The following is a 72,089-nucleotide window of genomic DNA, read 5'->3' as shown; positions in this document are numbered from 1 at the left end:
TCTATAGCTACTGTCATGCTATAATAACAGAGTTGAATTGTTACAACAGAATTTATGGCACATAAAGTCCAAAATATTTACTGTCTGGTCCTTTATAGAAAAAAGTTCTATTTGGTCCTTTATAGAAAATCTCTATCTGACTATTGTTTTATAAATGGAGGCAACAGATTTCTGCATTGTTAATTTTGTGTTCTACTAATTTACTGAATTCCTTTATACGCTTGCTTACTTTTACCACTGATTCTGTATATCTACAAAGAGGCAGAGTTTTATTTTGGCTTTTCCAGCTCTTCCAATTTTATTTTTCCTGTATAATTGTGTAAGTTGCTATTTCTAGTAGAATTCTGAATAGTAGTTGATATAGCTCTTGCTTTCTTCTTCAACACTAGAGGAAATGTCTCTAGTGCTTACCCATTAAGTAAGATGCTGCCTTTTGGACAAATATTTCTTATTTGGGATTAATAATTTTTATAATTTTAAGAAAGTACAACTGGGCTAAGAAATAGACATATAAATCTATTGAGGAGAATAGAGAGTTTGAAATAAAGACCTATGTGTACATGATAAATTTACTTTCAACAAAAGTACTTGATGGGGGAACAATAGTCTTTCAACAACTGGTACTAGGAAAACTGGATATTTATGTGCAAAAACAAGAACCTTAACATTAATCTCATATCACATACAAAAATTAAATCAAAATGAATCATAATTTGTAATACTACACATACCTAAAACTATGCAACATCTACCAAAAGGAAAATAAAAAGGAGAAAGTCTTTTTATTATTGAATTATGATAGTTCTTTATGTGTTCTAAATATAGGTCCCTTATTAGATACATGATATGAAGAACTTTTCTCCGATCCTGTGGTTTGTGTTTTTATTTTCTTGTTGTCCTCTGAAGCACACAAGTTTCCAATTTTGATGATGTCCAGTTTATCAATGTTTTTTGTTGTTACTGTGCTTTCAGTGTCATCTCTAAGAAACCATCACCTATGCCAAAGTCATGATGATTTAGACTATGTCTTTTTCTATGAGCTTTATAGTTGTAACTCTTACATTTAGGTCTTTGATCCAACAAGAATTAAATTTTTGTATATGGTAAGAGGTAGAGATCCAACCACATTCTTTTGCATGTCAATAGCCAGTTGTCCCAGCACCTTTTGTTAAAAAGAGTATTCTTTCTGTCATTTAATTGTGTTAACCTTCAGTAATTTTTTTTTTTTTTTTTTGCATGGCAAGTACTAGGAATGGAACCTGGGTCTCTGGCGTGGCAGGCAAGAACTCTGACTGCTGAGCCACCATGGCCCATCCAGCCTTCAGTAACTTTTTAAGTCTACATTTGGATCTATTCTGCCTTCGAACCTAGAAATTTTAGTCTTAATTATTTTTTTCTCTTTATTCAATTTTTTCCTGAGTTTGAGTAACTCTCATTTCATTCTTTCCTGTTTCTGTACATTTCTCAGCTTCAATTTTGAATTTCCATGTGCATATTTAAAGTTATTTAATCCAGTTCTAACTGTGAAATTGCGTTTTTCTTTGCTTCACCATGTTTTGTTTTGTTTTGTTTTTTTTGAATGGGATATTCATCAGTTGAATTGTTTGGATTGTCGTCATCTGTTTTCTTAAAAAGGAGCCTATATACAGAAGATGTATATGTAAAGGGCTAGATGTTTGTTGTGACTTATTTTTAGTGTCTTTTTTTGTCGGTGTAGCAAAGTATGGATTCTTTACTTGAATGGCTTTATTTTGGAGGGACATAGTTGGAAGGGATATTTCATGTCTCAATTTGTTTTTATTTCCTTTTGTTTTGTAGGATTCTGAATTCCCTTAACTTGCCAATTTTTCTCATCACTGCATAGGGCATCCTCCTTTTCTTCTAAGCCTCTTCTTTCCCCTGTACTAACATTCCCTTTACAAAACTTCCTCCCTGCATCCTGTGCATAATTTTAATTCCCTTTCCTTTAGTTAGTGCTCTGATTTACAGTGATACTGTTTCAGAATTTGATCACTTATGGTGGACTTTCTCTGTTGGATTTGATATTATATTAATTGTAGGCCTACTAAGACTTAGCTATCCATTTTTCTCTTTCATGCAGTTTTTCCTGGACTGTTCTTCTCTATGAATGCACACCACAGAAGCATAGGACATAGGACATAGGGCACAGTTAACTGAAGTTTGTTACTACTATAGATAACTTGAAGTGTGAGTTCTCCATCTCCTCGTAGTTCAGGACATGAGGGTTTGGAGAAGTTTTATTTGTTCTTCTTATTACTTTGTATACACATATGTGCAATGTGAGAATCCAAAAAGGCATAGCCAAAATATTTCCTGGAAAGCTATGAGATCAAGATTCCAGAGGTTACACAATCCTGGAAGACAGAGGGCCTCTGCTTGCTAAAATCTCTGGGCATTTGAATGCATCCCAACCCAGTACCCCAAAATCTCATGCCCTAGGGATTTACTCTAGCCCTAGAGTAAAGGATACTTTAGACCCATGCTAGCAAATTTCAAACAACCACCTAAACAATAGAAGCAATCCATCTATAAAATAAATGATTATTCTTCTGGTTACAAAAGCCCCATTCATCCCTGCTTCAAACCTAAGAATCCAACCAGCTTGATGAAAATTCAGAGTTCCATCTGGTCCCTGAGTGAATCAAATCCTGGATTTTGGGGTGGTGTAAACTTCTAACCCTCAGGTTCAGATCTGGTGATCTATGAATTTTTTTAAAGTTATTAAGTTATCTCCACCTTACCACAAAGATTGATCCATTATGTGCTATAGCCTAACAAGGACAAAACATTTTCAGCATAAGTTACTACTAGACTAGAAAGAAACATCAATTTTTAAACAGCTGCAAATGGCTTTAATAAGCTGTTGATCAGACATCTGCTCTCTTTGTTCTCTGTCTCTCAACTCCACCTCCTGGAAGGTACATAATTGTCCACTTTCCACCTGACCATGACTGCAGTGATCATTGAGGTATAATATTTTGGGGCATCTAAAATATTGTACAAAAGTGGGGGTTTGGAGGTCATCTTGATGCTTGAATAGTTAAAGGCTTTCATTTTAGGCATGGCTTTTTTTTTGCTTTTGTTTTTCTTCAGTAAAGAAATTCTCTAAAAAGTTGAGTAGGCTTTGCTCCATTTGCTTTCAGTCATTTTCTGGTGCCAGTAGAAACAAAGAAAATAATTTTCTTATTTGAATCTCAAATCTGACTTATTCCTTTACTTCCTTGCCCCATATCTTTTTCCTCAGCTTAGTAATGGCTGCCTTGAGACCCCCACTGTTACAAATTCAGTTGCTCCACTATTAGATTGCAAACATATCACGGTCTCCATGTTTTCCTTTTTATTTCCCACTAAAAAATTAACGCTCCAAATATATATATAGAGATTTTGTGGATCATATTTCCATCATTTTCCTATTTTATTAATGATATTCTTAGAGTGTTGTCACATCATAAAAGCATTTTGCTCCCTACTGAACTACTTCAAATAGGTTCTCATCCACTTTGATCAATAACCCTATTTATCTTTTCCAAATTTACACACACTGAATTTTTTGCTATTCATTGTTAAACTTGCAAGGTTTATGCCTCCACCCCTAGAATGGGAGTAACATGAGGGAAGTGACAGAATTCTCTCTTCACATGGTATATGTTCGGTGCTATGGACAGTGTCCAGAATATAGGAGGCAATCAATACTTATGTACTGAATTAAACTGCAGATAAATTGAGTAAGTATGCGCTTGAGTTAAGACTCTTGTAGTACTATTACATTATAGAATTACAATTTTAATGCCTCTTAAGCCATTCTTTTTTTATAAAAATGCAATTTTGTTGAGATGTATTCACACACCAAATAATCCATTCAAAGTGTACAATCAATGGCTCATAGTCTCATTAATGTAGTTGTGCATTCATCACCAAAATTAATCTTAGAACATTTTCATTACTCCAAGAAAATAAAAATAAAAAAGAACACCCAAAAAATCCCGTACCCCTTATCCACCTATTATCTGTCTATTTTTTTATCTTTATTTTATTACTCATTTGCTCATACACTGGATAAAGGGAATGTCAATCACAAACTTTTCACAATTACATGGTCACAAAATAAAAGCTATTTAGTTATACAAAATCATCAAGAATATGGTCTACTGGGTTAAAGTTCAACAGTTTCAGGTATTTCCTTCTGGCTATTCTAATATACTTAGAAACTAAAAGGAATTTCTATATTTTGCATAAGGATAACCTCCAGAATGACCTCTTAACACTGTTTAAATTCTCTTAACTGCTGAAATTTTGTTTTGTTTCATTTATTTTCCCCCTTTTGGTCAAGAAGTCATTCTCAATTAAAGGTTCAACCCTGGGAATCATGTTCCATGTAAGAAGGACAGTAGTGAGTTTATTTGCAGAGTTGGCAGAGAGAGAAAGGCCACATCTAAGCACGAAAGAGATTCTCTAGGGGTGACTCTTAGGCATAATTATAAACACGCTTAGCTTCTCCTTTGCAGGAATAAGTTTCATAAGGGCAGGCCCCAAGATCAAGGACTTGACTTATTAAATTGGGAGTCACTAATACTTGCGAGAATATTAGGAATTCCCGAAGTGGGGAAGTTTAATATTTCCATATTTTCCCCAGTCCCTCAAGGGGTCTTTGTAAATACCTTTTTTATTTTCTACCCACAATACTCTGGGATGTATCTATGTATTACATTAACCTGTAAAGAATAAAGAGACCCCATTCTGTATTCTAGGTTTTCTGTAATTATGTTGTTTAAATAAACTGAACATACAGGTCAAATTAGACAGTGTGCTACAGAAATATAAATTTTGTACCAAATAAACATCTTCTGTTGGTCTCATACAGAGGTTGAAGTTTTTAACTATAGTCAATATCACCAATTAAACTGTATTCTGAATTACCTTAGTCCTAACCAAGTCCATAACGTTCATATCTCTAACTGAAGTCTGATCTCTTTTTCATTTTCTTTAACAGTTGCTGTATGAAGCAATACTGACCTTCAGAGCTGCAGAACTCTCTGTCTCAGGTTTCACACAGATACCCAAAGTTCTAAGGAACTACAGGTTATATACAAAGAGCTCAGCTTCTCAGAATTTAGAAATAACAATTAAAACCCAGGAATAGATGTGATTGCTATAAAAACTTACAATCTAGGAACCTTTAAAATAAGCCTTATTGAACATTCTATAGTCCTTAATCATCAATTGCCAAATCTCTGCCCATGTTCTATCCCCTGAAAACCTATGCTCTCAGTTTCAATTCTCAACATTTGCTCTTCAGAGTTAGTTTATACAAGTGAAACTTTACAATATTTGACCTTTTGTTTCTGGCTTATTTCACTCAACATAATGTCCTCAAGGTTCATTCACCTAGCTGCATGCCTCACAACTTCATTCCTTCTTGCAACTGCTCAATATTCCATTGTATATATATATACCAAAGTTCCCCCTTCTGTTCATCCATCTATGTACCCTCAGGCACCTCCAACCACTGCAAACTGTGATTATGCCACTATAATCGCTAGTGTGAAAATGTCTATTAGTGTCCTTGCTTTCAGTTCTTCCAAGTATATATCTAATAATGTGGCTGCAGGATCATATGGCAACTCTATACTTAGCCTCCTGTGGAGCCAACACAGTGCTCCCAGAGGGGCTTCACTGTTATACTTCCCTACCAATAGTAAATAACTATATCTCTCTTTCCACATCTTAAGCATATGTATTTTTCTGTTTATTTTTAAACAGTTTTATTCACATACCATCCAATCTATCCTAAGTGAATAGACAATGGCTTCTGGTATAATCACATATTTATGTATTGACCACCACAATCTATATGAGAACATTTACATTTCTTTCACAAAGATATAAGGTGATGAAAAAATAAAAAAATAATGAAAAAATAGTAAAGAATAAAAAACAAAAAGGAGAAACAATAGCAAGAACAAGAACCCATGATCATCCCATACATCCCCCTCTTATTGACATTTAGCTTTGGAACATGGCTTTTGTTACAATTAATGGAAGAATATTACATTCTACTGTTAACTAGGACCCTTGCCTGTATTGATTGTACTTTTTTCCATACACCATGCCATTATCAACACCTTGAAATGGTGGCATTCATTTTGTTCTCCCTCATGTAAAAACTTTCTTGTATTTGTACATTTAATCACCATCATCATCCATTCTAGGTTTCACCAAGTTGTTCAGTCAATTTTTATCCTCCATCCTTCCTTCTGGTTTCATACATGGCCCTGGCCTTCCTCCTTCAACCATATTCACACTCACTTTGTTTAGTATACTTACAATAATGTGCTACCATCAGATAATATTGTGCTATCCATTTCTGGATCTTTACAATCAATACTGTTGAACATTTTGCACTCTTTCAGCATCAAATGCCCAATCTCTGCCCCCTTTTCTATCTCCTGATAACCTATTCTTAACTTTAACTCTCAGTTTGCTCATTACAGTTAGTTCATATTAGTGAGATCAGATGTGATATCCTCAAGTTTCATAGACATTGTTACATGCATCATGACTTATTCCATTTTACAGCTCTGTGATATTCCATCACATGTATATAGCACAGTTTGTTTATTCACTTGCCCTTTGACGATATTTGGGCTATTTCCATCTCTTGGCAATCATGAATAATTCCACTGTAAGTACCAACATACAAGTACAAATATGTGTATATACCTGGTTATGAGACTGTTGGATCATAGGGCAGTTCTATATGTCTCTTCCTGAGGAACTGCCAAAGTGCCTTCCAGAGTAACTGTACCATTCTACATTTTCACCATTAGTGAAAGTGTGGCTCTTTCTCCACATCCCCTCCAGCATTTGTAGTTTTCTGTTTTTTTTTTTTATAATGGCCATTTTAGTAAGTGTGAGATGATATGTGCTTTTGATTTGCTTTTCCCTAACAGCTAGTGAAGTTGAACATCTTTTCATATGTTTTTGAGCCAGTTGTATTTCCAGTGTGTGTCCATGTCCCTTGCCCATTTTTTATTGAGTTGTTTGTCTTTTGGTTGTTGAGTTGTAGGATCTCTTAATATATGCTGGATAATAAACCCTTTTCTGATATGTGGTTTCCAAAAATTGTCTCCCATTGTATAGCCTGCCTTTTTATTTTCCTGATGAAATCCTTTGATGCACAAAAGTATTCAATTTTGAGGAGATCCCACTTATCTATTATCATTCATTGCTCATGCTTTGGGTGTAAGAGCTAAGAAACTGCCTCTTATCACAAGATCTTTAAAATATTTCATTACATTTTCTTCTGAAAGTTTTACAATCTTAGCTCTGTTGTTTAGGTCTTTGATCCATTCTGAGTTAATTTTTGTATAAGGTATAAGATAGGTGTCCTCTTTCATTTTTTTTGGATATGGATATCCAATTCTCTAACCGCCATTTTTTGAAGCAGCTGCTCAGAGTTGGATCAACTTGACTGCCCTATCAAAGATTAATTGTCTATAGACAAGAGGGTCTATTTCTGAACACTACATTAAGTTCCATTGGTCAGTATACCCATGTTTATGACAATATCAAACTGTTTTGAACAATGTAGCTTTATAATATGTTTTTAAGTCAGGTAGTCTGATACCTCCCACTTCACTTTTATTTCTCAAGATATTTTCAACTATTCAGGACAATCTGCTCTTCCAAATAAATTTTATTATTACATTTCTATTTCTACAAAGTACGTTGTTGGAACTTTAATTGGTATTGCATTGCATCTGTAAGTGAATTTGGTATAATGTACATCTTAATTATGTTCAGGCTTCCAATCCATACACATGGTGCATCCTTCCATTTATTTAGGTATTACTTGATTTCCTTTAGCAATTTTTTGTAGTTTTCTGTGCATGCCTCTTTTATATCCTTGCTTAAATTTATTCCTAAATATTTTATCCTTTTGGTTGCTATTATAAATGGAATTTGTTTCTTGATTTCCTCCTCAAATTGCTCATTGCAGTTGTATAGAGATATTACTGATTTTTGCATATTGAGTTTGTATCCTGCCAATTTGCTGTATTCATTTATTAGCTCTAGTAGCTTTGTTATAGAATTTTGGGATTTTTCTATATATAGGAACATGTCATCTTCAAACAGTGAAAGTTTTACTTCTTCCTGTCCAATTTGGATGCCTTTTATTTCTTTTTCTTGCCTAACTGTTCTAGCTAGAACTTCCAGCAAAATGCGGAATAACAATGGTTATAGTGGACATTCTTGTCTTGTTCCTGATCTTAGATGGAAAGCTTTAAGTCTTTCCCCACTGAATATGTTAGCTGTGTTTTTGTTTTCATATAGTCCCTTTATCATGTTGAATAAGTCCCCTTCTATTTTTATCCTTTGAAATGTTTTCATCAAGAAAGAATGTTGAATTTTTTCAAATGACTTTTATGCATCAATTGAGACCATGTGTTTTTTTCCCTTTGATTTATTGATGTGGTGTATTACATTAATCAATTTTCTTGTGTTGAACCAGCTTACATATCTGGAAAAAAACCACTTTTTCATGATATATAATTTCTTTAATGTGCTACTAGATTTGATTTTCAAGTATTTTTTTTAGGATTTTTGCATCTATAGTCATTAAAAAAATTAGTCTGTAATATTTTTTTCCTTGTAGTATCTTTGTCTGGCTGTGGTCTTAGGGTGATGGTGGCTTCACAGAATGAGTTAGGTAGCTTTTCCTCCTCTTTAGTTTAGTTTTTTTTTTTTTTTATATATGCTGTATGGTGGGGTCACATTTCATCATTTTTCCGTGTGAGTATCCCTTTATTGCAGCATCATTTGGTAAATTTTTTGTATTTTGTGTTTGTTTGTTTTTGCTTGTTTGTTTTTTGGGAAGTGCATGAACCCTGGAATCAAACTGGTTTCTCCTGCAAGGCAGGTGAGAATTCTACCACTGATCTACCCTTGCACACCACTCTTCAATTTTTTTAAATAGTTTAAACCAGATTGGTACTATTTCATTCTTAAATGCTTGGTAGAATTCACATGTGATGCCATCTGGTGCTGAGCTTTTCTTTGTTGGGAGGTTTTTGATGACTGAGTCAATCTCTGTACTGTGATTGGTTTGCTGAGGTCTTCTATTTCTTCCTGAGTCAGTGTTGGTTTGTTCATGCTTTTCTAGCAAGCTGTCCGTTTTGTTTAGGTTGTCTAGTTTGTTAGCATACAGTTGCTCATAGAATCCTCTCATTAACTCCTTTATTTCTGCAGGATCAGTGGTTATGCCCCCTTACCATTTCTGATTTCATTTATTTGCATCCTCTCTCTCTTTCTCTCTTTTTTTGTCCACCTAGATAAGTGTCCATTGATTTTGCTGATTTTCACAGAGCCAATGTCTGGTTTTGTTGATTTCCTCAATCTTCTATTGTTCTATTGCTCTCTCTCATGTTTCCAATTTCATTTATTTCTGCTCTAATTTTTGTTATTTCTTTCCCTCTGCTTGCTTTGGGGTTAGTTTGCTGTTTTTTGTCTAGTTTCTTTAGGTGAGGATTAAGTCCTTGATGTTTGGTTTTTCTTCTTTTTTAATACAAGTGCTTTATACTTATATTTATATATTTTTGATATAGGCAGCAAATTTCCCTCTCAGCTGCCTTTGCTGCATCCTATGTTTTGATATGTTGTGTTCTTACTTTCATTTGACTTTAGATATTTACTGATTTATCTTGTAACTTCTTCCTTGATACACTTGTTGTTTAAGAATATGTTGTTTATTCTCCATATATTTGAGAATTTTCCAGTCTTCCCCCAATTATTGATTTCTAGCTACATGTCATTATGATATGAGAATGTTTTTTGTGTAATATACATTCTTTTAAATTTATTGAGATGTTGTGACCCAACATGTGGTCTCTGCTGGAGAATGGTCCATGAACAGTTGAGAAAAACTTGCATCATGCTGTTGTGGGGTGTAATGTTCCATAAATGACTGTTAAGTCAAGTTCATTTATCATACTATTCAAAATCTGTTTTCTTATTGATGCTCTGTCTAGATATTCTATCCATTGATGAGACTGTTGAAGTCTCCAACTACTATTGTAGAGATGTCTGCTTCTCCCTTCAGTGTTGTCCGTGTTTGCTTCATGTTCTTTGGGGCATTCTGTCTTGGTACATAAATATTTATGATTGCTATGTCATCTTGATTAATTGTCCCTTTGATTAGTATATCATGTCCTTCTTTGTCTCTTTTAACTGTTTTACATTTGGTGTCCAATTTGTCTGATATTAGTATAGCTACCCCCTGCTCTCTTCTGATTGTTGTTTGCATGAAATATCTTTTTCCAATCTTTCATGTTCAAGCTATTTTTGTGATTGGCTCTAAAGGAAGTCTTTTACAGATAGAATATTGATGGGCTCTGTTTTTTAATCCATACTGTCAGTTTATGTCTTTTGATTAGAGAGTTTAATCCATTAACAGTTAATGTTATTACCATTTTGTCCATAGGATTAAATATGTCATACCTTATTTTTCTCTCTTTTTACTCTTCCTGATAATATTCACATCTACACTCTTCTTCAAAATTCTCTCTCCTGTTTTATCTGATCTGCCTTTAGCTCTCCCTTTAGAATTTCTTGTAGAGCTGGCCTCTTGTTTACAAACTTTCTCAGTGTCTGTTTCTCTGAAAATATTTTGAACTCTCCCTAATTTTTAAGAATGCTTTTGCTGGATAAAGAATTCTTGGTTGGCAGTTTTCCTCTTTCAATATTTTAAATATGTCATACAACTGTCTTCTCACTTCCATGGTTTCTGCTGAGAAATCCACACATGGTCTTATTGCACTTCTCTTGCATGTGATAGATTGCTTTTCTCTTGCTGCATTGAGAAATTCCCTCATCTTGGCATCTGGAAATCTTATTAGTAAGTGTCTTGGAGTAGGTCTCTTTGGATCTTTTCTGTTTGGGGTATGCTACACTTCTTTGATCTGTAATTTTATGTCTTTCATAAGAGCTGGGAAATTTTCAGTGATTATTTCCCACATTATTCTTTCTGTCCCTTTTCCCTTCTCTTCTCCTTCTGGGACACCTATAACACATATATTCATTCTTTTCATGTTGTCATTTAATTCCCTGAGACTCTGCTCATTTTTTTCCATTCTTTTCCCTATATGTTTTTTTGCATGTAGGATTTCAGATGTCCCATCCTCTAGTTCACTAATCTTTCCTTCTGTTTCTCTAAATCTGATGTTATAAGTCTCCATTGTGTTTTATGTCTATTCTATTGTACCTTTCGTTCCATATATTCTGCCATTTGCTTTTTCAAGCTTTAAAGTTTCCCTGTATGGTCACACAGCACCTTCATTATATCCTTCATCTCTTTTGCCATATTTTCCATCACCTTGTTGATTTGATTTTTTATCTGATTTAGAAAATGTGTTTGATATCTTTAATTAGTTGTTCTAACTCCAGTATCTCTTTTGAAGTTTAACTGGGCCATATCTTCATTCTTCCTAGCATGACACATGATTTTTTTGCTGATGTCCAGGCATCTAATTTCCTTGATTAGTTTATTCTGGAGGTCATTTTCTCTCTTTTATATAGGGTTTTCATGCTGTTTGACTTTGTTCTCTATCTGTTCTTTGACATTCTGTTCAACTTATACTTGACCTTTAGCATAGCTTTTGTTCAACTGATCAGAATTTTCAGCTCTTGTTTATCTCATTCTTGACTTGCCAGGTAGGATCAACTCCAATCAGATTTTCCCAGACAAAATAGGCCCAGGCTTCAAGAAGAAAGTATGATCAGTATCAAGTTTCCCCAAGGATGAGACCCAACATGCTGTCAGTTTTTACTGTGAGGCCCCTGAAGTCTGTTTTTCCTATCCTGCCCAGAAGATGGTACTTGTCAGCCCATGGCTACCCACCAGTGTAAAGTGACGTATTGCCTTTAATTCTCAGGAGGCCCTATCCCTGCCAGGGGCATGGTTGAGACAGAGTCTGAGGCAGAAGATGGGTCCAAACTTTTTTTGTTTTGCAGCCTCTGTGTGGTCTGAATTCTCTAAATGAGAACTGCCACTTGTGCTGGGTCCTGCCCCCTCCCCTTTTCTTAGGGAATTATCTCCTTCTCTTGACTACTTACTTTGTCTCTCAGAGATATCTTAACTCTACCCTTGCCTAGGGCAATGCCAAAACCTGAGAATGTCTGCAGCTTTATTTAATGGAATGCTAAAAAAGAAAGGAAAAAAAAAAAGGGAAGCTTTTCAGGGTCATTCTAGTTTGCTAGCTGCCGAAATGCAATATACCAGAAACACAATGGCTTTTAAAAAGGGGAATTTAATGACTTGCTAGTTTACAGTTCTAAGGCCAAGAAAATGTCCCAATTAAAACATATCTATGGAAATGTCCAATCTAAGGCATCCAGGGAAAGATATCTTGGTTCAAGAATTCCGATGAAGTTCAGGCTTTCTTTCTCAAGTGGAAGAGCACATGGTGAGCACAGTCAGAGTTTCTCTCTCATCTTGAAAGGCACATGGTGAACACAGTCAGGGTTCCTCTCTCATCTGGAAGGGCACATGGTGAACATGGCATCATCTGCTAGCTTCTTCTCCTGGCTTCCTGCTTTGTGAAGCTCCCCAGGAGACATTTTCCTTCTTCATCTCCAAAGGTCACTGGCTGGTGGATTCTGCTTCTCATGGCTTTGTCATTCTGCTCTTCTCTCTCCAAATCTCCTTCATTCTCCAAAATGTTTCCTCTTTTATAGGACCCCAGAAACTTATCAAGACCCACCCAAATGGGTGGATACATGTTGTCACCTAATCCAGCTTACAATCACTCTTGATTAAATCACATCTCCAGGGAGATGATCTGATTACAGTTTCAAACATATGGCATTGAATAAGGATTATTCTACCTTTATGAAATGGAATTTTGATTAAAACATGGCTTTTCTAGGGGACATACATCCTTTCAAATCAACTCAAGAGCCATGCCTCAGCCCCCCTGGGTTTGTCAAACAAGGGTTAGAGTTTATACCTGACTCTATATGCCCCTTTTCTTGTGGCACAGCCATTTTCCAGTATTCTGAGCTTAGCTAACTCCATCCAAAAACCTGTTGTAGTTGGTTTTTGTCAGCCCCACCTCCTCTCTGTTAGGGAGAAACCTCCAAGTTCCTTTCATGCTTGCTCCAGGTTTATTTGTGCTTAGAGCTTGTATTTAGCAGTCTGAATTTGTTTGTTACTTCCACTGTTGGAGCTTGGTTGAGCTACTTTTCCTTGCTCCTTGTAGAGATTGCTTCTTTTTCCCACAGGGAAGTAACTCCAAAGCAGCCTGCTGTGCCAGTGGGGGAGGAAAACCAGCCTCCATGTTTTGTGAGACTTACAGTTTTGTGCTCTGATGTCAGCCCTTCCACCCATTCCAGTCTGGTGTACAATGTGCATCTGGTCATGGGAGCTCCCCTAAAAGTTGTTCCAGACAGTTTCTGGCTGCTAGCTGCCTTAGAGGACAAAATAAATTCCACACTTCCTTACATTACCATCACTGAGCTATTACTTTTTTAATGGTTCACAAACACAGGACATGCAAAAATTGGAAGAAAATTCCAACCCATCTCAAAGTGCCACATTTATTTTCTGTGTCACATTGGAACACTTAGCCTAGAACAAATATCTCCTCTGCAAAGGTAAGGCATTAAATTGATTGAGTTCCTAACCCATAAACTCTACCTGGTAAACTGATTCCAGGTAAACTAGTTCTAGTAGCTTAAGAGTTTCCATAACTTGCTGTCTATATTTTACCATTCCCTCCTTGACATCTGAGAGGAATCTGAAATAATAGTGCTTCACTGTACTATTGTCAACAATGTAAAGTATCTAAGAAGTGTCCTTCTTCATAAGAAAATTGTCAAGAATATATAAACTCCTTCATCTCAACTTTTGTAGGGTATTGTCAGAATTAATAATAGAACAAGCTTCCTTAAAATTTGAAGATGACAAATTGAAAAATCACAGTAATTCTATGAGAATATAAATACAGATAGTGAAGTATGATGCATTTTAAGAAGTTATATAGAAGAGAAAGTTTGAAATAACATTATCAAAATGTAAAGTGTCAAGAACATGGATTATTTAGTGCATTTTTTCTGACAAGTCTTCTTTACCCTAAAACTAAAACTTTTCATTTAAATTGTTACTAAAACAATATACATGAGCTATTCTCCAGATCTCTCTTCACGGTTTTAGAGACTTTCCATGCTAACACAGGCACAACCTACAGTGAAGACACTTAAATTTTACTGAGACATGGGATGCAGAGCTATTTCAAGGCCAAGAAAGCTTGCCTTTTTCAAATTGATGCCAATCCTAAGAATGTAATAAATTTCTGGTTGTTAAATTATTCTAGGGAGCTACTTGGAGTAATAATGAGAACTTGAATGCCTCTTTGTATGAATATGTGTATCTATATGTAATGTCTACATCTACCTACCATCAATCTAACAGTAAATGTTGCTTCCTATTGAAACGGAGCTTGAAGGATATTACGGAATAATGAGAAAGAGAGAAAGAAAGGAAGAAAGAAAGAAAGAAAGAAAGAAAAGAAAGACAGACACAGATGGGTTCAGGGGTTCTGAAGCTTAAGTTTACATCAGACATCAGACAACTTAATGCTTATCCAGATCCTGCTTAAATACTGCAGGGTGACAAAAGGCATGCATTTCTTCAAAGAACAAGAGTTCTTATCTTTCAGTGTTCTTCCTTCGTACTTAAGATAACCATTTGGGGTAAACAAGCATTCTCTTCCTCCTAGACTGTCTTACATAAATCAGATAACATAAAGCAGTTTACTGCCGCCACCACCCTAATGCCATCTTCTCCCAAGTAGTTCTGCAGGTCTTATGCTAATCCTGTCTCCTACAAGTAAATATATATATGTATATGCTTATATACACACAGCACCAATATTATATATATAAAATTAGATGCAATATATATATATATAAAATTACAAATATATATACATATATAAGATGCTATATGTAGTTCATAGTTTCATACATTCCTCTAATTAGAAATATATATTTGAATAGTAATATCCATTATTTTTAGAGGTTGGATAACCTCTGAAATTATAAAGTTTATTAGTCAGTCTTCTGTGTATTATTATTATTTTGCTACTAAATTGTTTACAGGAAACAGTCTAGAAATAAATGAGAGGTGTATATTTATGAGTGTTTATATGGGTATGTGCTGTCTTGTATATTAATTGGACAAAAATACAGACTCTTCTTTAACAAAAGTAGATATTTTCCAATTATTTCATTAACATTAATATTTTTCATTACCTTTTGTTAATTGGAGGATGTGTCTATGCTTTCCAGTAGTTAAATTCAATACTCCAACCCCCAGAATTTCTAAGAAAATTATTGCAATTCAATGAAAGGTACAGTTTTTCCCACCAACAAAGAAAATCTGGATTCAGGCAGCAGATGAGATTAGGGAAATAATTGATATTTAGCTCTGGAGCCACTACCTATATAAGAAAATGTTCATGCTGACAATGAACTATAGATAAATTCAAGAGTCTGATAATTATGGGCAAAATTGATATATATTGGAACAAGTGTCAGTTTTCAACACATCCAAGTCATTTCCACATGCAGAAAATGTGCTTTGTTGTTTAATCTGCATTATAAACTTCTTCCTTTCTCCATCCTGCTGCCTTGAGCCTTAACAAGGCCAAAATCATGAACTAGAAGGAGTGTATATCCTTGAGCTAAAATTCTTTACTTGGATTGTGTATCTTCACACTTTAATGTAAAAGAAAGGTGAACTGCTAATCGTTTGGACTATTAATATTTAAATTTGTACCTATTGGAGGAAAAATCAAATTCTCATTATCACTGAAATATCATCTCATGAGGCATAAAAATCCACAGCCTTACAGTGATCTACATAGCTGACTACCTCTCTGAATCTCCACTCTTCTCCTCCACACCTGCCAGACAGGTGCTCTTGGCTAAGGCCCTTTGCCATTCCCTTGGCATGAATCTGTTTACCCCTCAGACAAATGCATGACTCTTGCTCTCCCTTTATTCAGGCTTCTGATCAAATGTCATTGTATTAGAGTGGTCTTCCTTTGTTTATGTAAAATAGTGATCCTTAGTCTGCACCCCCTCCCTTTCTTGCTTTTTTCTGCTTTAATGTTCTCTTTTGCTCTTATAATCTACCATACCATCTATTTACTTGTGTGTGTGTTTACCATCTGGCTCCCTACACTAGGATGTAATCTCCATGAGGTCAGGGTGTTTTTCCCCCTACTGCGGTGTCTCTATTGCCTTGAATAGCCCCAACTTCCTTTTGCTGAATGAATGCATGAATCTGGGCACATCATATACAGCTGAGAATGCAACAGCTAACTGAGATTCCAAAAGTATTATATGGTTTATGGCTTTCAATAATTATCTTTATATGGGGAAAAATATAAAAAGTAAAAATCAAAACAGCAACTTCCTTCTAAAAAGTTGTGTTTGTCAATTATTCCCTTTTAAACAATGCAGCAAATACGGGGAGAACGGATGACTATCACACAGCACAAAGAGTAAACATACCATTCCTCCATTCCTAAAGAGTAAGCAGCTTGAACTGTCAGTAGGCAAAACCTAAAAAAAAAAAAAAAACCAAACTTTTGTAATTCAGAATTTTACAGTATAACATTGCCACAGGCATTTTTCTTAGAATCAGAATTTAAAAGTTATATTTTCATTATTACATTTGAAAGCATGCAATAAGCCTTGAAAAAAATAAATGACATAAAATTACTAGAAAGAAAGAAACTCAAATGATCACATGCACACTATATTGTTTTATACCAAGAAAATTCAAACAAAATCTGAAATGGAAAAAATAAATATTTAAAAATCAATAGCATTATATAAATACAAATAATTAAAAGTTAATAACATTATTAAGTAACTAGCTGAGGACTACAATAGAATATTTAGCTTTTTTCATTCACTAAAGTCGAACTTATTTTTTTAATGTTATTTGCGAAAGAAACAAGGATAAAGTAAATATCCTGTCTAAAATTTAAGAAATCTAGAGGGTGTAATGAAGAAACCAATGATACAAACTCTACTGAGGTCACAAAAGTATACAAGATTTCTGGAGGGAAGACTGAATGTTATAAAGACACAAATTTTTCAAAAATTATTTCAAAGTTTTAATTGAATTCAAGTCAATATCTTAAAGGAATTTAAGAGGTAAAATTCTTCTATAGTTCATTTGGAAGATTAAGTAGATGAAAATAACTAAAAGTACTTTATTTGTTTCATTTATCTTTACTTCAAAAAACACTCAAAAATGTATAACAAATTGAAAGCACCGTCAGGAGTTTGAGATTGGGAAAATTTCTTTCTGTTGCGCTATCTCTGTTCAGTCCGTTTCAATAAAGATGAACCATATAAATATTTTAAAGAGGATGTTACAGAAAAAAAATGCATGCATTTATTAAAAAATAGGATTATACAAAATAATATTTTATTTACTATTATAATAGATTATTTTACAGACACAACTCAAACTACCATCTTCCAACATAGTAACATGGTAATATTTTCCTATGAAAATAGTAATAGTTTAGTTATAACAATATTGGTGTTTTCATTTTTATTATCAGGCAGACATTGTCTTTCCTTATGCTATGATTTTTCTTTCTATAGATTGTGTTTAATAGTTCAATAATTTCCTTGTTTGCCCAGTTGTATACTTTCCTTTAAACCATTCCTTAAAATTTTCAAACTGATCCATGTGGTTCAACCACAAGTATAGATTTTTTTTTTCCAGAAGTCTCACTTACCAGGTAATCTGTAGGTCCTCCTACTTTTCCACTTTTCTAGCTGCAGGCTTCTATCTGATTACTAGGTTCATTGTACAGATCTTCGAGAACTTTCTTTCAATATTATCTGGGTTGAACTTACTTACCCTTTCCCGGATTTCGTGTTTTCCTTTCTTGCCTTGCTTAATGTCATACTATTAATTTTGCTAGGAATGCTAGGAAAATCCACAAATAGTTACCTAAGAATGCTTCTGAACGTTCATGCTATGGCTGTGTGAGATAGATCTGATTTGCTGCTTCATGATTACTTTTAACCAGCTCCCTTACCCTTAACCCTACCTTTTGGAAAATTAATACCTCCATATCCTGGGCATCTCAGGGGATCTACAAGGTCGATTAAATGAGGTTTCGTTGTATTCCCAGTTCGACTAATTTAAGTTTCAAAGTGTCCTGCCTTGCCAGATTGGTTATCTCTTCTTCTCCCATTTGTTCCTTTCACAATTTATTGTTATCTCATTCACTTCCATTACAGTGTGGGCTCTATTTGTTCTTTTGGGTTCATAGTATTTTGTTCCTTTACAATTATTTTAGTTGGGTCTTAGGAAGACAAAGTAATATAGAATCATGTGGTCAAACCTCCATCTTCAACTGGAAATTCCTTAAAATTGTTTTGAAAAATGGAAGAATTCTACCATATGAGAAATTAAATACAAGATAACTAAAGTTAGCGAATAGTGATATAAAAATAAAATGTTATTAATAATAAAGAAAAAATTACCCCAAAAAACAAATGTTAACATGTGTAGGCTTTCAACAAATATAAAGGTGGATCACATCAGTAGGGAAAGAAAAGAATGATCAAAACAGTGTGCTGCAACAACTGATAAGCTATGCAGTGAGAGAGAGAATGAGAGTGAGTGAGGCAAAGCAGAGAGTAGTTTCCAACCTTTATTTCTTCTTCCACAACCTTTGCTTATATAACATACTCTAATCAACAGTAGCTCTCATCAACTGCTCTAATTCACGTAGAGAGATACATGATCAACACATTCCCTGAGAGGCATATGAAAATATTGAAGTAAAACTGCTGCACATTTAGAAATTTATATTCCCCCACATCCACCCCATTGAAGACTGTGCTATGCTGTTCCAGTAGGAGGAAGGAGATGGAAAATGATTTCTTCTAGATTTCTATTACTGTTCTAAAATTGGTAAAAATAATAGTTAATTTTCAAATACTTAATTTGGAAGATTTTTTTAATTTAGAAAAAATAGAAAATCATAAAGTGAAATATGAACTATCACAATAATGTCAACTGAAATATCCTTTCTGAGGGATAAAAGGACTTAATAGGTAACCAACAAACTTGGAAGACCTATAAAGTTTGCAGTATATAATTACACAGAGGATCTGTATAGAAAAGTAGGGAAAAGTGAACACCCCAGCAGAAAAAATAAAGCATAGGTATAAATACAATTTAAAGGAACAAAGTTTGAAAGGATAATTAATATATGAAAAAAATAACAACAATATCCAAAGAAATGAAAAACTTAAATTGAGTTTCTGGATTTTCAGATCTAGAATGAGATGATATACACACTTCTAAACACCCTTGAAATTATTCAAAATGCAACAGTAAATGGACTCTGAAATCTGGATAGAAGGAAGACTGACTAGAGACTTCAGGACATGAATTACAAAAGGGTAAATTGCCTGAGTGTTTATTCTTTCCCTTTTTAAAAATTTTTATACATTAGCTTTCTTCACTCTCTGTGCTATAAATGTCTATGGATTTTGTCAAAGGTATAATGACATGTAGCCATGTCTTATACAAATACTTAGTGTATTATATATATATATATTATATGTAATTTAGTTATGGATATATTAAATTCCCTGAGTAATAAATCCAAATCTATATCATATGTGAGTCTGGTTCTGATACTTGCTTTGTCTCTTTAAACTGTGTTTTCTATTATCTTTTAGCACACATTGTAATTTTTAATTGAAATCCAGGTATGATGCATTGCATAACAGAAACTAAAGTAAAAGGTCTTTGGGATGAGATTTCATCTCAATCTGGCTAGAGGTAGGCTGTTTAATGTTTGCTGTAGTATTTACCCCTGTCTCCAAATTCTTCTGGTGTCTTGGCATTGTCTCTCCTGTTTTCTTTGGGTTTCCCTAATAACTCCTTCTAAAATAAAATCTGCACTTTGTTTCTCTTTCAGTTGTAATCCACTGGTACTATATTAGAGCCTAATTGCTGCAATAGTAAGGCATGGGGAAGTGCTGCATTCTATAAGCCTCTGTTGAAATCTCAATCTTTTTAGTGGACCTATTTCTGTGAGCTGTGACCATCACCAGTCTTTTTTAGCCTATTCCTATTGTCAGATGAGATAAGAAGGCTAGAGGGGCTGGAGTTGGATAAATGACCTTGCTCCTAGGTGGACGGATTCAGTAGTAGAGTGGATACAACATAGGAAAGAACCCATGAGTTTTTGGGTCATAGAATTTAATCAATGTGAACAAAAGAAACAAAATATACTGAAAGTAAATTAGTTGAGTCCTAAGGATGTTTGAGATAATAACAGGATTTCTAACATTTCTTATCCTCAGAATCCAAAACAAATTTAAAAAAAGGAGAGAAGAGAGAATATGAGACTGAAAAAATATTGAGATACTTTGTAAAATTTGGCAAAACTTTGTAAATTTGGCAAAAGACATAAATCCACACATCCATAAATCCAAAAAAGCTGAACAAGGGGTGCCAGGATAGCTTAGTTGTAGAATTCTTACCTGCCATGTGGGAGACCTGGATTAAATTCCCAGTCAGTGTGCTCCCCCCTGAAACAAACAAACAAAAAACAAATAAACAAACCAAAAAATTCAAGAAATGGTGCTGCAGTAACAGGATACACACACAGAAAAATAATGAAATATGACCTCACCACACAGCATATATACACACACACACAAAGCTGGAAAACCCCAAATAGGATAAACTAAAAGAAATACACATTATAGCACATTGTAATTAAATTTTTGAAAATTAAAGACAGAAAAATGTTAAAAATAGTTACAGAGAAATAAAACATTAACTATAAAGGAATAGCAAGTTGAATGATGTTGGATTTTTCCTTGAAAACCATGGAGGCCAGATGAAAGTAGCACACATTTTTACATGCTGAAGTAAAGAACAGTAAAATGTGAGTTATCTGGCAAAACTATGCTTCAGAAATGAATAGGGAATGAAGACATTTTCACAGGAAAACTAAGAGAATTTGCTGCGAGTGGACTGATCAGAAAAGAAAGAACTGAGGGAAGTTAATACAAAAAAGAAAAAATTATAGGGTGTGCAAGGGTAGTTCAGTGGTAGAATTCTCACCTGCCATGTGGGAGACCCAGGTGCAATTCCTGGTCCATGCACTTCCCCCCAAAAAAACCAAATAAGCAAAAACAAACAAACATAAAAGAATTCAACAAATGATGCGGCAATAACAGGATACTCACATGGAAAAATAATGCAATATGACCCCACTATAAAGCATACAAAAAAAGAAAAAAAAAATAAGAAAATGTAACTGAAAATGGTTGAGGACTTCAGAAAGGCAAAAAAGAAAAATGGAATATATACATATAATACTAGCTATCCTTATAAACTATTCTTCACCTAATGAGTTCTTTTAATTATATTTTATAGTTGAAGAAAAAGTTGTAACACCATTGCATGAAATGCCCAACATATGAAGAAAAAATACCTAAGGCAATTATATTTACAAAATAGTGAGTGTAAAAGGACTTTAATGTAAATAATATTTCCCCACTTCTCCACTAAGTGGTAAAATGTCTGCAGCAATAGGATGAGAACAATTTATGTATGTATATTGTAAATTTGGAGTAACCACCAAGAAAACCATACAAAGAGATAAACTCAAAAGCACTATAAAAATGGATAGTTCAGTGGTAGAATGTTCACCTTCTTTGCAGAAGACTCAGGTTCAATTCCTGGACCACCATGCACCCCTCCCCCCCAAAAAAAATCCACTAAAAACATCAAGATGAAATTCTAAAAATTATTCAACTACTCCATGGAAAGGCAAGGAAAGAAAAACAGAGGAACAAGACAGAAGCAACAACTATGACAATAAAATGCCAGTCATAAGCACTAACATATTAATATTTACTTTAAATATAAATAGTCTAGATATATGAGCTAAAAGACACAGGTGTGTAGAGTGGATTAAAAATCAAAACCAACATTACACTGTTTATAAGAAATTCATTTCAAGCATGAAAACATAGGTAGGTGGAAGATAAAAGATGGAAAAATATGTATCATGCAAACATTAGTAAAAACAAGTAGAACTAGCTATATTAACATCAGAGAAAGAAAACTTCAGGGCAAAAAAAATTACTAGGGAAAAAATTAACAGTGCATAGTGATAAAAAGATAAACCCACGAACATATAGCAATACTAGATGTTTATTTACAAAAAATTGTCTTCAAAATACATGAAGAAAAACAGGTAGAACTGAAAGGAGAAAGAGAAAAATCTACAACTTTAATTGGAACTTGAACACTCTACTGTCAGAAATCACTAGAACTGCTAGATAGACTATGCACAAGTATGTTGAAAACTCAATGCCATCAACCAATATGATATAACTGGCATTTATAGAATACTCCACCCAACAACGGCAGAATGCACATTCTTCGCAAACACCCAAGGAACATTCATAAATTTAGACTACATCCTGGATCAAAAAACAAGCTTTGACATCATAGAGAATTCATAATGGAATCAAACTAGGAACAAAATCTACAAACACTTGGAAATTTCACAGTGTGCTTCTAAACAATCAAGGGGTCAAAGAGGAAGTCTTAAAGGAAATTATAAATATATTCAACTAAATGAAAATGAAAATACATTATATCAAAATTATGGGATACTTCTAAAGCAGTGGTGAGAGGTAAATTTACAGCAATAGTGTTTGCAATAGAAAGAAAAGAGGAATAAATACAAATCAATAATCTAAGTCCCTACTTTAGAAACTAAAAGAAGAAGAGCAAATATACCCAAATCAAACAGAAGGAAGGAAGCAACAAAAATAAGAACAGATATCAATAAAACTGGACAGGAAAACAACGGATAAAATCAAGTAAAACAAGCTAACTTCTAAAGATATTAATAAAATTGGAAAAACACTACCCAAAGTCACAAAAATAGAAAGAGAAAAGACACATATCATCAAATATAAGGAATGAAAGAAATCCTGCCATTGTTAAAACTGAAACAATAAGATACTAAAGACAACTTTATGCTCATAATTTTGACAACTTAAAAGAAAAGGACCAAATCCTCAAAACTCACAAACTGTCAAAACTCAACCAAGAAGAAATAACCTGAATAGTCAGATAACTATGAACAAAATTGAAGTAGTAATTTAACAACATACAAGGAATAAATTCATAGGCCCAGATGGTTTTGGTGCAGTGCTTGCCAACATTCAAAAGACTTACAACAATTTTACAAAATATCTTTCAGAAAGTAGAAAAGGAGGGGACAACTGTTTGCAAGGGAAATATTAAACATCAAAATCAGAAAAAGACTATACATACATGCACACATATACAGTAAAGAGGAAAGCATGATACTGGCCAAAGTATTAGATACAAATATCAATATAACAGAATAGAGAACACAGAAATAGATCCAAAAATGGCCAATTAATTATTGACAAGTTAGAAAAAGACTTCTATGAAGGAGTAGTAGTTCTTTCCACAAATTATTCTGAGTAAATAGATAATCATATAAAATATATTGAACTTCACATTTTCTGCAAAAAAAAAAAACAAAACTCAAAATGGATCATGGAATTGAATGTGTTACATTACAGTAACACAGGAGAAAGTCATTTGGACTTAGGCTAAGTAGAGAATTTATAGACTTGAAATCAAAGGCATAACCCATAAAAACAAAATTTGATGAATAGAATATCATAAAATTAAAATATTTTGCTCTTTGATAGACCCTTGTTAAAGGGATGAAAAATCAAATTACAGTTTGGGAGAAAATAATTGTAAACCACATATATGACAAAGGATTTTTACCTAAAATATACAAAAAACTCATAGAACTCAACATTTAGGGACTTCTGGGAAGATGTCAGAATGGGAGAGGGGACAGAAAATATGACTGTGACTGCAGTCCCAGGGGTGAGCATTCCATAGGGATGTCCTAGATGAGAGAGGCTGGGATGGGATGGGGAGAGCGGGTGTATCTGTTCAGCCATGACCCTACTGGGGATGGGTGGAGGTGTGCCAGGAAGTGCAGATCTGAGGAAGTAGGCCTTTGTTCTGTTCCAGCCTGCCCCAGCAACTGACTGAGTACAACTCCCGGTATGCCTTCACAGCCAGCAGCGGGAGCCCAGAGGCACACCTAGCTGCCCATCACCAAAAGCCATGCACACTGGACATTGGGATCGGTTGCCCAGCTGGGCATCACAAATAGACATCCTATCAGGCACATGAATGGTGGATACACTGGACACCAACTGCTGTGATCAGCTGCCCCACCAGGCCTTATGATCAACTGTCCCATCCTATGTGCTGGGACCAGCTGTCCCAGCCCCACCCCTGCCCCACATGCTACCTTGCCCAACCAGCAACCACAGTCAGGGAGAGGAGGACCTGGGGAGAAGAAATGGCTCAGGAGCTCCATCTGCTAGGATGAAGCATTGAGTGCAGTCTGGCAAACTCTCTAACTACCTAGTTTGTTTTCTTATTTTTTAGTTTTTATTTTTATATATAAATTTTATAAATAAATTTTATAAATATTTCTATTTTTATATGCTGATGAAGATGCAGAGAAATGAGCTCACTCATACATTGTTGGTCAGTATGCACAATTGTGCCATTCAGTAAAGCGGTTTTGCATTCCTTTAAAATTAAAAATGGACTTCTTCAATGACCCAGCAGTAGAATATAACCTAGGAAAATGAAAATTTATTTTCACACAGAAATTTGTTCAAAACTGTTCATAACAGCTTTATTTATAAAAACCAAAAATTGGAAGCTACCTAGATGTTTTTTAATTGCTGAATGGTAAATTCCATACCATGAAATACTACTCAGCAGTAAAAAGGAAATAGAAAAATATTGATTCTTGCGATGACTTATGTACCTCTAGAAAATTATTATTCTGAAGTACTGAACCAAGTCAGTTATCACAGGTTTGCCATCTTAAAACTTGTCCTGGGTATAGAAGCGGTTTCAGAGCTATCTTAGAAAGCACAGTGGAGAACAGAAAAGTCACAATTGTCTGGGGAAAGGATTGCCAAAGTATATGGGACCATGAGGAAATACTGTTTCCTAGGAGAAAGGGGAGAGTCGGAACTGTGTCAATGGGAAATACCCAGGACAAGACATGTGCACAAAAAAAGACTAAGAAGTTGAACCCTACCCTTTTGCTAAACTCTGAAGGAGAGTCCTCACAGGCCAATCTGCAAAGACCGAAAAGGTGTTTTTGTTTTTTGATTTTTCCCCCTCTCTCTTTCTTTTTATTAGTTTTTGACATTCAAAGAAATCTACATCATATACGTGCATCCTCAAGAATAGAAATGTACAGAAAAAAAGATGTGACATACGAGATAGACATTCAAAGAGAAAAATACTTATCTCATAAATGGGAACTGAATCACAAGGTACACAAGGAAGATTCTACCGCAAAAATAACAGACATGGAGATTGGAATGAACACACATAAGGAAAAAAAGTAAAACAATCAAGAAAATGTGATCAATATGGAAAAGACAAAAAGATCATACACACACAAAGAGAGCCAATTCTAGTTATTTGCAGTAGTTATGCTATATCAAGTTGCCACAAACACTGAATTAGCACATACTGAGTCATTGCTCCTAGTGGAAATACAGGTTTAGACTCCTACCAGCCTCTGGTCACATTTTCTCTATTGATCAATATATAAACTTATTTTTTGTGTGTTCTGCTAATGTCTTTAGTGGTCTCCTTAAATTTGCACACAATGATTCCCTCGATAATTCTTTGTTTCGCCAATCTTTTAGAAATTGCCCCGTTTAACCCCATCTAAAAACAGTACCATTGCACTCAGAACATTTTAAAGCAACATTTATGCAAAGAGTCTGAACATAAAAATAAGCATGTTTAATCACAGATCACATTGGGGATCAAGTAATTGAAACTTACTAAACAAGGTGTTGATTCATTGGCTTTGAACTCACAATCAACAAGACTATAACTCATGCCTAACGAACGTTTCTCTAATACATATATTTTCTCTGTAAGGCACATCACAACCTTCTTGCACTTAGGACTCAACAACATATCAGCACTACATTTGGGAGCCATTTTAAGCTGCGAAATCACCAACAAAAAAGCATAAAAATGTGAAAAATGTGGCATTAAATCCACCATGAAAGGACACCTATTTGTACTATAAGAAAATTGAAACAAGAAGGCAGAATGTTATTTTTCTAAACTTCAGCTGCAAATGTGTGCATCCAGTGACAAATTATTTGCTGCTCTGTGCATATCTGCAATGACTGTGATTATTAATTTGGGGATCAAAAAACATTTTAGCGAGTGGGCAAATTCAAAAATACAGGATCTGTGAAAAATGAGGATTGAGTATATATAATAGGTGTCTCTGAACAAAAACAATGGAAAAACTAATACTTAAGCTTATAATTGAAGGAAAATTTCTGAAAAAGAAAGGAGGTGACATGATTTTATATATTGAACAAACCTAGCATATTTAGGAAGAGTGTGGAACAAGCGACTCTGAGTCACAGAAAAATTAAAAAGAAAGAAACAATCCTCAGGGCCTTCAAGCAGGTATACTGTATCAATTACTAAGGAAAAGCAATTTATCAGCATCATATATATTGACAACATCATACAAAGTAAGGCAAAAGTATCACAATATTTTCAAGAAACTCAATAAAACAATGTATAAGCCAAGGATTTATATACAGTGAAGATATTCTTCAGAGATAAAGCCTGTAGAAAAGAATTTTTAACATGCAAAGTACAGGTTATAGTTTACCCTTGAGCCCTTCCTGAGGAATCCACCAGAAAATGAGCTTCATCCCACCAACAAATGACTGGAGAATCTTCATCAAAATAACTCGTGTCAAGGTTTGAATATACTGAATTGAAGATCTGAGAATAGCATTTAAGTATAATATGTAATGACAAATTAAAAATAAACATTAAAAATAAAAGAGAAGGTGCAAGTAGTGGGGACAACCAAACCAACAGGCAAACGATAGGCTAAGCCTACTTAAAATTAGGCCTAAGATTCACCCCCAGAGAACCTCTTTTCTTGCTCAGATGTGGCCTCCCTCTCTCAGCCAACATGGTAAACAAACTCACTGCCCTCCCACCTTGACATGGGACATGACTCCCAGTGGTGTAAACCTCCCTGGCAATGTGGGACAGAAATTCTAGGATAAGCTGGTAGTCGGCATCAAAGGATTGAGAAAACCTTCTTGACCAAAAGGGAAAGAGAGAAATGAGACAAAGTAAAGTATCAGTGGCTGAGAGAGTTCAGAGTTGAGAGGTTATCCTGGGTGTTATTCTCATGCTTTATATAGATATCCCCTTTTTAGTTTATGGTGTATTAGAGTGGCTAGAGGGAAGTACCTGAAACTGTAGAGATGTGTCTCAGTAGCCATGTTTCTTGAAGATGATTGTATAATGATACACCTTTTGCAATGTGACAGTATGATTGTGAAAACCTTGTGTCCAATGTTCCTTTTATCTACAGTATGGCTAGATGAGTAAAAAGTATGGATAATAAATAAATAAATAATAGGGGAACAAAGGTTAACATAAATTGAGTAGATTGAAATACTAGTGGTCAATGAGAGGGAATGGTAAGGTGTATGGCATGTATGTGGGTTTTTTTTGTTTGTTTTGTTTTGTTTTTTATTTCTTTTTCTAGAGAAATGCAAATGTTCAAAAAACATGATCATGATGATGAATACACAACTGTATGATGATATTGTGAGCCATTAATTGTAACCACGTCAAGAATGTTTGTATGTTTGTTTACAATAAAAATGTTTTTTTTTTAAAAAGGAAAAAAATGAAGTAGAAGGGAAAGATTAGGAAAAAAGCAAACTAAAGTCACTGATTAATTGATTGTATCATGGAAAAAATAGGAGTCAAAGCTGAAAAACTAAATACTAGAAGCCTAGTATGGAAAAATGAGAATAAATGCTTTCCAAATTACTATAGGCAGCATTCAAGTATTGAGCAAGAAAGCTGGTCAAAATAGCTGCACAATGGTGTCAAACTTTGACTCAATCTGAAAAGAAAGAAAAGTAGTTTAGTTTGAGCTAACTATAGTTATAAGACTATGTATATCCAAAATAGATTCTCCTTTATGCTGAGGTTGAAAAAGCCTGGCTTAGGATAAGAACTCAATATGTGAAAGCTGTTATTATTATCATTAAATACAAATTGGTGTAAAGAGCCTTTTCACAGTCATGTCAAAAACACCATTTCAAGGACGCTAATCATTAAAGATAGACTAAAAATTTAGAATTTGCATCAGGCTTGTGATGAGACTCTTATGCTGTGAAGGAATAATGTACTGAAAACACAACTGGGAAACTAGGATTTGACAACAGCTCTTTGATTCAATTCTTATCTCCTCTCACACAGAACTTAGCTTTCAGAAGGCTAGATTTCTGTCTTTTTTGTTTAATAGAATATTCCCAGTTCTGTTATACTATAGACACTCAATATTTGTCTAATTATGAAAATAAGAACCTTTTACATACCTAATTTCTAAATATTTTAAAATAGGATACCCATGTGGCAAGAGAGTACTAAAATGGGTTGATATACATTGCTGGTAGGAATTAAGTTTATATAAAGTTGGAGGGATATTTGGTTAATATAAAAAAATTTAAAATACTATTGCTAGTAATTTCACTTCTGGACTCTATCCTAAGGAAAATTTCAAAATGCAGACAAATATTTTTTACAGAGACATTTATCATTACATTAATCATGATGGGGAAATTTGGAAAATAAAAATTACTCTTGCAATAAACAATAGATTAGTTCAATCATACAATAAAATTATCAGGGACTTCAATTTGTGCCAGGTACTATGCTAGATATGAAGATTAGAAAGCTCGGTCCTCACCCTCAGTGACTTCACAGCCAGGTGGGCATTTTGGACTTGTAAACCATCAACTGCAAGATGGTACATTAAATACTATGATGATTATTATAGGTAGCTTTGTGAACTCATTATAAGAATTTCTAGCCCATACATTGGATTTAGAAATAGAGTCACATAAAATTTGAAGAGATGAGCAGAAACTTTCAAACAAAGAAGCTTGCTGGAAGGAAGTTCTAGGCTTCTAGGGCATAGCTGATGAGTTCAGATTAAGAACCCGATGAAGATAAAGAGTCAAGAGTAAAGGGAGAGATCTGCAATGGCCGTTGTTTGCATTTTAAGGCATTTCAGTTTATATCTCAAAAGTTGTTCATTAAAAATTAAATATGAAAGTGATTGTGATCAATTAGCATAGTAGAAAAAATAATCTGATGGCAATATAGGTGATTAACTGAATGAAGGCAAGGCAGGGAGAAGGAAGACCAAGGAAAGGGTTGTTTCAAAAATCCTCTTCTACACTGATAAAGGCATGAAAAGAAATAGACACACTTGATAAAAATTAAGATAAAGTGAAACTAGACAAGGACGCACAACTCCAATATAGAGTCAGTAAAGAAAACTGAGGAAAATAACCACAAACGTCAGAGAAGTTCTTGGAGATAACTGTACCATAGAAGCCAAGGGAGAAGAGTATTTCAAGATGGGGTTGGAGGGTGGAGGGAACTAGTAAATACTACAAAGATGTTAAACATGGTACGTGTATAAATGTCTCCATTGGATTTAGCATAAGGAGGTTTCCGATGAACTGAGTGGTAGTTTCAGATGGATGGCAGGATGAAAGTAACTTTGGGGTACACTGAGGAATAAATGTGAAATTTTTTTATGAAATGATAAAAATATAGCAAGTTGAGAATTTGGCTTCACTAGGTGTCATGGTCAGGTTCATGTGTCAACTTGGCCAAGTGGCGGTACCTGTTTGTCTGGTTGGGCAAGTGCTGACCTGTCTGTTGCGATAAGGACATTTCATAGAATTAAATCATGACCATGTCAGCTGCATCCATTTGTAATTAGCTAAGGGGAGTGTCTTCTGCAATGAGTGATGCTTAATCTAATCACTGGAAGCCTTTTAAGGAGGATTCAGAAGACACAGTCTCTTCCTGCTTTGGACAGCAAGCCTCTCCTGTGGAGTTCGTCCAGACCCTCCATTGGAATTGTCGGCTTCACAGCCTGCCCTGTGGACTTTGGACTCTGTGCTCCCTCGGTCATGTGAGACACTTTTATAAATTTTATATTTGCAAGTACTCCCTGTTGAGTCTGTTTCTCTAGAGAACTCTAGCTAATACACTAGGGAAGTTAGGGGAAACTTGAAATGATACAAGTAATAAAGCAGTGTCCTGAGGATATAGGAAAAAAATAAAAAGTATAGGAAGAAAATGTTCGTAAGACTTGGGAAAAGGGTCTTCCACCCTAATGCAAAAAACAAACTAACAAAAGCCAGATATAAGGGCCAATGATTAAGCTACAAGCACAGTAGCAGTTGGGAGTTTCACTTCTATAGGATTGCATCTATTTTCTCAGTGGCATAAACTGTGGTATAACAAACCATGGAAGGAAATGTTATACAGCCATAAATGATCTTGACCAGGCTGCCAGCATCACTCCCTAAGAGCCGCTACCCATTTTCTTCTTCTTCCTGACTACCTTGAGACTAATCTTGCAGCTGCAGAACTGCAGAGAAAAACAACTCAGATTGCAGAGGGGAGAAGGAATAAGGACAAGTTAAGACCCTAATTATTCTGAATAGTCATCTCACCCCCAATCTCTCACTCTCATCTCCTCTCACCCCACCTACCCAGGTTCCTAAATGGATAGCTCCTGATCTCCCTCCTCCTGTCTCCCAGATCTTACAGGTTCCTGGTGGCTTATTTACCAAGGTGAACATTTCAAACCAAGAGCTCCTAATCAGGACCTCAATAAATTCCTCCCCTACACCCAAGAGGTCACTGCCCCCCCACCACCACCATCTTCAGTGCTTTTCCTCTGACCCATTCCCAGCCTCATAAAGCTTTCTGTCCTTTGTTTGGAGGGAATTGAGTTATAATTCTCTTCCCTGCTATAGCAGCCCCTGAATAAAATCATCCTTTTCCTCTTTAGCATTGGCTAGCACAGTTTTATCTTTGACAATGTTTTTGAAGAGTCTTAAATAATATGTGCTATGATTACAGCAAGGTTTGCTTCTAGTTAAGTTGAATGGAGAATAAATTATTTTTCTGCTCTTCACTTTTACAAAGTTACAAAGTTTCTTCATGAGACATGCATTTCTTTTATAATCAGACATGAATTAATATTGTGGCAATATAGCTCAACTACTTCTCATTTATAGACCAAAAAAAAAAAAGAATAAAAAAGTAGAATGAGTCATTTTAATATAAAATAAATTTGTGAAAGAGTCAGTTATTCTTTTACCATAATTAATTCCAAGAAGCTATACAAATTTTGGCAGAGATTAATGCTGGTTGTGACACACCTTATTTTTTAAATGAAAATATTCAGAGTCCTCCTGAGAGAAAGGTAAGTTGTCATCCAGAGTCCAGTTGAAACTTTTGACCTTACTCCTCTCTGACAAGGACACCCACCCCCACATCCATCTGCATCCCACACAACAAGAAAAAGGCATAGCTGTGCCAGAGACTTTGAAATTATAATTCTAAAGACATTTGGGGAGAACACCCAGTCAAGGAGTTGAGACATGAGTGAGAGGACATTAGTGGAAGAGTCAAGGAAAGAAATTGCAAGAATAAAAAAGACCTCAGCATTAGGAAAGGAGAGTAGAAGTATTTTTTTTGGGGGGGGGGGGGGTAGGGGAAATAATCTCTGCCAGTTTTAGAAATATCCTTAGGAAATGCCTGAATGGGCTTTTTTTTGATAAGTTAGCTAGATATATGTACTACACCAGAGTTTTTGTACACTACTCTGTTTGACTCTGTTTGGGTAAAAGGAAAGTGGGGAGACAGACTTTTTATGAATATTAGGGTTAGAGAAAGGAATTGGATCTGTATCTTCTGTAAAGTTGGGTCCCTATAAACACACAGATAAATCAAGTGGAGTGAGCATCAAAATATGCTGTGCTCAGTTTCCATGGCAACTCTTTTCTTGCTTCCTTGATCATGGTGGTGATGAGGGAACAGATACTCTAATGTCCTCTAATCTATTGTCTTACTGGCCACTTGAACACACAGTCAGAATATCCATAGCTGCCCTCTAGAGACTCCCTTAGGTCAATGGTTCCCAAACTTGAGTGTGCATCAGAATCACCAGAAGAGCTTATTAAAATTTAAACAGATTATTGGGTTCCAGCCCCAGAGTTTCTGATTCAGTAGGTCTGATGTGAGACTCCCAAATCTAAATTTCTACAAGTTCCCAAGTGATAATACTACTAGGGACCACATTTTAGGAACCACTACTTTAGATCAGTGGGGACATATATATATCTCTAGTGGAGATTCATATCACCTAAGAATCATGTTAAAAATGACCCATATAATTTTTTAGGAGACACAACAACTGCCAACTATTGATACTGATTTAACTGATTAATCTAATTCTACAGTTCAACTACATTAATGAAAAATATAGAATCAATGGCATACAAAGAAAGTCAATATCATGAGAGAATAGCAACATACTGAGAGAATAAGACAATTATACTCCCTCCTCCATGAAATGGAGAGAAAATACAGAGAGAAGAAGTTAGTTTATTTTTTTCTATCTGTTATCTACAGAACCATTCAAGAAGAAATTGCATCCAAGAAATAGGAGCAGTTTGCTAGTTATAAAAATGACCAGATGCAATGCAATTCTGACACTAACTACTCAGTGGTAGGCTATACTTCAGAGGTAAAGGGCACCCACAAGACTGCCCTCACTTCCGACACCAGCTACCAGTTCAGAGAGTCCCAAAGATACTGACATGAAAATGTAGTTGTCCCAATAAACCAAAAGCATATTGAAATGAAAGTAAATGTAGCACATGAAAGCAGATCCCACACAACTGAAGTTTGAATGCTGAATGCAATTCATTTGCTTGCTTAGTCATAGGCTGCCAATATAACCAATGCATAATAATGAGTTCAGAACATACAACATGCTTAAGGTAGAGAATATCAAGTCTTTAAAATCTATCACCCCAAGAAATGCTAGACTACAGTAAGTTAACTTTACCTAGTGGGCTCAGAAACCAGCTATGAAATGGCATTTAGCTGAATGTTTTAGTTTGCTAATGTTGTTGAAATGCAATATTCCAGATGGGTTGACTTTTATAAAGGGGGTTAATTAAGTTACAAGTTTACAGTTGTAAGGTCATGAAAATGTCCAAACTAAGGTACCCAGAGAAAGATAAATTGACTTAAGAAAGGCTAAATGGTGTCCAGGACTTCTGTCAGCTGGGGAGCCACATGACTGGCATCTGAGGTCCTTACTTCCAGTTTGTTGTTTTGTGCTTCTGATTCCAGCAGCTTCCTCTCTAAGCACCTGAAGGCCAACACTTAGCTTCTCTGGGGCAAAACTCTGGGTTCTGGCTTGCTTAGCATCTCATAGAAAGCACTTGGTAATGTCTCCTGGGCTCTGCATCTCCAAATATCTGTGTCTAGGTGTCTGCTCTTTCTGGGAGCACTCCAAGCATCTCCAAATGTCTGTGTTCATGTTAGCTTTGAAGAAATTGTGTATTCTCCAAAATGGCTCCACTTTTAAAGGACTCTAGTAAACTCATCAAGACCCACCTTGAATGGGAAGAATCACCTCTCCATCTAATCAAAAAGTCCCACTCACAACTGATGGTGCCACATCCCCAAGGAAGTAATCTAATCAAAAGATCACACCCACAATTGGGTGTGCCACATCTCCATGGAAAAAACTAATCAAAGTTTCCACCCTAAACAATACCTCTGCTCTCAAAAGATTGCATTAAGAAAAGAACACGGCTTTTCTGGAGGTATATAAGAGTTTCAAACTAGCACATGGAGGATCCAAAGCCAATGGCAGGAGGCATTGGTCACGGTATTGGAGTAAGAGTGGCAGCAAGTTTCTTTGCAGGACAGTATAGGCATTGAAGCCAGGAGTCAGAATAATTAGATGTCAACCTGCCTCAACCTGAACTCACTGAAGCAACGTTTGCCCTGTTTTTTTTTTTTTGGTTCTTGTTGTTCTTTTGTTTTTTGTAAGAGTTGCCCATCTGGCTGACAGCATACCAGTATATATCATTTTTTCACACAAGTATATGGTTAGTTCTTACTACAGAAATAAGTTCTCAATATGTTTCTTATTACAGAAACAAGTTCTCAATATGTGGTCAAGATGTTTACAATATTTGGGAATTAAAAATCATTAATACCATTTCAATACACAAGAGTCACCCTTACTTCTGAGCAAATGGCTACAAATTCTGGGGTTCCCCTATCCCCTAATGTTCTCTATCTAAAATGATGCAGAATTCAGGAAAGATTGCAGTTTTATTATAGCAAATGTATACAAAGCAAATCCACTAAAGAATACAGAGACCCACAGAGTTAGGTCTGGGACTGTTCCTAAACGCAGAGTTTCCAGTGTCTTCTCCCTATGGAGTAGAATGTCACCCACCTGGCATACTGATGTATATTACCAAGCAGGAACACTCCCCTGAGCTTGGATATCCAGAGTTTTTATTGGGGTTTTGATACATAATCATGACTGAATGAACCAAAGTCCACATGGTTGAACTCAAACTCCAAGTTCACTCCCTTTCTGGAGGGATCAGGCTTTTATCACATGGCTCAAAGCCCCAGCTCTGAAATCACACTACTGACCTTACTTATATGGACCAACCCCTACCCTGAGATTACCAGTGTCTACCAGCTCCATTAGCATAAACTATCAGGCTTGGTGGGAGGTGGCCTTCCCACCATGAATAACAAACATGCTTCTATCACTCAGGAAATTCCAGTGGTTACCCCAACCCCCACCCTTTCCAAGAGCTAGGATAAAGACCAGACCTCTTTTGGGAGGACAAATTCCTTAATATCATCAGAGAACAAGAATGCTATTAAAAATTAATAAAATTCTTACCAAAATAAAACCTCAATAAAGGAACAAAATAATTTATGCTGAAAATAATTTATGATTTAGAAGAGCAAATTGATGAATTCCTTCTGAATATAAAGCAAAAGACAGAGATTAGAATTAGGAGAAAAAGCATGGAGGTCTAATCCAAGAAAGTTTAACACGTATATAATGGGAAATCCAAAGGAAAATGTGGACGAAGTAGAAGCAATCATCAGATAATAATAGAAGACCATTCCTTGAGATGAATAAAGAGTCAACATTTCAGACAGTAAGAAGATAAAAGCCAGGAAGAATCTGAAAAGAAGATTCACTGATAAGAAAATCCTGATATATTTTCTTAAATTCAGAAATAAAGCTAATGTTCTATAATTTTTCCAGGGGGATTGAATAAATTACTAATATAAGAGAAAAAATAAAATTAGAATATTATCTTCAAAACCAAAGAAAAATATCAAAATATCTACCTGTTATTGAGAGATGAGAATTGTAATAGAAGAATTTCATACTCAAACAAAAAAGCCGAAGTATGAGAAACAATTAATTTTAATTATTCGGTCAGCCCAGAACAAACCTACCTGTTTTGGTTTGCTAAGGCTGCTGGAATGCAATATAACAGGAAAGGAACTGCTTTAAAATAGAGATGCACAAATTAGGGTTCTAAGGCTGTGAAAATGCCCCCGAGGGAGCTTCATGAAACAGGAAGCCAGGAAAGAAAGCTAGCAGATGATGCCGTGTTCGTCATGTGCCCTTCCAGCTGAGAGAGAAACCCAGACTGTGTTCACCATGTGCCTTCTCACTTGAGAGAGAGACCCTGAACTTCATCGGCCTATTGAATCAAGGTATCTTTCCCTGGATGCCTTATATTGGACATTTCTATAGACTTGTTTTAGTTGGGACATTTTCTCGGCCTTAGAACTGTAAAATAGCAACTTATTAAATTCCCCTTTTTAAAAGTATTCTGTTTCTGATATATTGCATTCTAGCAGATAGCAAACTAGAGCATATTTTGGTACCAGAGAGTAGGGTGCTGCTGCAGTTTGCAAATACCAAACATGTTGGAACAGCTTTTTAAATGGATAAGGGGAAGATTTTGGAGGAGTTGTGAGGAGTTTGATAGAGAATGCCTGAAATGCTTTGAAGAGACTGTTGGTAGAAATGTGGACTCGAAAGATACTTCTGACCAGGCTTTATACAGAAATGAGGTGTGTATTATTGCAAACTGGAAGGAAGGTGATCCTTGTTTTAAAATGGCAGATAATCTGGCAAAATTGACTAGCGACTTTGGCTGGAAGACAGATTTTAAAATTCATATACTTAGATATTTAGCAGAAGAGATTTCTAAATTAAATGTGTAAAGTACAGCCTGGTTTCTCCTCACAGTTTATAGTGAAATGTAACAGGAAAGGGGTAAGCTGATAACTGAACTCTTGGGTACAAAGAAACTAGAAATTGATGTTCTAGAAAACTCTGGGCTTCCAGGAAGGGAGACCCCAGAGAATAGTGCCCCATGTGAGGATTTGGCCAGATGTGGAACTAGTCAGCCATTTCTGAACAAGCCAGGATTGGACATGGAGTTATTCAGGAAGGATTTGTGGAAACTCCTTATGTCTGATGAGCACTGTCCGAGGCTACTGCATAGAAAGCCAACAAGACTGTTGCAGGATCTCTATAAAGAGAACCACTGACAGTGGGGACTGAGAGGGACAGAGAAGGGACACACTGGAGGAAAAACAACTTCAGAGGCAAAGCCGTAGAGGCTGAGGTCTGAAATCAAGAAGTCTCGGGCCAGGAAAGTGGGCCCACCCAAGCACATGGACAGGGTAAGTTTGTCCCAAAGGCAGAGGATGGGTCTTCCACCACCTTGCAGTGGAAGAGTTGTGCCACCTCAGGCCTTGGAGAGGGTGAAGCACATTCTTTGGGGTTTGGGGAGAACCTGGCTGCCACCACATGGAGGGGTTGAGTGTGTGCCCCAGAGATGACAGAGAGACTGGGTGCAGCCACAATGCTTGGAGAGGGTGGAGCCGAGAGAAAGTTGGTCTCCCCAATACCTGCCAAGTTGCATTTGGAGCAAAACAGGCCTCTGCATAAGCCCTTGGAAAGGGTGGAACTACCACTTTTAAAGCCCCGAAGATAAATAACTCTCAGACTTTGAAATCTCATGGACTTTGCTCTGTGGGTTTTTGAAACTGTATGGATTTTGTGACCCCTGCATTCCTTCCAATTTTTCCCTATGGAAATGAGTATATGTATCCTATGACTGTCCCTCCTTTGTATGTTGGTAGCAAATAACTTGTTCTGAGTTTCACAGGTCCAGAGCCAGAGGATAATTTTGCCTTAGAACACACCATGCCTGTATCTAACTTTGATGAGATTTTATACTGTTTCTAACTTTGTATTGTATTTGTATTGTTAGTGAAATGGTTTAAGGGTTTCTGATATTGTTATGAAATAAATATATTTTGCTTTTGGAAAGAACACATCTTTTGGGGGTCCAAAGGGTAGAATGTGCTGGTTTGAATCGGTAGTGGACCCCAGAAAAGCCATATCCTTTAATCCTCATTCAATATTGCTGGCTGAGAGCATTTTGATTGTTCCCATGGAGATGTGACCAACTCAATTGTGGGTGGTAACTTTTGATCAGATAGTTTCCATGGAGTTGTGACTCTACCCATTAATCCTCTAAAAGAGGAAACATTTTGGAGAGAGTCCCTTTTTAGAGCCATGAGGCCAAGAGAACCACAGAATCCACCAGCCAGAGACTTTTGGAGATGAAGAAGGAGATTGCCCCCATGGGAGCTTCATGAAACAAGAAGCCGTGAGAGAAAGCTAGAAGATGCCACCGTGTTCACCATGTGGCCTTCTAGCTGAGAGAGAAACGTTGAACTTCATTGGCCTTCTTGAACCAAGGTATCTTTCCCTGGATGCCTTAGATTAGACATTCCTATAGACTTACTTTAATTGGGACATTTTCTCAGCCTCAGAACTGTAAACTATTAACTTATTAAATTCCCCTTTTTAAAAGCCATTCTGTTTCTAGTATATTGCATTCCAGCAGCTAACAAACTAGTACAGCTTCCATATTTGGTTAAATCCTTATATGGGTCCTTATTCTCTGGAGTCTCCTTTTCTGGAAGCTTAGAATTTTCCAGACCATCAATTTCTGGTTTCTTTGTATCCAAGAGTTCAGTTCTCAGCTTATATCTTTCCTGTTGCATTTTACTACATGCTGCAAGGAGCAGTCAGGCTGCATTTTCCACATATAGTTTGGAAATCTCTTCAGCTAAGTACTATGGCTCACTTTTAAATTCTAACTTCCATGCAAAGTTAGAACATAATTTGACTAAATACTCTGCCACTTTAAAATAAGGACCACCTTCCTTCCTGTTTGCAATAACACGTGCAGCCTTTCTACCTAAGGCCTTATCAGAAGTATCCTTGGAAGCCACATTTCTACCAGCAGTCTCTCTGAAGCATTCTAGGCTGGCTTTCTCTATCAAGCTTCTTACAATTCTTCCAGAATCTTCCCCTTCTCCATTTAATAAGCCATCCCAACATGTTTGGTATTTGCAAACCAAAGCAGCACCCCACTTCTTGGTACGAAAAATCTGTTTTAGTTTGTTAAATCTGCCAGAATGTAATATTCCAGAAATGGAATGGGTTTTTAAAAAGGGAATTTATTAGGTTGCAAGTTTACAGTTCTAAGGCCAAAAAACGTCCACCTTAAAGCATCACAAGAAGTTGTCTTTACTCAAGAAATGCTGATGCTGTCGGAAACACTTCTGTTGCTGGGAAGGCAAGTGGCTGGCATCTGCAAGGGTCTTTGGCTTCTGGATGCCTCTGTCAGCTGGGAAGGCCATGATGAGGTCTGCTATCTTTCTCTCCCACTTTTCATTTTACACGGCTTTGCTGAGAATATTTTCCTTCTGCATCTCCAAAGGTCTCTGGCTGTGTGGGCTCTAAAGCTTTTTCAAAAAAAATGATTCCCTTATAAAGGACTGCAGTAAGCCACCCTATCTTGAATGGATAGAGATACATCTCCTTGGAAACCACCTAATTAAAAGGTCCCATCCACAATTGGGTGAGTCACATCTCCATGGAAACAACTTAATCAAAAGATCCCACACAGCAATACTGAATCAGGATTAAAGAACATGGCTTTTCTGGAGTATACAACAGCTTCAAACTAACATACCACCCCAAGTCCAAAGTTATGTTGATAACCTAAGCTGATTCAAAGCAAAATGGGCCTGTCTGATGTGCCCAGTAGCTTAGACTTTAACATACAAATCACCTATACCTCATTATAATGCTAAAAATGCTAAAAACCTTGTATTAAAGCCACCATTTTCTTACATATGTTCCATGACTATGATGTCAATCAGTGCATGTTCAATAATTATGTCACCTCTAATTGCATCACCTGAGGCCACTGTGATCATTATCCTAAAACCTGGCCATCTTTTAGTAATATAATACTATTGCAATTATTGCAGTTTGGGGAGACAGATTTTTAGTTCAATAGGCCATCTGATCTCCTGCTTCAAGCCTCGAAATAAACTCTTTCTTTGAAACCTTTGTGCCTAAGGAATTGGTCATTAAGCACAATGGGCAAATAATCCACCACCTTTGTCTGGTCACAAAATTATTTTGAAATAAAAAAATAGAAGAAGTGTGGTAAAAAAAAAAATGGTAATAATCTGAAAAGGAATTCCAATTATATGAAGAAATCTTAGGGCATGAAAAGTGAAGGTAGAGAGTAAAAATGTGAAAAATGCCACCAAATTATGAGGAGTAAAAATATGTATTATATAAAAAATGGGTTAAATTGCACTTTAAAAATTTTTTAAGAGTAATGAATTGTAAAATAAAAAGAGGTTGTAGAATTCTGAATTCACTAGAGGAAGAATCAACAATAAGGTATTTGCTATCTATTGCTGCATAAAAAGTTACTTCAAAACTCAGCAACCTAGAATAACAAACACATTTTCTCACAGCTTTTGTAGGTCACAAATCCAGAGGTGGTTTCATTCCATGGTTCTGTTTCAGGATCTCTCTGATTTACGGTCAAGCTGTCAACCAGAGCTACAGTCATATGGGGCTGCAGAATTCATTTCCAAGCATAATCACAGGGTTGTTGACAAGAATTGATTCCTTGCTGGCTGTTGGTTGGATACCATAGTCCCTTATCATGGGTGTCTTCAGTAAGTGATAAGAGAGTGAGCCAGAGCCAGAGAGACAGAGACAGAGAGAAGGGAGTGTCCAACATAATGGTAGAGGTTATAACCATCACTTCTGCCATTTTCTATTGTTAACAGACTGATCCTGGTGAAATGTGGGAGAGGACCACACAAGGTTATAAGGCAGAGATTATTGAGGCCATCTCAGTGGTTGACTACCACAAAAACTCAGTTATTAATGTAACAATAGGAAATAAGTAAAAGGAAACAACAGTAAGCATAAGATATAGGAAGGAAAAAATGTAAGTGGCCAAAACAAAGGTGAATAATTAATTTTCCAATGAAAAGAAAGAACTTCACATGGATTATTAAATGAAAAATCAGTGCCTGCCCATGACCCCCAAAAAAAAAAAGTAAATCCAGATCTGTGCTGTTTGCAAAAGAAACTGAAATGAAATGACACAGAAACATTGCAAATGAAAGAATAAAATGATAGACCTACATATACCAGGCATGTGCTAAGCAAACAAACACAAGAGTTATGGAAATGTCAATATTAGGCCATTTGGCAAGGGTGAATTTAAAGTAAGGAACATTACAAGAAATAAAAGGGAAATATTTTATACTAATAAAAAGTTTAGTCCCCAAAGAAGACATTATAGTGACAATATACATCTGAATACACAGAATCCACATATATAAAGGGAAACCTTTCAGAAGCACAGAGATTACTGCCTAAGCCAGGATCAAAGTGAGAGATATTAACACACTTCTCTCAAAATAATATTAGAAACTGGTAACAATTGAAAGCAATATTTAAAAGCTTGGAAATTTTAAAACACTCATCAAAATATAAAGTGAACTGAATTATAGGTGGTGAACAGCAAAATAATTCATAGGTATTACAGATGAACTAAAATTCACTAGAAAAATTGTACCCTTAAAATACTTCATTAGAAACCTGAAAGAAGGAAAGGAGGGAAATAATTAATTAAGCTTTCAGCATAATCCTGAATGTAAAAAATGCAGGGTGTAAAACAAATACAAACAAAGCTAAAAGAAAAGTAGAATTATAATTCTGTGAAGATAGGGACCTTCTCTGTCATATTTATTATGGTATCCACAGTAATTAGAACTGTGCCTAGAACCAATTAAGTACTCAAGAAAAATGTTTACTGAATGAATGAAAGAAATTAATATTCAGAAACATAGAAATTAATGATTAGTGAAAAAATTACCTTAATAAATAAAATAACTCAAAACCAATAAAATGGACATTTTTCCTGTCCATGAAGAAAGGAAGGAGGGATAGAACAAGAGACAGAGTTCAAATGGCAATAGTTAAATAAGAAAATGCAAAAAGAAACACAAAAATTTCAATAGATTTTCATTTTAAGAAGGTATTATATAAAATGTGAAAATCATAAACATAAAAATTAAAATTAATGTCTAAAGTGTTAGTGAAACATCTACATACAATCATTGGGAATGTTTAATAATGTAGGTTTCTGAGTTTCACTGGGCCTATGGTGGTACTCAGATTCTATACTGTTTGATTGATGTGGAGGTAGGAAACCTGAAGGCAAGGGAGAAACAAAGATAGGAACAAACAATAGTCTACTGTGAAGACACCCAGTTCCAAAGCAGCCAACATCAAAAAAAGGCCAAAGATTTGCCACAAAAGAGGAAAAGATGATCCACAGATTGCTCATAAGCATATGGAAAGGTGCTCAACATCATTAGTCATTAGGGAAATACAAATTATAACCACAATGCAATTGTGCCGCACACCATCAGTGGGTGAGGCTAGAATTAGAGAGACTGGCAAAACCAAGCGATGATTAAAGATTGAATCAAAATACTCAGACATTACTGATAAGAGTATAAATTATTATAACCATTTTAGAAAACTACTCCGCAGTATCTACTGAAGCTAAACATATGTTTGCTATATAACTCAAAAGTTCTAATCTTAGGGATGTACCCAAGAAAAATAAGTGCATCTGACCATGAAAAATCATGGACAAGAATATTAAAAAAACTTTATTCATATTAGCCAAAAACTGGATAAACTATCCAGAGAGAAATGGATGAAATGTGATATATTCATGCCATTGAAAACTACATAGCAAGCTTTTAGTAGAAAAGAAATGAACTGCTGCTGCATGTGACAACATGGATCATTTCATAGACATAATGATGAGCCAAGGAAGTCAAATGCAAGACACAAGGGTAATTTTATGTAGTTCAAACAAAAGCAAAACTAATATATGAAGTTTTAGAGACTGGAGTATTGAAGGTTATTGTTTTGGAAAGTGAAGTAAGGAGTTTTTGCAGCAAAATGCTCTGATTTTAATCTGGGTATAAAATTCAGCGAGCTGTACACTTACGATTCATGCACATTGCTATAGATATGGCAAACCTCAACTAAAAAAAATTAAAACAAATACTCTACCATCCATGGATTAAAATATGTTAACTACAAATTTCCTGTCAATGTATTCAGGTATTTACTTCATATTGCCAAAAGTAGTTTCTATCTATATTTCACAAACACACTGTCAGTTTCTCCTCTTTCTCCCCAGTTGAGTATAAAATTTCTACTTATTAATTACCTGCCATTCTGCTATTCCATTAACCAGTTGTTTTCTCTGAGAACTTTTTTCCAATTCTAACAGCCTAATGAGTACTTATGGTTTGAATAGACTGAATAAATTTGCCTAAACTAAGGCACCACTTTGAAGTTCAAAAATCCATTTGAAAGGCCAAGCAAATCAGTGCAACCAAAGAATTGTGATTTACATTACAGCAGAAATGGCAATCAAATTCATAGTAAAGCAATGTGATAGTGAGAAAATGAATCTAATAATATTGTTTCCTCAATTTTTCCAGCAATGGCAGATTAAAGTGCTCTGCAATGCCTTCATTACCTGGATACTTCCACTCCTCAAAGAAGCTAGGGAATCAGAAATGTTGGTACAGCCTTTTCTTATAAATGGGAATGTTGTGTGTCTTTTGCTTTTATTTAATTGAAGAAAAATATATAGAAATGAGAAATAGTCACATGCCATTAAGAAGCCTACCAAAAAATTCAACAAATTTGCAGTAGAACTTAAATTATAATCCACATTTTGGGGCAAAACAGTATGATGATTAAAAGTGGGAGCTCTGCAGATGTGGCCTCTCTCTCCAGCCAACACAACAAGCAAACTCACCACCCTCCCCTGTCTATATGGGACATGACTCCTACGGGTATGGACCTTCCTGGAAATGTGGGACAGAAATCCTGGAATGAGCTGAGACTCAGCATGAGGGGATTGAGAAAACCTTCTCGACCAAAAGGGGGAAGAGTGAAATCAGACAAAATAAAGTGTCGATGGCTGAGAGATTCCAAACAGAGTCAAGAGGTTATCCTGGAGGTTATTCTTGTGGATTCAATCGATATCACCTTGCTAGTCAAGATGTAGTGGAGAGGCTGGAGCAAACTGTCTGAAACTGTGGAGCTGTGTTCCAGTAGCCACGTTTCTTGATGATTGTATAATGATATAGCTTTCACAATGTGACTGTGTGATTGTAAAAACCTTGTGTCTGATGCTTCTCTTATCTACATTATCAACAGTTGAGTAAAATGCATGGAATAAAGATGAATAATAGGGGAATAAATGTTAAAATAATTTAGATTAAAATGCTGGTCATCGGTGAGGTGGAGGGAGTATGGTATGTATGAATTTTTTTCTGTTTTCTTTTTATTTCTTTTTCTGAACAGATGCAAATGTTCCAAGAAATGATCACGATGATGATTATGCAACTATGTGATGATATTGTGAATTACTGATTATATATTTAGAACGGAATGATCAAAAGTTACAAATGTTTGCGTTTGTTTGTTGCTTTTTGGTATTTTTTAAAAAATTAAAAATTAATTTAAAAAATTTTTTAAAAGTGGGCACTCTAGAGTTAATAATGAGGTCCAAATCCCCATTCTATCACGTTTAACTTCATGAGCATTGGAAAATTACATGAACTCTCAATGATACACTTTTCTTATCTGTAAAATGGGATAATTGTACCATAAAATTATTGTGAGAATTAAATGAATACATACATGACAAGGTAGATCTGTTTGGCATAAAAGCATTTGTTTCCAACACTTTAAAAGCTAAATCTATTCATGAGATTAAAGAGTGAATTCTCATATGCACATGTTTAAAATGTCTTTTCCTAAGAAAGGAAATACCATCTCAGGAATTATACCTCCACAGGACTTATCCAAGTCATTTATGGTTTAGTTGAAACTCAGTTAAAAGCAGTCTCATTTGATAACACTGCTGTGCAAAGTACTTGCTTGAGAACTAGAAATCATTGCTGTGTAATTTGCTTTATCTTTTCATTTGACTTTGTAAATGTGCTTTACTTTATATTTAAATGGCATTATGTCACTTTTCAATGGGGCATTGATATTGATTGACAAAGCATTAGATGAGAAAGATCTGGCTAGAATTCAAGTTATCATACACAGCAACATCTCGGAGGCATTAAGAATGAATAAAAAGAAGAAAAAGGCCATGATTCTGTATCACAGATGAGGAGATTAAATGGATCAAAAACTTCAGCAGCTGTGGCTTACCACAACTGAACAAGAAAGTCAAGAAGAAGTGATTCATTGTACATTTTAGTCTTATATTGAGTCATTCATAAGAAAGCCCTCGCATGGCCAGTATGTCAAGAGGCCCCACTGGTGTTCACATATGTTTTACAAGAAAAAACTCACATCTTCATTATTAATTCAACCTTAGGATTTATTTCATTATTTATTGCTCATACTTAACCTAGGGTCATGTTAGCAAAAGATGTTTCTTCCAGAAATTAGATGTGGGAGATGTATGAGTAAGTAGATAAAAAAGAAAAGGAAAAGAGGAGAGGAAAAGGGAAGAGGCTAAGTAAATGGAAATCCCTGATGTCAACCATCCTGAATTAATATTCTAGAATTCTAGAGAGTGATTGATTTATTTCATGCATACATGATAGACTCTTCTTTCCACAAACTAATGGAGCTACTATTTATGCATTTTCTACCTGTACAATGAAGCTGTGCAGAGAAGGTGAGCATAATGCAATGTAGAGGGGATATTTCAGAAAAACTTGTTTACCACTATTTATCACCAAATTGCCTCCCTCCAGTGGTATCTGAGAGGCATCTAATTGTGTTTCTATGGGACTGTAAAAAAAGTTATTTAAATGGTTGAGTTACTTATTATTACAATACATTTGTCAACTTCTTTATAATGACCACTTCATTTATATAGGGAATGAGATATTCCAGAAGCTTCTAATTAGTGTTTTATTTGCAAGAACTGGGGTTAGTTTTATCAAAGGTACATTTTGCTAATAGTTAACTGAAAATAGACCATGATTTTAAACACTTTTGCATTATATTAAAGCTTTTATCCTAGAATGTTTGGAGTTCTTTTGTTATGCTGGTAGGTATATCATGCTAACCACAAGTAGATCCCAATTCTAAAATTTAGTCTTTGAAAGGTTAGTTTATTTTTTTAAATAAAATATCCTAACTATAATTGTCAAATATAAATGTGACAATTTATATTAATTTACATTTATATTAAATGTAAAATTTCCTAACTATAATTGTCACAAAAAAATGGCTTGCTTTAATTAATAGCTTACTACAAAACGTTATTTAGATATTAACTCTCAGAAGAAAGTAATTTACACCTGAAATAAAATAACTCCAACCCTTTCAGTTTACAATATAGACTATTTCATTTTAGTTATCTAAGACTTTCAATAACATACCAAAGGACTTAAAAAAAAAAGGCTTTCAATTTTAAATATGAGGGACTCTTAAATGTCAAAAATAAACCCTTGTGAAACTCAAGCATCCTAGAAAATTTCAGTATTTAAAAACACTACCATGGCAGTTAATATGTTCATTCCCAAATAAACTATTTTGCTGATTATGCCACAATTTTTTTATTTTAAAAATTAAATTTTCTATTTTGTTGTATTAAATAAAATTTTAAGTAAAAGTACAATGGATTTGATTAAGATTTGTCCAAATTAGATCCTATAAAGGCAAAGTAAAAGTATCTTGAGGAAGAGATATTCTAATGAGATAGTTAGCAATACATAATTTTCAGAATATTCTCTCTTAAATAACAATAATCTATAATCAGAAACACCTTAACAGAGAGTGACATTATCAACACGGTTATGTAAGACATCCCCTGGAAATATCTCCCCTTTCAATTAACTAATAAAAGGATAAATCCCACTTGCTTGGAACTCTGGGGGAAAATATAGACTGGTGAAGAACTCCACAAATGCTGAATTAAAGAAAAAGAAAAATAATCTCCAAAACCAGGTAGGAGATTTTTGTCCTGGACCTGACAGTCTGGACCCCTCCTTCCTGCACACTATTGTGTGCTACTTAGGAGTCCCATGGAGGCAGCCCTGTTCAGATCCCTCCTGCCACAAATACAGACCATAGAGCTACTCACAGAAGCTAGTTAGAATGCCATGTGAATACAGACATAGCGGCCTAAGTCCACAAAGACCCAGGGTAGAAAACAAGTAGCTGAGAAGTACTGCATTTAAAAGTGCCTCCAGGGGAATGGGAGGAAAGAAGAGAGAGAGACCATGACAGAACTAATGGCAAGAAGTATGCACACTCAATCTTGTCTGTTTGCTGGACCACCTTAATGCAAAAGAGACCTCCTGGATTGACCCCATCAGGCTCCCTAGGGTGGGATGCCTTAACAGGAAGAAACCAGAGAGAGAAAAGGTTCATAGACAATAAAAGGGGGGATATGAACCACTGTGAGACAGGATGAGTCCCAGAACTGAAAAGTATAAGGAAAGGGAGGCACTGAGTGAGAGAGACAATTTAAACAAATCACAGCACAAGGAAGAAAACTCTACATAAAAACAAACAAAACAATTCAAGTTTCTTGAAGATAGAAAAGAGGAAAGGAAGCTTTCTCCCAGAGGTGAAACAACTGCACAAAAATGTAATCTTAAAAATTTTACTGCATATCCAAGACAAGAATCAGTTGAAGAGCCGAGAAAATCTGAACAGCTAAACATAGGCTACTTTAAAAGTACAGAATAAGTTAGACCAGTGTCAAAGAAGAGCCTTAACACAAAGTCAATCAACAATAAAATCCTAGACAAGAGGGAGAAATTGATCTTCAGAGTTAACACATCAAAATAATCAGATGCCCTAACATCATCAAAAAAAGGCATACTGAGAAACAGAAAGATATTGTTCAATCAAGGGAACAAATTGAAACTTCAAAGGAGACACAGAATTTAAAACAACTGATCAAAGATGTTCAAACAAATCTCCTAAATCAATTCAAGGAGATGAAGGAAAATACAGATACAGAGCTACAGGATATAAAAAATAATATATGAACATAAAAATAATTTTAAAGCTTAAAAAGAAACAAAAATTATGGAATGAAAGTCACACTAACAGATTAAAAATATACTAAATTCATGAAACAGCATATTTGAATAGCAAGAAGAATCAGTGAACTAGAATACAGGATAATCCAAATCATACATGGAGATGAGAAGGCAGTGGTGTGATATATTAAAGATACTGAAAGAGAAAACTGTCAGCAAAAAATGTTTTATCTAGCAAAACTAACTTTCAAAACTGAGGAGAGTTTAAAATATTCACAGACAAACAGAAACTGAGAGAGTCTGAAATATACATGCCCTACAAAAATTACCAAAAGGAGAATGAAAGAAAAAAACAGGGAAGAATGGCTTTGAATAGTGTGAAGACATGAAGATCTTCAGTAAAGGTAACTAAAATGGCAAATGAAAAACACGGTACTAGTGTATCCTCAATATACATCTCTTTGAAAAAAGGGCATATTTCCTGATAGTGGACATAAAAAATATAAAGAAGTAATGTGGGACAAAAATATAAAGAGGAAAAACAGAAGGATAACGAGCAGAGAATGTGTATGCTATTGAAGCTAAGTTCATATCTTCCAATACTAGTAGTTTATACATATAGCTTATATAATGCAAACCCCAGGGTAACCCCAAAGAAAGTATTTTTAAAATATACAGAAAGAGAATAAGAAAAGGATCAGTCAGAAACATCATAATAGATCAATAATATAGAAAAGGAGTTTGCAAAAAAAAGAAAAAGGAGACAAAAAGTTTGACATATTAAAACCAAAAAACAAAATGGCTGGAAGTACTTTTGTACTTACTGTAAAATGCCTTTACAGTAATCACACTGAATACTAATGCATTAAATTTCCTAATCAAAAGACACAGATGGCAGAATGGATAAAAAAGCATAAACCAACTATATGTTGTTTACAAGAGATTCATCTTAGACCCAAAGATAGAAGTTTGAAAGTGAAAAGGATAGAAAAAGAACCCATGCACATAGTAATGAGAAACAGCTGAGGTAGCTAAACTAATATCAGACAAAACAGACTTCAAGGCAAAGGTTGTTACAAGAGACAAAGAACAACACTTTATGTTAATGAAAGGGTCAATCCACCAAGAAAAAATAACAATTTAAAATATTTATGCACCTAACTATAGTGCCTCAAAATACATGAAACAAACACTGACACAACTGAAGAAATAAATAGAGACTGCTCCAATAATGATTGTAGACTTCAATACACCACTCTCCATCATAGATAGAGCATCTAGACAGAAGGTCAATAAGGAAACAAACAACTGAATAACATGATAAATGAACTAGACTTAACAGACATTTACAGAACATTGTACCCCAAAAGGGTAGATTATTCATTTTTTCTCAAGTGCACATGGATTGTTCTCCAGGATAGACCATTTTTTGGGTAAAAAAAAATAATAAGTTCTAATAGATTTAGAAATATTGAAATCATACAAACTTTCTTCTCTGACCATAATGGAATGAATCTGGAATTCAGTAACAGGCAGAGAACTGGAAAATCTGCAAATATATGGAAGTTAAATGAAATACTCTTTAACAACAATGGGTCAAAGAAGAAATTACAAGGCAAATCAGAAAATATCTTGTGACAAATAAAAATGAGAAGTATGGGATACAGCAGTACTGAGAAGGAAATGTATAGTCCTAGAAGCTTACATTAAGAAAAGATCTAAAATCAAAGACAAAACTGCTTACCTGAAGGAACTAGAAAAAGAACAGCACAGTAGACACAAGGCAAGGAGAAGGAAAGGAATTAAAATCAGAGCAGAATTAAATGAAGTAGGGAATTAAGAAAACAGTAGTGGTCATTAACAAAATAAAAAGATCATTATGAGAAGAGCAATAAAGTTGACAAATCCATAGCTAGACTGACAGAGAAAAAAGAGAGAAGATTCAAATAAACAAAATCAGAAATGAAAGGGGAATATTACTACTGACCCCACAGAAATAAACAGGATTATAAGAGGATACTATTCACAGCTGTATGTCAACAAATTAGAAAACCAAGATGAAATGGACAAAACTAGAAACACAAAAACAACATACATTGACTCTATACAAAATAGAAGATCTCAACAGAAGAATTAAAAGAGATTTAATTGCTCATCAAAAACCTCCCAACAAAGAAAAACCCAGGATCAGATGGCTTCAAAGGTGAATTCTACCAACCTTTCCAAGAAGAATTAATACCAATCCTGCTCAAACCCTTCCAAAAATTTGAAGAAGAGAGAATACTACTTAACTTATAGTATGAGCCCAATATCACTCTAAAATAAAGTCAAATAAAGGGACTACAAAAAAGAAAATTGCAGATGAATTTCTGTTATGAATAAAGATACAAAAATCCTCAACAAAGTACTTGCAAATCAAATTCAACAACACATTAAAAGAATTATATACCATTATGAAATGGGTTTTATTCCAGTTATGCAGGGGTGGTGTGACAGAAGAAAATCAATTAATGTAACACACCACATTAGCAAAGTGAAAGAAAAAATATACATGATCATTTTCATTGATGCAGATAAGGCATTTGACAAAATCCAGCATCCTCCCTTGACAAAAATCCTTGGATAGAAGGAAACTCCCATGGGGATATATGAAAAACCCACAGCTAACATCATATTCAATGGTAAGCTTTCCTTCTAAGATCTGGAACAAGACAAGGATGCCCACTGTCACCACTGTTATTTAATATTGTACTGGAAGTTCTAGCCAGGGCAGTTAAGCAAGTAAAAGAAATAAAAGATATCCAAATTGGTTGGGCAGGCAACTATGGCTCAGTGGCAGAGTTCTCACCTGCCATGCCAGAGACCTGGGTTCATTTTCTGGTGTCTGCACATGTAAAAAAGAAAAAACAAAACAAAACAAAAAACAGTATCCAAATTGGAAAGGAAGAAGTAAAACTTTCACTATTTGCAGATGATATGATCCTATGTCATAGAAAGTTCAAAAAAAACCTGACAACAAAGTTACGAGAGTGAATCAACAGATTCAGCAAAGTGCCAGGATACAAAATCAACATTCAAATCAGTATTTGTTCTATACACCAGTAATGAGCAATTTGAGGAGGAAATCAAGAAAAAATTCCATTTACAATAACAACTAAAATAATAAAATGTCTAAGAACAAATGTAACCGAGGATGTAAAGGACTTATATGAGGGAAACTACAACACATTGGTAAAAGAATTCAATGAAGAACTAAATCAATGGAAGGGCATTCCATGCCCATAGAATGGAAGACAATATATTACCAAGATGTTAATTCTACCCAAAATGATTTACAGATTCAATGCAATCCCAATAAAAAATTCCAACACCTGCTTTACAGAATAGGAAAACTAATTATCAAATTTATTTGGAAGATCCAAGGACCCCAAATAGCTAAAACCATCTTGGAAAAGAACAAAGTTGGAGGACTCATACTTCCTGCCTAAGTCATGTTAAAAAGCTACAGTGGTCAAAACAGGATGTTACTGGCTCAAGGACAGGCATATAGACCAACAGAATAGAATTGAAAGTTCAGAAATAGACCTCACCTCTATAGCCAATTGAATTTTGACAAAGCCTCCAAGTCCACTCAATTGGAAAAGAATAGTCTTTTCAACAAATAGTGCTGGGAGAACTGGATATCCATATGCAAAATAATGAAGGAGGACACTAACTCATAACTTATGTAAAAATTAACTCAAAGTGGATCAAAGACCTAAATATAAGAATCAGTACTATAACACTCCTAGAAGAGAATGTACAGAAGTATCATCAGGATCTTGTGTTAGGCAATGGTTTGTTAAACTTTACATCCAAAGCACAAGAACAGAAGGAAAAATGGGCAAATAAGATATCATCAAAATTAAAAACTTTTGTGCAAAGGGCTTTATCATGAAAGCAAAAGGACAACCTATTCAATGGGAGAAAATATTTGGAAATCACATATCTGATAGGAATACATGAATAAATACTACAACTCAACAACAAAATACAAACTACCCAAATTTTTTAAATAGGCAAAAGATTTTAATACTTATTTCTCCAAAGAGGATGTACAAATGACTAAAAAGCACAACATAATTAACTTTTAGGGAAATACAAATCAAAACCATGGTGAGATATCAGTTCCAATCCACTATTAAAATAAAAAAAAACAGAAAATTACAGTTGTTGGAGAGTTTGTGGAGAAATAGGAACACTCATACATTACTGTTGAGAATGTCAAATGATGCAGGTGCTATGGAAGACAATTTGACCTTTCCTCAGGAAGCTAAAAAGTACAGAATTATCATATGACCCAGAAACCCTCTATTAGATATAAACCCTAAGGAATTGAGAGCACGGACTCAAACAGATATTTGCATACTGATATTCATAGCAGCATTATTCACAATTGCAAACGTATGTATAGAAGCAATTCAAGTGCCCAGTCAAACAATGAATGGCTCAACAGAATGTAGTATATACATACAATGGAATATTCTTTTTTTTTTTTTTTTTTTTTTTTTTTTTTTTTATAAAGGAAAGACAGAGAGAAGGAAGGAAGGATAGAAGGAAGGAAGGAAGGAAGAAAGGGAAACATTTTTAAACATTTTCTTGTTTTATTGTATTCTGTTTCTCCGTTTTTGTTACATGGGCTGGGGCCGGGAATCGAACCGAGGTCCTCCGGCATAGCAGGCAAGCACTTTGCCCGCTGAGCCACCGCGGCCCGCCAATGGAATATTCTTAAGCATTAAAAAGGAATGAAGAGGTTTTGATTGATGCAACAACATGGATGAACCTTAAAGACATTATGTTGAGTAGAATAAGCCAGAAACAAAAGGCAAATATTGTATGAAACTAGAATAGGCAAACTCATAGAATCAGAAATTTTTTCTCATCATGGTTTTGATTTACCTTTCCCAAATGGCTAATGGTGTTGCACATCTTTTCATTTGCTTTTGAGCCATTTGTGTATCTTCTTTGAGAAATATGTATTCTTTTTGCCATTTTTTCTCCATTCTTTGTGACTTTTATCCAGTAGTTTTTCCCCATTATATTCAGTGCCAAACATTTCAAGGAGTATTTACAGCCAACTGTTATTAAAAACATTTGTTCACAACATATACCACCTTTACCACTGACCCCAAACTGACTACTAATTTTGAGTGTTTTTTTCTTTTCTTTCTTTTTTTAATACATCACCACCAAGACTAGGTGGAGGGGTCAAAGGGGAAGAGAGATGAAATGAAGGTGTCCAGGAGGCCAAAACGGAGGAATGCTACAAGTCACAGTAAGAATGAGCTGTATTCAATTTTAGAAGGGGGTGGAAGAGGTATACCCCATAAATGACACAGTAATGAAGATGCACAATTAAATCCTACAGCATGACTGAAGGCTTTCACCGTGTTTGATGTCATCACAATGGAAGGCACAGAAAGTGGAGAAAATCAATGTTGATACAGTTCAATTTAGTCCACTAGGCAAGACGGTGCAAAAATCATTTTAAGTAAAAGTTCCCTACCCTTACCTGACTGGTTAATACACATGGAGAACAACACAGTGTTGAATCCACAGAGCTTTCTCCATGAGGATATAAAAATATGTTGTCAAATGGCACATTATTAATCACTGGAAAAGGGTGTCACAACGGACTTCTCTCCTTTATAGGTACGAATACTAGATTCAACCATCTCAACTAAGCAGGAAGTGGGATATTCTGCTAGGAATGTCAACCCTAATTCACATTGTCTTGAAATGTATACAGATTGTTTGTAGTTGCTACAGTAATGGTCTTTTCCTTTGGGTGCCAGGCTGTATGAAGTATTAGCTTGTTGAAATCTAGGCTGTCAACACTTACTTCATCTTTCCTTTGCTTGCCACTTGCACAAACTTTGTGTGGCTTCAAAACCATGTGAGATTTATTATTTTCTCATGATGCTTATAGGGTGATGTCTCACTTTGTGTTCTTGTCAAACATTCTGAAGAAATTTTTATAAGATCCAGTCATAACAACACTATCAGATCCATTCCAACACTATACAAATTTGTCAAATATTTTCATACAATGAATAAAATTCACTTCTGAGGTATTCATGAACCTGATAGGTTGCCACAGGCCTGTTTTCCATATTTAACTCCCAAATTTTGACTGACAAATCATCTCTAGTCATCATATATCGACCACTATGGCTGAATTTTACATCTGAAATAGAGATTATTTCAGAAAAAAAAATTACCTGTTACTGGGATCTTCAGTTTCTTCAAACAGTTGAGAATGTCTATCACAGAGGGCAGATGCCCTCATGTCACATAACTGAATAGTTCCTCTACTGCAGCTGTATATAAATGTGTTACAGCTGTTTGGATGGAATTCTGCTGCTGTAATCACCTCTGCTAGCTCTGTCATATTGGCAGGCTTGATATTCACAATATTAAAACTTCTGTCTAATTTCCAGGTGCCAAAGATTAATCCATGAATTACTTGCAGCTAAATATGCTTCATAATCACTATCTATATAAATAGAGTTGATGTGATATAAATGAGCATTGGCCAATATTCTTCATGGACTGGCTTCAACCATTAGATCCATAGGCCTAAAGATTGGTACCTGTAGTGTGGTAACTATGGTAGGATCTCTACACCTTCCATCTTCCTTCTTCAAGTTATATCCTTCTGGTCTTTTGTTCCTTTCACTGATTTTTCCATAATTCTATTGTTTTATCATTGGTAAGCAAAAAAACCAAATAGCATATTTCTGGGGCAACCACCTAATTTTGATGATCTTTTCTTCCATTTCTAAACTTTTCAAGTAGTCAAACTTGGTTCATGGCTCTAGAAGGTGCTATCTCCTTTGCTATCAGACTGGATTTACTTCTGATCCTGTTGAAAGATGACAACTCTACTACCTATATCTCCTGTTGCCAGTAATTCTCTGGAATGACTGAATTCTACTGTAGAAATTATATCTGATTGTAACATTGCCATGAAATTCAGGGCCCAGATGGTATAATTTCCAGAGATATGTTCTGGAACCAGTCTCCCTTCTTTAAAGCTTGTTCCTGGATAATCTGATATGTTTGGATAAAAATGGAACGGAACCAAACCTTCCTTCTACTGCATCATCATCTACTGTACCTTTCACCTGAGAAAAACACCACTGAATATCATTCCCTCCTCCAGCTCCTGTCATGTTGTGCCGCAAATGGTGACCCTGCTGGGTTCCTCTTCTTTTGCCCATTTTTAAATTGTGCTGTTTGTCATTTTGTGGTTGACTTGCAGGAGTTCTTTATATATTCTGTACATTAAATCCTTGTCAGATACATGGCTTTCAAATATTTTCTCCTATTTAGCTGTATTTTCACTTTTTTGATAATATCCTTTGATACATGTTTTTTTTTTATCTGATGTAGTCCATCTTATCTATTATTTTTTTTTGTGGTTCAGGTGTCATATGTAAAAAATCACTACCATATTCAAGGTTATGAAAGTTCCTCCTATGACTTCTTGTAATAATTTTATAGTTTTGGTTCTTATATGTAGGTCTTTGATCAATTTTTAATTAATTTTTGCATATAATATAAGATAGGGGCCCCTTCATTCTTTTGCATATGGATATCCAATTTTCCCAGCCCCGTTTGTTGAAAAGACCATTCTTTTCCTATTAAGTGGACTTCGCAGCCTTGCTGAAAATCAGTTGGTCATATATGTATAGCTTTAGTTCTGAATTCTCAATTCTATTCCTAAATTGACTTAAAAAGAGAAGCCACATCTGAATAAGAAAAGAGACTGTCTGGGAGTGACTCTCAGGCATAATCACCAACAGGTTTAGCCTCTCCTTTGCAGGAACAAACCTCATAGGGGAGAGCCCCAAAATTAAGGGCCCAACCCATTGGCCATCCCCACTGCTTGCCAGAATATCAGGAATTCCCCAGATGGGAAAGTCTAACATTTCCTTCTTTCTCCACAGTCCCCTACAGGGACTTTTCAGAAACTTGATCATTCTCTGCCCAAATTACTCTGGGATACATCGGGGCATCACACAAACCTGTACAAACAAGATATCATGCCTTATTCAAGATTCCATGTAATTATGGTGCTTAAGTAAACTGACTATACAAGTCAAATCACACAATGTGCTACCAAAAATATAGATTTTATACAAAATAGGCCTCTCTCCCTTTGATCTTGCACGGAGGCCAAAGCCTAAAAACATGGGTCACATCATCTCTCATCCAGCCCTCTGATCTACCCTAAATCCTACCCAGATCAGCCTCACTCACATCTCTAGATGAAGTCTGATCACATTTTCAGCTTTTTAAACAGTTGCTGAATGAGGCACTGCTGACCCTCATAGCCTTAGTGCTCCAACTTTGAGTGCTAGGTGTCACACAAATACACTAAGTTTCAGGAAAAAAACACGTTATATACAAATAGTGCAGTATCTCAGAATTTAGAAACATCAGTTACAACTCCTAAATATATGTGACCAGTGCAAGAGCTTACAATCTAGGAACCTCTACAATAGGCCCTAACTTAATAACCCATGCTCTTGAATTAAATTCTCTGAGTTTGTATATTATAGCTAATCCATATGAGTGAGGTATGATGATACTTGTCTTTTCGTTTCTGACATCTTATTCAACACACTGTCCTTAAGGTTCATTCACCTAGTTGCATGCCTCACAACTTCATTTCTTCTTGCAGCTGCCCAGAGTGTGTTGTATGTAAACACTACAGTTCCCCCTCTCATTCCTCAGTCATTGTACCCTTAGGCCACCTCCAGCCATTGCAAATCACCAACACTGTAGCTACAAACACCAGTGTGAAAATGTCCATTCATGTCCCCAGGTACATTCCTAGCAACAGCATTGCAAGATTATATGGCAACCCCATCCTAAGCCTCCTATGGAACCACCACACTGCCCTCAAGAGGGGCTACACCTCTCAGCTTCCCCATCAACAGTGAATAGGCGCATCTTTCTCCATACCTTCTCTAGCACTTGTTTCTCTCTGTTCATTTTTAACCAATTTCATTCACACATCATATAATCTACCCTAAGTAAATAAATAGGCCTTCACCACCATAATATATATGAAGTCATTTCTTTTTCTTCCATGTAGAATCCATACCCCTTACCCAAATCCTTTGCTTATTGACATTTAGTTTTGGTATAATATGTTTGTTATATTCAGTGGAAGTGTATTACAACAGTACTGTTGACTATAGACCTTGGCCTGCATTGATTGCACCTTTTCCTGTATAGCATCTATTTTCTTGCAATGTTGACACTCATTTGCTCTCTCTCATGCAAAAATGCCCCTTTATTTGTATGTTTAATCACCTCCCAGTGCAGTCTAGGTATTCCCAAGTTATACCCTCTCAAAATGTATCCTCTACCCTTCCCTCTGGTTTCAAACGTGCCCCCAGCCGATCTCTCCCAACCACACTCATATTCTGCTCCATTCAGTATATTCATGCCATTGTGCTACCATCAAGTAGTATTGTGCTATCCATTTCTGAATTTTTACAATCAATCCTGTTGCACAATCTGTATTCCTTCAGCACCAAATACCCAATATTGACCCTCTTTTTCTCTTCCCAACTTGTGTTCTTAACTTTAACTTTCAGTGTTTATTCATTAATAGTAGTTTGCATTAATGAGACAATACAGCATTTGTCTTTTTGTTTCTGGCTAATTTCACAATAGCACACTGTTCACAAGGTTCATCCACATTGCTATACGCTTCATGACTTTATTCTGTCTTACAGCTGCATAGTATCCCATCCTATGTATATACAACAGCTTGTTTAGCCACTCCTCTGTTGATGGATGTTTGGGTTGTTTCCATCTCTTGACAATCATAAATAATGCTGCTATAAACATCAGTGTGCAAAAGTCTATTTGTGTCCTTACCTTTAGTTCCTCTGAATATATACCTTGCAATATATTCTGCTGGATCATATGCAATTCTATACTTAGCTTCCTAAGGAACTGCCAAACAGCCTTCCAGAGTGGTTGTATCATTTTACATTCCGACCAACGGTGGAAAAATGTGCCTCTTTTTCCACATAATGGCCATTCTAGTGGTTGAGAATTGATATTTCATTGTGGTATTGATTTACATTTCCCTAATAGCCAGTGAAGTTGAGCATCTTTTCATGTACCTTTTAGCCATTTGTATTTCTTCTTCTGAGAGGTATCTGTTCATGTCTTTTGCCCATTTTTAAAAATTGGTTTGTTTGTCTTTATGGTGGTGAGTTGAAAAATCTATTTATTTATTCTGGAATCTAAAACTGTATCTGATATGTGTTTTTCAAATTTGTCTCCCATTGTGTAGGCTGCGTTTTTACTGTCCTGGCAAAGTTTTGATGCACATAAGTGTTTAATTTTGAGGAACCCCCATTTATATATTTCTTTTTTAAATGCTCATGCTTTGGGTATAAGGACTAAGAAACCACACCTTATTATAAGATTTTAAAGATATTGCATTAGTCAGTGTTCTCTAGAGAAACTGTCTCAACAGGAGATATCTGTAAATATGAAATTTATAAAGTGTCTCATGCCACTGTGGAAACAGAAGTGTCCAAAATCCACAGGTGGGGCTATGAAGCTGGCAGCTCTGATAAAAAGTCTGGACGAACTCCACAGGTAAGGCTTAGTAGCTGAAGAAGCAGTGAAAAAGTCTCTCTTCTTCCTTAAAGCTTTTCTACTGATTGGAGTATCTTGTTGTGAGAGGCATGCCTTAGTTCATCGCAGATGCAAACAGCCACAGATATAATCAATTCACTGATGATTTAATGCATCAGCTTCTTGGTTTATTAGCCAGCCATGAAATATCCTTGCAGCAACAGTCAGGGCAGTGCTTGCCTGACCAGACACTGGGAATTATCATAGACCCTAACCATCACAGATATTTTGCTACATTTTTTTCTAACAGCTTTATGGTCTTAACTCTAATGGTTAGGTCTTTGATCCATTTTGAGTTAATTTTTATATCAGGTATGAGCTATGGATCCTCTTTAATTCTTTTGCGTATGGATACCCAGTTCTCTAAACACTATTTATTGAAGAGGCTGCTCTGTCCCAGGTGGGTTGGTTTGACCACCTTATCAAAGATCAATTGTCCATAGATGAGAGGGTCTATTTCTGAACACTCAATTCAATTCCATTGGTCAGTGTCATGGTCAGGTTCATGTGTCAACTTGGCCAGGTGGTGTTACCTGATTGTCTGGTGAGGAAAGTGCTGGCCTGTGCGTTGCTATGAGGACACTTCATGGACTTAAATCATGACCATGTTGGCTGCATCCACAGCTGAGTATCTTCTAAAATGAGTGATGCTTAATCTAATCACCAAAAGACTTTTAAGGAAAACAATCATTCTCTTCCTGCTTCAGCCAGCCAGCCTCTCCTGAGAGTTTGTTGAGGAACTTCATCAGAGCTGCCAGCTCGCAGCCTGCCCTACAGATCTTGGACTCTACATCCCCATGGTTGCTTGAGATACTTTTATAAATTTTACATTTATAGATACCTCCTGCTGATTCTGTTTCTCTAGAAAACCCTAGTTAATACAGTCAGTATATCTATCTTTATGCCAGTACCATACTATTTTGACCACTGTAGCTTTATAATATGCTTTAAAGTCAGGTAGTGTGAGACCTCCCACTTCATTTTTCTTTCTCAAGACCATTGTAGCTAGTTTGGGCATCCTAACCTCCAAATAAATTTGCTTTATATCTCTGCAAAGTAAGTTGTTTGAATTTTAATTGGTATTGCATTGAATCTATAAATCAATTTGGGTAAAATTGACCTAATTATATTTCATCTTCCAATCCATGAAAATGGTTTGCTCTTCCATTTATTTAGGTCTTCCATGATTTCTTTTGGCTATTTCCTATAGTATTCTGTGTATTCATCTTTTGTATCCTTTTTTCTGTGTATAGGTTTCCATGATATCTTTTAGCTATTTCCTATAGTTTTTGTTGTATCCTTAAATTTATTCCTAAATATTTTATTCTTTTGGTTGATATTGCATATGAATTTTTTTTTACTGATTTCCTCCTCATATTGCTTATCACTAGTGTTTAGAAACACTTCTGATTTTTGGGTGTTAATCTTGTACCCTGCCACTTTGCTGTACTCATTTATTAGCTCTAGTAGCTTTGCTGTAGATTTTTCAGGATTTTCAGGTTTTACTTCTTCCTTTCCAATTTGGATGACTTTTATAACTTTTTCTTGTCTAATTTCTCTGGCTGTGACTTCCAGCACAATGTTGAATAACAGTGGTGACAGTAGGCATTCCCGATTCTGGTGGAAAAGCTTTCAGACATTTCCCATTGAGGATGATGTTAGCTATGGGTTTTTTATAAATACCCTTTATCATGTTGAGGAAGTTCCCTTCTATTCCTATCCTTTGAAGTGTTTTCATCAAGAAAGGATGTTGAATTTTGTCAAATGCATCAATCAAGATGATCATGTGGTTTTACTGCTTTGACTTGTTGATATGGTATCACGCTGTTTCATTGCTGTGGCTTTTTGGTGTGCTTCAATATCAGGAAGTTTGGAAACTCAAAGTTTGTAACCTCCAAGTTTGTTCTTCTTTTGCAATATCTACCTGGCTATTTAGGGGCCTTGTAATTCCATATATATTTGAAGATCAACTTTTCCATTTCTGCAAAAAAATGACTGCTGGTATTTTTATGGGTTGTTTTTTTTTTTGAATTTGCAAATCAATTTTGGTAGTATTGACATCTTTACCATGAGAGAGCTATTAAGTCTTCCTCTTCATGAACATGGAATGCCTTGTCAATTATTTAGGTCTTCTTTAAATTTCAGCAGTGTTTTATGGTTTTTGGGTACATAAGTCCTTCACCTACTTGACTAAATGCATTCCTAAGCATTTCATTCTTTTACTACCTTTTAGAAATGGAATTGTTTAAGTTTCCATTTTAGAATGTTCTTTGCTGGTATACAGAAACACAACTGATTTTTACATATTCATTTTGTAGCCTACATTTCTGCTGAATTCTTTATTAGCTTTTTGGTAGGATTTTTGTGGATTAAGACCGGTTTTTTTTTTGTTTTTTTGGGGGGGGGGAGTGCATGGTCTGAGAATCAAACCCAGGTCTCCTGCATGAAAGGCGGGAATTCTAACCACTGAACTAGCCATGTACCCTTAAGACAATTTTAAAAAAATATTTTCTAATATGTCAAAATTATGGGCTTCCTTATTTCCTTATTGATAGTTTCTGGGTTTTTTTTTTTTTTTTTTCTTGGACTATAACATCATTTCCCTTTATCTTTGAATGCCTTGTGATTTTTTTTTGCTCCAATTTGATCATTTGGATATTTTAATGTGTAATTTCTGCAATTTTTTTTCACTGAAGTGTCTATTTTTTAAATAGGTATCTATCTAGTGTTAGAATATAGATTTCCTTAAATGCCAGGAGCTAAGAACAACAGCAAAACAACAAAACAACTTTCCTAGACTTTTTAAAATGACTTTTGTGGGTGCTCTCTTTCAGAACTTAGTCATTTTTACAGTGAGCCTAAAAAAAGTAGCTTGAGGCTGCAGCAAAGGATCTTTTCCTGGCTTTTTTGCTCATGTGTCTTTTTCCTAGGCATTTGCACATGGCCTTATGAATTCCCTCATTTACACAGATTATCTGAATGCTCCTTCTCTCCCAGGAAATCTCCTGCCCTTTCAGTCCCAGGCACTATATTGTATGCCTTAAAGCCCATATTCTTTTGCCTATGCAAGCTTTAATTCAATTGTTTTCTTAGCTGTCCTTCCGAAGGAAGTTCCTGAGCCAGCAAAATGGAGATGAGTGCCCTGATTCAGTCCTTGGATCTCGCCAGATGGACTGGTACAGATATACATGCACCTCTCTATATACGCAGAAGATCTATTCTGTTATTTCTGCACATAGGGAAGTGCGTATATGTATACCTCTCTCTAAGTAAATAATTTCTGGACTATGTATAATATATATGGTGCATATATATTCACACACACAAACTTTCTTTGTTTAGGTAAGTACTATCTATTGTAATATTTCTGGTTATCTTGCCCTTTCCTCCAGGCTCCATATTACCCATTAAATTCTTCTAGTTATTTAGGCACAGAAATGCTTAAATTAACTGTAGTAGAATAAGCAAGGTATAGCAGTGCTTATTTTCTGTATGGTAAAAAAAAGAAAAACTTTTCCTTCACTTGAGGCCTCAGATTTGGGTGAAGGGGAAGTGGCGGGGAAGGGGAGAATGACACCCTGTTGCTACATGAATTAAGTATAAATAACATTTTTTAATTTCTATGATTATGCCTAAAAACAAAACTCTTACTTATTCCCTTCCACTTTGCTCATCTCCCCAAATCAATCCCTAGAGAATTTGGAGGATGCTAGGGGTACATGAAAACACAGTCCTTATTATTATTTAATAACAGCTACCAAAAATACTTCACAGCTTTTTCTCATTTTCTCAGAAAACTCTAGTGGAAAAGGGTAATGCTTAAAAACAAATTGCAGAGTGTTTCATGATTCAAAAACATAATTAGACAGAAAAAACATTTTAATTGTTTTGATAAGTCATTGACATTTTAACTTTTTTTACAAAATGTCTTTTTTGTACATTTTTTTCTTTTTTCTTTTTTTACAAAAATGTTTTAAGGACAAAAATTATCACAAAAATGTACAACACTGAAAGAACCATTTTGTCCTTCCTCTAGTATAGAAGTAACTTGTTATTCACCTTTCACATAGTAAGCCTTTCCTTTCCTAACATTTCTAATATGACATAGGCAATAGGTCAATTAGTTTGCATAGGCTGCCAAAACAATTGATCAGTTTCATATTATAGTCAGAAATATTACTAAATCAGTTTTACAATTGCAAAACAGGCTAACATGATTTAAGTGACAAAGAGAAACTGTTTTGTTGATTACCTGTCATTTTCTCCTTTTCACAACTTTGTGTTTTTTTTAAATTTTGTCTCAGATTTTTTAATCATCCAATTTGATTTCCATTACAAAGTATCCACTAACAGTTTGGTTTTAATTTCTTATTTGTGTAATTCTGATAATTGCTTTCCTGATTTGTTCTGGATATAGGAAAAAAAATAAAAGGATCCTTCTTAGCACCTTATCTTGAAGGATAAATGAAACCTTCTTTCTGGCTGCCTTTTTAAATTTAAAGCAAAAAGGTAGGATAGCGGCAGGACATTATTCGGTACTTCTGATGCTTCAGCGTTATAAATTCAACCTAAAGACACTTCAGTTAAAGACTGACAACCCAAATTCATGGTGTAAGTGCTCTTTTGTGTGTGTGTGTGTGTGGTATGTGTTCAATGAAAACAAGAAGGACTAACCTAAGTTTTTACATAGTCTGCTGAGCTGAAAAGAGGGTCCAATCAGGGTCTGGGGGTAGGATTTATAAGCTCTTCTCTCAGACATTCACCTAAAAACAACAACAAACAAAAACCCTTGCATGGGATGAGTAAAACTAGTTAGGTTTGTATGACTTTTTTGGTGCTGGACCATGACATGTGCCTTACACACTGTAAAATAGAGGTAGTTGGAACTATGGTACAGGACTAAAATTTTTAACTTTATTTGCTGTTAAATTCTGTGAGGTTTCAGTTATCTAAAATACACTTACACAAATATGAAATGTAATATTTCTGATTGCAAGGTACTATGTAATGTAGAGTTTGTAAAATACTCGTCTAATATTAACTAGATTTTTTAATCTGTATAGTCATAACATTTAACCTTGTTAAAATGACTCCATTTTAACATACACTGAATAATAATGCAAGTTCAGATTTAAAGATGGGAAAATGGTACATGTAATAATTTTGCTACTATTGAGAATTCGGAATGTTTTGAAATAGTAATTTAACTTTTGAATGCCAGGGAATCGGTTTTCTCAAAATCTGTTGCCTGCAGTGAGCAGACGTAGTGATACTGGCACAGAGTATTTGTTTGACAAGCAGCTATATACAATCCCTACTAATACCTTACTGAAATACTTAGAAAGTTGTGTATGAGCATGCACACACCTACACACACACGCACTTTGAAAGCACACCCCTACATGTAGTGGGACTGACCATCAACTCAATGGCAGTATTGTGGCAGCATTTCCATTAAATTCAAAACCAGAGGAACTGATTTGGAAACAAATTAAGAAGAAAAACCTATGATATGTTAGCAAATCCACTGATTTAAAATATTTTGGAAGATGATGCCTGCTTCCTTTATTTTTTTGAATACTTATTTAAAGCAACCAGAGAAAAAGGCAGCTTTGTTTTTACCCTCATGCCTACTCATTTAAGGTAGCCAGTGGGAGACTCTTTCCCTCTTTATACCCTCATCAATCTTCTCTTCCTATATCTATCAAGAGTTAGTGATGCTTTAAAAACAAAGCAAAAACAACAACAATGAAACAAATTTGTGAGGAGTAAATTGGAGTTGGCATGTTTTTTAATGGAAAACAGTCTCTGTAGTACAAGGTAATCTTGGCAAAAAAGAAGAAAAGTTCCTAAACTCAGAGTATTTTGGGAATTTAAGTTATTCATACACTTCTTTCCTTTCTCATAGTGTATCATAGTTACAGAGAATAAGGATAAGTGAGGCTCCATTTTAGCCCAAAATATGATGCCAAAGAAGAAAGCCTTTTGGATAGTGGAATGTAGTTAAGTCCAGATTTCTCCAAGTATGTGTTCTTAATAACTACCGTTAGATATTAGGTATTGTACAAAAATAAACAAATTAAATACAGAATCCCATCATTGAGTGACTAAGAGAAAAATCAAGATTCAAGATTACTCAGAATTTGTATTAAGCTAATGTTTCCTTAATGCTAAAATAAATACCATACAATGAGTTGGCTTAAACAATAGGAATTTATCAGCTAATGGTTTTGAGGCTAGGAGAAATATAAATCAAGGCATCATCAAGGTGATGTTTTTTTCCAGATGATCAGCATCTGGGAATGACTGCAGGTGACCTTGGCTCCTCTGTCACATGACAATGCACATGGCAGCTTCTCCTGCCCTCCCACTTCTCTTCCAGATTCTGTTGACTTTCAGTTTCTGGTAGCTTCCTCTGTGGCCTTTTTCACTCTGTGACCCTCCCTATAAGGCTTTCGGTAATAGTATTAAGACTATTCTGGACTACACTTTATCTAAAGTAACCTCATCAAAAGATCCTAATTACAAGAATTCAGACCCACAGGAATGGATTAAGTTTAAGAATGTGTTTTTCTGGGTTACATGATCCAAACCACCACAGCTAACATGTATTATAATTAGGTCCATGGGACCAGCTAGCTGTATAGTTGGCAGTGTTTATTTTAAAAATTTATCATGAAATTTTCGCTTCCTAGGATATCTTGTGAGATTACTAAAAATATCCCAAAGAGGATATAATAACTAGAAACTACATAGATCAGCCTACCCTTAATTTGTAAATCAGAGAAGAGTTTTAGGTTAAAATTTGGCTGTAGAGTTTTAGGCTGGAATTTGGCTGCCATGTGGTTTGCCCCTGGTGTTACGCCTGTGGATATGTTACCTACAATGGCAAAAGGGAATTAAGATTGCAGAAGTTAAGTTGGCCACTTATCTAACCTTAAAACAAGGAGTTTATATCCAACATTTTTCTGGGTTAGCCCAATGTAATCATATGGGCCCTTAAAAATGGAAGAGGGAGACCCAAGAATCAGAGAGCAATACAGCAACAAAAGAAGAGGCAGGATTGATGAGAAATGAGAAGGACTTGATTTGCCACGGCTTGCTTTAAAGATGAAGGGGGCCATGAGCCCAGAAGTATGGGCAGCTCTTAGAACCTGAGAACAGGCTTCAGCTGACAACCAGAAAGAAAGCAGGAGACCTCAGTCCTAGAACCACAAGGGACTCAAATTATGCCAACAATTTGAATGATTAAGGACTCTCCAGAAAGAAATACAGCTTGGCCAAATAACTTTATTTTAGCTTGGTGAGACATGTAGTGAACTTCTGACCTCCAAAATTGTAAGATGATAAATTTGTAGCTGTGTTAAACTTCAATATCTGTGGTAATTTGTTACAGCAGCAATAGCAAACTGATGTAAGTATTTAATTTGTAGGCAAGTGGACTTTATGTGGAATCATGCAAAGGAAATGAGTGTATATTCCTCTTATTGGCAAATTTTTAGACCATAGTAATCTCTCCCCATTTAGTAATTTGTAAATAGAGTTAAAAAAAAAAAAAAAGGTTCTGTAACGATGCATGGGTAGTTCAGTGGTTAGAATGCCCGCCTTCCATGCTGGAGACCCAGGTTCGATTGTTAGATCATGAACCAAAAAAAAGGGTCCTATACAAGTTAGGCTCCTTAAGGATAAAGATTCATTGCAAGAATGTGTAAAATGGAACTGTTAAGGCTTTGGTAAATGAGGCAGACCTGGGACAAACCATTTTCTTTCTAGTCTGAATAGTTCCTCTCATAAGTGACCCACTGTCCTCTGAGCCAACCCTTTCCTAACAGATTTTTCAGTCCCCTATATTCCCTAATTTAAATTCTGGGAAAGCTAGGGTGTGTGACTTGAGTAACTGCCATCCCTCCATATTGGTTGAGCTCTTTGTACCATGCCTGTTCATAGTTGTCTGACATCTGGGAAGTGTCACCCTTGGCACAGGGACCTATGCTTGGTCAGATTAGAGTGTGCCTTAGTTTATTCAGTTTTCCTTCTATAAGGGTCATCAGAAAAGAAAATGTATCATGACTAAAACACCAACTGGCAATTCCAATATAATGTTTATGGAATAATATTATTGATTTAAGTATTATTCTGAAAATACAGAGGAGAAGCAAATGTCTGAAAATGACCTTCTGAAAGAAGCACACAGTAAAGGTCTAGAAAAACATCTGGCAATCTCAATAGGATTCCAGTAGACATAACCTCTGGGGAATAAATAAAAACAACAGAAATCCTTAAGATGTGAAAATGTTGATGTGAGAAAGAAAGCAGGGTAAGAGTAAAAGAGAGATAATCTCAATGAATCAAAAAATATATATAATATTAGTGTAAACATACATTGCAAAGAGAATTCATGTTATAGCAATTTAAATATTTGATGTGAAAGTCAAAGTACAAGTGAGGAAAGCAGAAAAAGATATTTTTAAGAGGTAGAAAATAGACGCCCAAGTTCGAGCCCTCTCAAATCTTCCCACTGCCTTCTGGAATTCATGGTCTGTCACCAGCATCTTCCCTTTATCAGCCCTTACTGATATTTCTCCTGAGCACAACGTCTCCCTTATAACCTTCTCATGCAAGGCTGCTTTTATCTCAAAGGCCACGTATCCCAGTGCATAAAAATAGGCCAGGTTTCTCTTTGTTCCCCATTGCTCTTTCAAAAGCCATTTTTAGTCCTTTCACTTTCACAAACCTCAACTTTTTGAAAGTCATGTTCCAAGACTCTGCCATTTGCTATCCTCACTTATATGTCATCTGCATAATGTTTGCACAAAGCACACTATCTTCTTCTACATCTCTACTTCTGAAATTATTCTTGATGACCTAATACTCAGATAATTCCCCTGGCCTTTCAGCTCTTTGACCTTCGAAGCACCAGTGAACATTCCTTCTTCTTATACTGGCCATCCACTCACATGGTCATACCCATGATTTTGTTATACCAACAACTACCCCATCCTCAAAATCACAATAATAAGAATTATTATCATCATCTCTTCCTTCTGTTCACCTAACCTAGAACCACCCTCTTATCAATCCTTGAAGGGCCCTGAGAGCCCCACCTAACCTAGAATCACCCTCTTATCAATCCTTGAAGGGCCCTGAGAGCCCCAATGCACTAATCCAATCACATTTTCAATACTAATCAAGCTTCCTGCCTAATTCCAAAACTCTTCATTCTCCATCTACACAAACATTTTTTCCCCTTGTCTTCTCTATCCACCCCTTAGTGCAAATAAACAATCACACAGTACTTTTGTAAAAGTCTTTTCCTCAATCCACAGAGCCAATCCATCAGTAAGTCATGCCAACTAACTCCACCTCCAATAAAATTAAAACAGCTCAAATGTATAAAGAAACAAATCCTTCCCACAGCACAAATTTTTGAAAAAGTTGTCAATAAAGAATAAAGACAGGCTTGGGTTGGACTTTTCAAGGGCAACACTAGAAGTCAAAGACCTAAGAGCATTACCTACAGAGTATGGAAAATAATGATTATGATTTCAGGAAGTTTTTAACTAGTTTAACTTTTTTTTTCGTGTGGCAGTGCCACTGAAATAGGCAACGATTTAGGAGAGTTTCCACCAATGCACATTGAATGAAATACATGAACTATATACATGAAACATATATCAAGGGGAAAATAAAAAAATCAGGACTCAAGAATAAAAGGATTTTTTTTAACTTCAAGAGACCAGTTGAACTACATGTTGTTAAGCACATTTTATAGCCTCACAAATTACGTCTCAGAGCACTTACATCAGAATTTTAACTTTTCCTTCACTCTCTTTTATGAACCAGGAAGTATCTGCTTCATTCCACATACTTTACATCTCAAATGAAATATCTCACCAACCTCGATAACCAATTAAAACAATGATTGGTTTTATTCGGTCCCAAACTTGAACTATTTTTGCACCACTGTGCTGGGAGGGTTACCAAATAAAATCTCTCTTGTTTTTTTCTCTACATAAGAAAAAATTGAAAGAGCTCTATAATGGCCTTTTCCATTACCTGAAAACTTAGGTAATAATTTACATTATCTTTGACCTCAAACTAGTTATTTTTGTTTTTGCTAAGAAATATTAAGAAATTACTTTGTGATTGATGCTGTCATTGACAAATCTTTCTTTATGTCATCTGCTATGTCACAGACTATGAATGCTCCTTCCTTAACAGTATTTGAATGGAAAATGACCTCATATTTTTTTTTTAATATGCAAAGAAAAAAGACTGCAAGTGGATTAGCAAAAATATTAGTTTTACCACTGAATGACAAAATTCTATATGCTTTTTTCCTTCTTACAATTTTCTGAATTTTCATAATATTTTGTACTTTCCTTGTGTTTATTCAGAAAGTCTTATAAATGATTACTTATATATATATTTGACTATGATTGTTTGAAAAATGCATAGCAAGAGACTTGTGAAGATGAAAACCAAAGTCTTAATGGTTGGCATCTCTGGTTGTATAAAAAGAGACAATCAATTTTCTTCCTTTTGCTCTAACTTTTTTTAAAAATATTTTTTTCCTAATGACATGAGTTCATATAGGAATGAAAATCCTTGATTTTAAAATCTATGTATTACTGGGAAAAGTTAACATATCAAACTGTAATCAGCTCCTTTACATTCCACTGCAAATGAAGAAATGGAGAGTGGGATTAATAGGAATGAGGGTAGCCCAGTAGAAGAAGAGAGAGAAAAGGCTGGAAGAGAGAAAAAGGCATTAAGGGATAGAAGTTTCCATAAAGTAGGTGTGGAACCAGGGAAGATAATAGGAGACTGGAGAGGACATATTTTACAAGCTTTTAAATATTACCTTAAAAAATAAAAAAGCAGTTTAGTGCAGAATATTTAGAAAGTACAGAAAAATATTAGAGAAAAATAATTTAACATACTTACCATAATCCCAACATCCAAAGATATTTTTCTTTCATATTTTTAAACATGATTGACCTATTTTAATTGTGATTAAAACTGACAGTTTTACTTAAGACAAAAGAACATGAGTTGCAACACTGTTAGATTGATATTTATGTCAACATTAGAAAAGAAATTTTACAACAATCCATTCATTCACTCATTCATTCATTCATTCACCAGGTATTGGTGAGAAAGTCCCTCAGCTTTGGTTTATGAGAATGTCTTAATCTCTCCCACAATTCTAAAAGATAGTTTTACTGGATATAGACTTCCTGGTTGGCAATTTTTTTGCTTTCAGCACTTTAAAGTATGTCACCCCACTTCTTGCTTCCATGGTTTCGAAAGAAACAACCTTTAATTTTATTGTGCATGATACATTGTTTCTCTCTTGCAGTGTTCAAAATTCTTCACCTATGGCATTCAACACTTTGATTATAACATGGCATGATGAGGAATTATTTGGGTTCATCCTACTTAGAGTTCTTTGAGGGTCATGTATTTTCTTAAATTTGAGAAGTTTTCAACCATCATTTCTTTAAATAGTCTCTCTTTTCCTTTCTCTATTTCTTCTTTTTCTGGACTCCCCCAATATGCACACAGGTACATTTGATGGTGTCCCACAGGTTCCTCTAGCTCTGCTCACATTTTTCATTCTTTCTTCTTTCTGCTCCTCAGACCAAATGATTTCAATTCCCTTATCGTCAAGTTCCCTAACTTCTTTTTCTGCCAGTTTCAATATACTGTTGAAGCCCTTTAAGAAATTTTTTATTTCTTTTACTGTTGTCTACAGCTCTGGTTCATTTTCATCATTTTTCTCTATTTATATTCTCTGTGTCCATGTATTCTTTTCTTGACTTCCTTTAGTTTTTTGTCCATGTTTTCCTTTAGCTCCTTGAGCATATTTAGGAGCATTTATTTTTTCAAATTCTTTGTCTGGTATGTCCCAAGACTGGTCTTTCTTATTGATGGTTTCTAATACTTTAATTTTCTCCTATGTCTGGGGCCTCACATACTGTTTCTTTGTATGTTTTGCAACCTTTTGTTAAAACCTAAACATTTTGATATGTTGATGTACTATTGCTAGAATTTCATCACTGAGGCATGTATTCTTTAAGCTCATACCCAGCATAAAAAAAAATTAAGTAGAATAGGAGAAAAAGAAAACACTTCTTCATTCTTTGAACTTTGACTTGTACAAGTGCTCTCCTCCAGGGCTTATCCATATGATGATTTTATAGACCGGCTGTAGGCCAAAATGTAGGGGCCTCCCTAATCCTTTCTGTGAAAGTGTCTTGGGCCCATGCACATGGTCTTAGGAATTCTTCCATTTACATGTTCCAAATGTCCCCTCATCTTCCCTAAGAAACAGTGTCCTAACAATGCCAAGAAGTGTATTGGATGTCCTAGTGCAGCCAGCAATCCCTTGTCACAGCCAGCACGACTTGACAACTGTCCCACAGCATTCTTTAAGAAAGCCTGGTGAGCTGCCTTCTACATTTGGGGCTAGTTCTGGGACAGCAAGCCTCTCAGGTTACCACTAGACAAACTGGGCCACACATAAAGGCTCCCAGTATGTGCACAATGGTTATTCTGTTCCCTAGGGAAGTGGGCCCAGGGATCCACGCTGGGAGCATGGGCCAGCTCCAGACCAAGCCTGTGATGGGTGGGGGAAGTGCTGGTCAGGGTGCCCACAAGTTCTTACTACTTTTAAGCAGGGCTTTTTCTTGATCTGGCATTCACCCTGTTAACTGCAGTCATTTAACTGTTTTCTGAGGTTTGAGAAAGATGTTTTGACCAGTTTTTGCTGATTGTCGAAAGCTTCTTGAGGGCAGGGGGAGGGGTGTGAAGGCACCTAAAGTGTCTCATTTTTTTCTATTTTGAATGAGTCAGGGCCCAGAGCACCTATTTTTTTAATGCTGTTCTTCTCAAAGTGTGGTCCCCCAACCAGCAACATCAGCATCACCGGGGTACTTGTTAGAAATGCGCATTTTTAGCCTTAACCCGGAGCTAATGAATTGAAAACTCTGGAAGTGGAACCCTGCAGTCCTTGTTTTAATAAAACTCTCCTTGTAATTCTGATTCATGCTTACATTTGAGAACCACCGTCTTACTTGCTACTCAGCTAAACCTGCTAACTGGGGCCAATTTCCTCACTCCATATACCTGGAAATTACTCACCCTTTAAATACGTTCCCTCTTCTCCTCCCTTATCTAGGACCTGTCAGAAAATCATGGTTGCTGCATATTGGCTCAGCCTAAAAAGTATGCAGTTTCTTCTCTGAATTTGCAGAGAAGAGCACAGAGTTTCTTTCACAAATAAACTCTGCAAACTGTCTAATTACTGTGCTACAAAAGAGACCGTTCAGGACAGGTGAGCAACTTCACTTAGTCTCAGTACACTGTCTGCTCAAAGAACAGAGAAAAATGTATTTTTTAAAAAGACCCACACCAAAAGGAGTGTTAGATTCTTTCTGTCCTAAGGAAAAATCATGACTCTTTATATCATGTAGATAAATTGATCTCAGAACAAATATCTCAGCCTCGTAACTTGTTAGATCTTAGTGAATAGCTATGGCAAGGAAAAAAATACAAGATAGAATATAATTTTTATGACCACAAGTAACTATATTAGAAAAATCACTAAGGTGTTGGCACAGCATAATCTAACATTCAATATTTAAAATATAATTTGCAGTTCTTTTAAAGA

The 72,089-nt window shown here is 35.5% G+C and overlaps 1 pseudogene; it reads right to left on the bottom strand.

The window, feature by feature from the left end:
* Nucleotides 1-53,459: 53,459 nt before the first annotated feature.
* LOC143682692 (serine/threonine-protein phosphatase 2A 55 kDa regulatory subunit B alpha isoform-like) lies at nucleotides 53,460-54,915 on the bottom strand (annotated as a pseudogene).
* Nucleotides 54,916-72,089: the final 17,174 nt, after the last annotated feature.

This window comes from Tamandua tetradactyla, chromosome 5 (assembly GCF_023851605.1).
Source record: "Tamandua tetradactyla isolate mTamTet1 chromosome 5, mTamTet1.pri, whole genome shotgun sequence".
In the NCBI taxonomy this organism is placed as follows: Eukaryota; Metazoa; Chordata; class Mammalia; order Pilosa; family Myrmecophagidae; genus Tamandua; species Tamandua tetradactyla.
Note: the sequence above shows the minus strand (reverse complement) of the source record. Positions and strands in the feature narration are given on the sequence as shown.